We start from the raw sequence: 71049 nt of genomic DNA, 5'->3' as shown, positions 1-71049 counted from the left end.
ACACCCTCATACCCCGACAAAGGTGTGGAGATGCTTTCCTATGCCCTCTGTCATTATGACCATGTGGACTTTGTACTCTCTTTCCTCTCTGACCATGTGAGCCCCCTGTTGTCAAAACCATTTCCCGCGTTATGATTGGTGCAGCATGAGCGAGTGGCGTGGATTTTCCCCTCACCCATTCTCACCTTGCAATTGCTAACATATCAAGCGAAACATTCAAACTTCAATCAGCTGTCCAATGTGACTGAAATTGTATGAACAGATAGATCAATCTATTTAATTCTTAGATATCCAATTGTTGGATTTACAACATCACCCCTCCACTTGGCACAACTAGTAAATAGTAATGCATCAAAAAGATTCCTCTAGATTGAGGTCCAAAGAAATATACCCTTACTTCTTTTTGTTTTTTTGGTCCCTTACAAATTTCCCCTCATTTCCCCTCACCCATTAAAATCCCCCGACCCAATCCCTTCCTCCAATACGAAGGCAAGATTCCACCCTTGGACCTGGTGATAATAGATCTAAGGGTGTCAGTTCAGGCCTAGAACCAATAGGACGAACCGGAAATGACTGATTAAAATTGAAATCAGACCGGCTTTTTTTAATAGTCCGGTTTTGGTTTTAGGATATGTAGTTTATTTATTTATTTAATCAATTGGTCTCGGCCTAATCCGAATGACCTAATATGCCCTCACATATGCCCAAGACCTTTATTCATTATTAGGAGGAATTTTTAATTTTTAAAAAGAGAGGCAAAGTTACCTAGTACAGTCTATCCCGATAAGCTTCTTAGTACATTCCAACTATTTTCCACATGGCAGATTGAATGGGGTTCAATTTTGCAAAAAGTTAAACTCGGAGATTCGCTTTTGTGTCAAATTTCAGATCAATCAGAGTTCTCTTAAGTAGCAAAATACATTTTTGGGAATTTAGGGACTACGAGAGGGTGCAAGTACATATGCGAATGGCTGTAAAAATAGAAAGATGCATAGAGAACAGGTCAGGGGTGTATATTTGGTTGAATTTGAGCATGAAAATTTGACACGTCACTAATCCATAAAATGAATAACTAATCCAATGGTTCGTTAGCCAAATCCAATTATCCATATGTCTCAAAAAGTGGATCATCCTCAGGAATCTTATCAAGAAGGAAGTCAAAATGATTATTTGCCTCACAAAAATAAAGAGAATATAGGGTCCATTGAAAGCTTCAACTTTCACCATGCTGCCACTGTTCTTCTTGTTGAAGGACCATTATTTCCTTGATTATTTCTACACACACACACACATATTTTGGTGGGTTGGGGAAGAGGGGTAGGATTAATTCCTTTGATCTAAAATATTTAAAAAGCCTTTGTAAGGAAAGAAGTGGAATTCACTCCAAATCAAAGTTCTAATATATAATGCTAAATTAATTGCCAAACTTTGGCTACAAATTGACTTCACACCAACTCCCATTTCTGCTATTAAAAGAAACTCATAAATTATGCTCTGCAACATTCTCAAAATAATAGAGGCAACATGAGGATTAGAAAAGATGAGTAAATCATGGATTCTTGCCCCCTCCATTTCCGGGTTTCCCTTTCGTGGGAGGATCGTGTCTCTTGTTCGGTCCTCCATCTTCATAGTCCAGATCCGCATCAGCTTCCATAAGCTTCCTTGTCTTGATCAATCTGAAGATAGCCTTCTTTGAAAGATATGGGTTTGTGTTAGAGCATATAATGACTAAGAAGTAAAAATTGAAAAAATTAAATTTGTTTAACATGAACTAAGCATGCATGCCATGCAGCGTGGAATCACTAACACCACAAACTTTTAAATTCTTTTATAGTGGTTTCACAATAGCAATTTATTCAAATTTCTTCGTTGCTTATAACTGTTTTATATCATCAAATGGTGTTTAGAACATATTTGAGTCTCTCAGGGTTCACATTTACGATCTGGTATGATCTTGAAAGAACTCAATCCTATAAACTAGCTTACAAGGTGAGGGAACTCAAGAACTTATCAATCCATATTAAATTTTTCATACAACCGATGTGGGATAAATGGGATCGTAACATTGATCAAATAGGATGTAAGGTTTATGGTTACTATGGATGAGATAACATCTAATGATCCTTATTGCACCTAAAAAGGCATAATTCTGAAATGTTGTCCATGCATGCATAAGACCAAGTTAATAACATACACACCTCGTTAATGGGTTGTGTAACCTTCATACCATGCTTCAAGCCTTCTACTCTGCCTGCAAGATGAGAGAAGATTTATTGTCATTTAAGATTTTCAAGTAGTTTCAGAATGAAGTCTGGAATGGATACATGAAAAAACTTGCTTACTTACATGAAGGTGAGTGATTAATGAAGAGAACAAGAAAGAGGAGAAGAAGGATCTTGATCTGAAGAGTACTACTATTCATGGCTTATTCTTGTTATTTCTTCTTCTTCTTCTTCTTCTTCTTCTTCTTCTTCTTCTTCTTCTTCTTGGAATGTGATCAGTCAAGATTTTGAGACAGAGAGGGGGGGGGAGGGAAGATGGGCTTTTATCCTTACACAGGAGGAAGGGGATGGGACCATGAAAGCTGTTGCTATGGTGCAATCCACCCAAGATCTTTGTACAATGATGATGAAATGCAATAGAGGCTTTACTGCTTTAGCCACCACCCCAAAGTCAACTGTCACTACCTCCTGTTACATCAAAAAAATCAAAGTTTCCTTTCTCCACCAAAAAGCAATTTTATTGAAAGAATGCATTTAGGGGAGAAACTATCAATCCCTTGCATGGCTCAAACTATTCCATTTCAGCTTGGCTTTTATTTGGCCTCTCTTCGAAAATCAGCAGTAGCTTTTGATTTAACACCATTAAAATTTAGATGGATCAACAAAGGGGGTCCTCCCACAGTGGCATGCACCATATGCACTTGACTCCAATTTAGGTACATTCCCACAACCTTTTAGGAGTGCCAATTGATCGATTTGGTCCGGTTTCAGATGGTTGAACCGGTTTCATCTAATACTATGCCAAACTGAAATGAAACCGTTCGGTTATGATTTTTATCGGTTCCCTCTTATCGAGTTATTATCGATCCAACTACCAGTTTCGGTGTTAAATACAAGTATTTTAAACCATAATTTTTTTTAAAAAAAAATCGATTTCCTTTCAGTTTGGTTTGGTTTCCATTTTTTATCAGTCCGGTTTTTTCAGTCCCCAAACACGTCAATAAAAAAATGCCTGATAAGGGTTTGGCCCGGTTTTCTTGTTCTCTATTAATTCAACCGGTTCAAGTTGGATTTCCACACCCCTGCCTTAAATCAGTTTTTGCCGGAATCCATGTCATCGACAGCGCCGGAGCGGGTCGATCGGAAAAGAGAGAGCATTTTGAGAGTAAAATTAAGCGAACCACTAGTGGGGAGCACTACCAAGAGACACACTTGAAAGTTGAAACTTTTGAAACTCCAACATACCCTCTGTTTAATGATATTAATCATGTATTATTCCAAACACTAATTACATAAATTAAATTAATCATCCCAAAGGGGACCAAAATGTTGGTCATGATAATGCTTGCCGGAATCAAAGAATGAAATCTGGGAGAGTGCATGATGAACCTACTAAACCTATAAGTCTACCTGCAAGAACAAGACTTTGAGAATGTCGGCAAATGGAACAACAACAAAAACCTTGTAATTAGAACTTGGCCTTTCCAAAAATGAGATCTCTTTTCTTTGGCATCCAATGGTAGATCATTGACTTAATTTTTATTTAATCTCTTAATTAGAGATTATAATTTAGAGTTAGACCCACAAGCCCACCTTGCTTTATATGTACTTGGGAAGAATTAGAGATGCTCGTTTTGCCACCAAAGCTAGACAGCTCAACATTTTGAGTTTAGACCCACTAAATCAAACCTTAATTCTTCATTTTTCCTTTTTAATATAGACAGATCATTATGCGTTTAGCCGAGCCACTATGAACTAGCTAATAGTGTGGGTACAATTTCCAAGCTTTGTCAATTTGCAACACAAATCTTCTACGGGGCGCTTCCTTGTCTTGCTTGTGCTGTGCAGACATAGGGTCACGTGCAATGACCGTCTTATCTCTGCTCGGGCAAGGTGTTCAGATAAGGGTAAGGCGGTTAATGCACGCTGCCTTGTGTCTGTACAGCACGGTAGGACGAACAGCCCGCGCCACAGAAGATCTGGATCCGTCAACTTGTGAATTGGCTTCAACCAAAAAAAAAAACTTGTGAATTGGCTGATCCACTCGTGGTCTATCAGATTTAAGTTATAGACCAGTAATTTGATTGGCCCTTTATAATTTATGGGAAATACTTCTCTAAGCCACACCCCAAGGGGTCAGCTTAGTTGACAAAGACTAACTACTCAAATAAGAGGTCATGAGTTCAAACCACCTAAGAGCCTATCCCCATCCACTAATCCCCCCCCCCCTTATTATACAAGCTCTTAATCCATAAAATAAAAAAAAAATACATCTCTAAGCCATTAAGGGAGGTACAGTAGCATCTCTCTCTCTCTCTCTCTCTCTCTCACATGAAATGAACTTATCATTTTCCATGTATGAAATCGCTCCGTCACACCTCACTGCCATCACTTCAACCATCGGAGGGAGGGTATGTAATAGGGGTGTCAAAAGCTGGCCCGCACAGATAGATCTGACCATAGCTGATCGATTAAAGCTTGAAACCAGATCTACCAGTTAGTAAACAGCCAGGTGTTGGACCTTGACTCATTATATTTTGCCGTTCTTGGTCTATGAAGCGCTTAAGCACCTAATATGTACATACATGACCGTGCACAAGAAGTGGATTTTTTTATTTTTATTTTTTTCTGATTGTACGACTTGGAGCCAGAACCGTAAAGCTAGCTGATCCGACTAAGCCGCCGGATCAATAACCTGTTGAACCATTGTTGCAGAAAACTTTGAAAGCACAAGTACTGTCCGGATCACGGAAAGGTATTATGGACAGAAAGGTGCGGTTAGTGGATAAACACCAGCGATAGTCAAAGTCCACAAGATACCCACAGGTGTGGTGTGCAGCTAATGTGGTATTTGTGGTGTCTACTGTTTACTCCCCATGCTTATTGCATCAATTTCATTTCTAATTTTCTACTTTATTTTCATGCCCTTTTCTAGAGCTCCTCTACGGACGGTGCGGGGGTGCATTGGAAGATGTTCGGCACATCTTTACAGTTCAACTCGTGGTCGATGTGCTGTTTGGATGATGAGAATAAATGTGCACCATCAAATTGAAAATCCTTCTCTCCATCGCATGTGCACCATGTTCAGATTTACGCATCCATCCTCGCCATCTGAACAGTACCTCGACTACGTGTTGAGCTGTAGGAGTGTGCCGAATATCTTCCCACGCACCCCTGTGGCATAGACCAACTTGATCCCTTTTCTATCCCAAATTAAGGGTGTTAATTAAGGACTGAAATCTAAAACTAAAATCGAAACTCGCTGTGAATTTTCATGAATTTTTGACTCAGTTTTAATTTTGAAAAGTGAAATTCATTTAGTTCAGCTAAATTTGGTTGTACAATTAGAATCGAATTGAACCAAATAAAATACAATCCCTATAACCTCGAACCAATATCATGCTGAACTCTACAATTATGTAACTTTGTTGAGTTGTGTGAAATTACCTACTACAGGTTTCTTTGTTGAATTGTGTAAAAAGGTTTGAACGTACCAAATATGACATTTTAGGACTGCATCTTCATGAGGTCGTGAGTTTCTCCCAACTTAATTTGTTTCAGCTGATTATTTCCGCTAAATAATCGAGGCCATAAATAAACTGCATAGAACCAAACCAAATCGATTCAGTTTTGATTTTGAGAATAGTATCCGATTTCAATTCGATTTCTTGATCCCAAATTCCTATGAAACCATTTTGTAGGGAGGCTTTTGAAACCATTAAGATTACATGGAAATCCTCAAAAGATGGGAAAGGATGGAAAGCAGAAAGCTATCCCATCAAAAAATTCAACTGTTATCGTAGAATTAAGACCAAGAACAAGTTGGTGGCTGTCTTATCACATTCCACACAACTTCTCTATTCTTCTGTTTTACTTTCTTTCAAGGAAAAAAATTTCATACCAACCACCTTCTCAAAATCTTCCAGATTAAAACAAAATCAGAAGACCACCAAAATTTTCATGTCTCATACAATAAATCCGAATGACAAGGAGGATTTGACTTAAATTGAGTTCTTCAATCTTCACCGCACTGTTCAATCCGGAATTCATGGCAGGTTGGAGGTTAAACAGTGGGACGAGTTAAGGATTAAGAACAATGCCAAGTCAACCACGAGCAGGGGTTTTTAGTAATTAGTATTGGTAAGTATCGAGCAGGCCATAGGTATCAGTCTCCACCTATATCAATACAAATCAGCCGATCCAACCGATACTGATTCCTCAAACCATGATCACGAGGGAAACAGAAAGATCATCTCAAGGGTGTCATGGTGAATTCTTCTAAGAGTTCTAAGACGTATTTGCCAAGGTCTATTGCTAATCATAGCATAGACCAAGGATCAATTCCTGTTTCACAGTGTGGGATTTATGCTTCCCGGTTCCCTCAATTGAGCAGGCTGCCTAGGGAAGGGGGGGGGGGGAGGGGAGGGGAGGGGAGGTTTAACTTTAGAGCCTATCCTTTCCTCCACTGCATTGTTAGCCACCTTCGAACCTGGTGGAACAGAAGGCCACACTAACAAATACAGGCATCCGTCACGCTAAAGCAAGCAGAGTTGGGCTTTCTGGATGGCCATTTATTGTGACTGACAATGCGACAAACCATTAGTTGTAAAGAACCTATGAACTGATTCCTGTTTTTAATTTGACCAGGATATTCCTCGGTAAAATTAATCGAATGGTTCTTTAATCCAAATAGCACAACAATATAACATACCATTCCTATTGTCCCATAGGAACGGTCAACACACTTTTATACCTTTCCTTTTCCGTGACTCTTATTGCCAGAAACCAGACTTGAGATCAAACTTACTGAAAATTCTATCTCCTGTAATCGGTGTAATCCAGAGTAGAAGCGTCTTAACAGTTGGGAACAGGATACATGATCCATTGAAGAGCATCATTGAAAGGCTTGTAATTGTTAACTAGCCTCAGAACACCATGTTCCTATCTCCTGTAATCCAGAGTAGAAGCGTCTAACAGTTGGGAACAGGATACATGATCCATTGAAGAGCATCATTGAGAGGATTGTAATTGATAACTAGCCTCAGAACACCATGTTTCTAGCCAAAGGGTTCGAATCTGGTAAGGATACTGTCCAATGACTGGAGAGTAATGGTGGTAAAAAGAAAAAAAGAGAGAGGTGGGGCATGGGAATTAAGAGAACAGATCCTACTTTGGTTCACCTAGTACTAGTAGTCTATTATTGACACTAGAAGGCGGCCTCAAAGCAATACATTTGCTGCTAGGATGTTGAGACCATCAAAATCCTAAGGCCCTTGTGTAAATTGAAAACTGAATCTTTGGCATTTGATTTTATCCTGTTCAGTTTCTAAACATATTTGGATGGCAGGGCCTTTGGGAATTTGTACAGGGTACCTCCAGTCTTCTTCCTTCATTGATTTGTTTGAATTGTGTGTGTTCTTCAAATCTACCTAGCGGACAAGTCTTGCCTACTTTTGGTTTCTGCTATCACTATGTACCATCTTTGGAGATTTCAAAACATTTTTGCATTTCAAAATGTCACTTTCTCCCAGGCTTTGATTCAATGTGTAATTTATAAATGGGTGGCTGATCCTGCTCTTTTAACTGATCCCAATTCCCAGTAATGATTTCATGCCATCTGACTTAGTATCAAATGTTATCCTTCGGTGGATCATCCAATCTTTATTTGTGATGGTTTTTTTTACTCTAATACTGGTACTGTAAGATAGGGTAATGTTGTTTCATTGAATTCAAAATTATGTGCTATTTCTATGAGTTCTGTATTTTCAGGGAGTTTGTTGGCACCAAAGGCCATAAGTATCCATAGGATCTAAAACAAGCTGGAAAGAGGGTACTGAAAGGTAAACGTGTGGGTGAATAACAAGGTTCAATGGTTAACTCTGGGTCATCAGGCTGGTGACCTTGAAACTTGTCGAGTTTCTAACAATTTTTTTTCTATTTTGTTGATGACAGTTGAAACTATAAGTTCCAAGGACTCATTTTTTGTTTCAGCAGCAACTAGGGTAGCTATTAAGGTTAGATTGTTTAAGTCATCTGGTACCTTACTTTGTGTTTAATTAATTTTCTATTTCCTTCTTACCAAAAACAAAAGTCCTTAGTTTCCGTCTCTTTATGACCAGAAAAACTCACTCGCGGGGACGGGAGCTGGGTTGGCTCCCTACCGGCTGAGGGCATTAGCACTCGACTGATAGGGACAGCTCAATCCGAGCTACAGCTAGCCTTGACTCAACTGATCCACCATGGGAATACCAATGAGAGCCTATTCAGTCAGATCAAGAATGATGATATTTTCTTCACTTGGGGGATAAGTTAGTTACAGGGAAGGAAGAACATAGGGAGAACTCACGGCATTCATTCATGGGGATTCGACAGATGTCTCCTATCTGCAAGCAATCTTGCGTTATATGTCTGAAGGCCCAACACGAGTGACCAAGCTGTGTAGGGCAATGGTGCAGGTGGGTTTCACCAATATCATAATACACCCCATTCAAAACTTCAAACATTGCCCAACCCTACCCAACTCCCATGTGAAACAGGCATGAGACTCCAATTTCACTTTCTAACCTTAACTATCAATGTCTAACCCCATTCTCCCCCCCCCCCCTCCCCCTCTCCTCAAAAAAAAAAAAACAAAAACCTATAACTATCAATGGTAATCAACATTGATATTTAGGATAGGGTAAAATGGCCACGTGTACTCTAAAAATGGTAAAGCATCAACCTATAACACATTTTTTCCAATGATAACCAAATTTGTCTGTCACATGTGTAATCTAAAAATGTACAAGACAATGACAGCTTTTGAAAATGACATAATGATAAGTCACTTAGATTATTTTCCTACCTAATTTTGAATAACTTTTAGAAATAAGACAAGGACAATCAAAAGGTTACAACTTCTCACATCACTACTTTGGTGACTACATATATGCTCTTAAAAAGAGTAAATGAGAAGAGTACAGACCCTTACCCATTCCTGTTTATAAAGTAAAGAATCCTGACCCTTACACTCCAAGGCAGGGAGCATAAGGGCATAAGTGGGCTATATTACTAGCCTTCTAGTTTAACCCACCTCATTGCCATCCTAGGAACACCACAAGGTATACAAACAATAATATATACTTGCTATGGGATATACCGAGATTCTCCCCATGAGACCATTCATGCATCACTTGAAACATGGCTACCTTAAAAATAAAACTAATGAACAGAAAATACAAATAAAATCAAATAGCAGCAATATGATTTTGCTCAATGGAGGGGATTTAGACATCGACTTAAAAAGCACCTATAGTAATTGATGATGAAATATGATTAATGCAGGATATAAATGCCCTATACCATGTGGGAAATTCCAAGCCCCACAAAATAAGTATATAGAAAAGCAAGGAAGAGATATGACATGACCCACCCCGACTGCTACAAACAGAAAACCTGAAACAATGCAAGACTCAATACAAAATTTTGGACAAAAAGGAAAGAGAAGTACAGGGGGGAAATGAGACAGTTAAATATATATATATATGGACTACCACTGGGAGTGTACCTCAAGTGCTGCAACACCCGAAAATTTATGGGCATCTACCACTTGAAACACCTAAGACTCTTGACTACTTGCCAATTGGAAGAAGATGGTGCCAGCTGGGTGAGATGGTGTCCTCATAAGATGTGATTTCAAGTAGAACCAGTGCGGACATAATACCAGTGACAATACGACCAGAACTGTGACTGCTTCACAATCACAGCCCACTCCCCCACCCAACCCCAATTCCTCCCATACAGTCAACTTCTTTTTCTCTTTCTTTTATCTGTAAGAGAGGTCTGCACCCATCTCTGCAAAGTTAGCAAGGTTTGTGGGCCATCACCACCCACTTCCTCAATGAGACGAAAAACAAACCGGACTCCATGGCGCTGATGCAAGAATTAGTAACAACCCCAACAAACCCCGACTCCTGTTGGTGAAAATGGTAACGACCGGACACATGGTTTGCAATCCCAGACCCCCAACTCGACACACCCAAATGCATGCAGGGACTTCTAAGAAAGAATATACCGAGCAGCAGCTGTATCAAACAGAAATGGCTCGACTGATGGCCGACTTGGCCCATTCGGCAGATTCCTTAATCAAATGGTCATCAGAGGACAAGCATTCATTTAAAAAGTCTCTGCTTGACACAGATTGCTGAATCAAGGGACCAGCATTACTACCCAATGTATCAGCTAGATCACCCAAGACTCCAATTGCAGTCTTGATCACCACATCATCCCTGAAGAAAACAATGGAGAGGTAATCAGAAACAGAAGAATCAAACATGTTCAGGGGGGTGGGGTAGCTAAAAAAAGCAGGATAGAATCCAGTAAACCCACATGTCTTTCTCCATGTACAAGCTCTCCAAGAACTGAAGGATATGAGGGGCAAATGGCATCAGTAGCTGGGTCTTAGGAGAGTTCTTAAAGCCTTGGAATATCCCTGAGTATGCCTCCAAAATCCCATTTCTTAAAAGATTGGTGTACTCTGCCATTTCATCATCCGCACCTGATGCATGGACAGATAGTTCTGCTGCACTCTGGAGCATGGGCATGGCATACATCAAGTACTTCTCAAAGTTTTCTCCTATTGCCAAGGCAATGTCACCAAAGCAGGAGAAGATTGGAGGCTTTACAGATCGGTGCAACTGGTTGCTAGACAAGTCCTTGAGAAGCTGTGTCATAATTCCATCACAGTAAGGCAGTACTTTATCCTCTAATGCCCTGCATATGTCCCCGACCACACCAACTGTGATAGCGCAGACCTGGTACTCTTCAAAATTCTGAAGACCCATTTCCAAGTATTTATAAAACTCAGGCATATATTTTACAAAATCTGCGCCTATAGCATAAGCCAATGCTCCAATAGCAAGCATGGCCTCCTCATGCACAGTGGCGCTTCTGCAAGCAAAGACCCTTAAAAAGAGGCCCATCATTTGGTCCACATACTGCATGAAGACATACTTTGTTGGCTCAGAGCCCCCCAACTTCTGTATCATGACCTGCAAGCATCCGCACAGAAGACCTTGCAATTCATTCTGCTTTTCCCTCTCATCAGAGGAGAGTTTTTGTGACTCTAGTGTCTGGTGGAGCTCTGTCATGATGATAGGAACTAGTTGCATAACCATCAAGGCTGTTTCATCCGAAGAACACCTCATAACTTCATTTAAAGTTTCGTAAGCAGCAGTTCGGAGGCGTGATTCTCCAGCATCTTCTCGATGTGTCACAGTTAGAAGAGCTTGGACTATATCCTGGAAAAAGGGAGTTAATGGGGAGGATGACGAGCCCACATCCTCAAAACCTTGTGCAAGGAAGTAGAGAGCACCACAGGTTTTCTCAGCAACATTGGGAGAATCCTTCATGCTCTGAAGCAGAACCGTGATTATCTGTTGGCAGTTTGCATGGGTAATAATAGGTGTGTCCACAGTTGAACCATGAAGGAATTCAAATATTCTCCCAAGGGTCCAAGCAGTGGTGTCCTTCACATGGTTGTTTGGGTCCTTCATCAAGGCACTGAGCATGAAGTTTAGAGCAACATTAACAATAGATGTAAGCTTGTCCGGCGATGGACCTTCCAAGATAGAACCAAATGCATAAGTGGCTGCTTCCCTCTGCCGCCATTCTGGTTTTGTTATGTTCTCTTGAATGAATGGCATAACAAGTGGAACAATGTCATCTCCCACAGTTCGTGCGACCAAACCTAAACATGTTCCACCAGCCATTGCAAGGTTCCATGCTCCTTCATCCTGATCCTGATCCTCCTCCTGCTTAAGTAGTGTCTCTAGTAGCAAAGGAACAAGAGCAGGGAGTGCCTGTTTGATAAAATAAAAGCATGGAATATCAGAGTCACCACTGAATTCACCTCCATATTCTTCTATTATATCTATCTCCTCGTCACAGATTGAGCTCCAGAATTCGATTGCCTGAAGAGCAACAGGCTCTTCATCTTCCTTCACTGCCTTTGCTGTGATGTTAAAAATGTCCTGTATGTAAGGAGCAAGCTTATCATAATAAGTTGATGAAATAGAGACCAAGCACTCAAAAGCTGCCTGCCGGATCTTCACTTCAAAAGACAAAGTTGCCTCACAGACAACTCTCATTATATAGTCACGTTCCATATCATTGGAAAAATTTGCCTGAGCAAAGCTCAGAGCATTATACAATGCTCGGGTGGCAGCAAGCCTGACGTCAGTATTTCCCTCAGAAGAGTTCATTCCCTGAACCACAGCTGTAAGTATCTTATTTACTTGATCTTGATCTACCACATCTGGAGAAACTTCCTCACACAAGTAACCAAGAGTTTCAAGAGTGGCCTGCTTCACATGAGGTGGAAGTTGGTGAAGGTTTGACAAAAGTGCTCCTATCAACTCAGGCCACTGGTTATGTGGCAAATCAATTCCTGCAACCTTTGCTATGACTTGAGATGCAGTTGATCGAGCATCATGTACAGGAGATGAAAGGGTTTGCAATAGGCACGATTTGATCTGAGCCTTCACAGATGAGTCCAATGCTAACCATCTCTGTACAAGTTCAAACTTCCTATGCTGTTCTTTTGCATCCAATGCATTTTTGAGGATTAAACCAGCTAATTTACGGCTATCAACAGGTTTCTCATCATTGGCCAATTCCCCAGAAAGAGAGAACAGAAAACTGGGAAGGTTTTGCTCCTGGAACTGCTTTAGGCTTTCTTCTGCATGCTTCCGTACAGTACCATCTACCGATTGTGCATTCAAAAGCAACATGGTTACTTCCATCGCCATCTTGGATCTGGGAGTAAACAATAATAATTAGTTATGTCAACTTAAAGAAGTCAAACACACTGCAACTGAAATTCTTTATTCGCATACCAAAATTCAAATCAAAAGAACAGATTTTAAAGGGTAAATATTAAAGACTAGGACACCAAAAACCAAACAAAATCAATTGTCCTCCTGATAAACAGAATGCCATAATCCACATCAATTAAAGTCCACCTACCCAGAGAATAACCCAGAAATAGCAGCAGATGATGCAAAATTAATGGATCTTAAAAAAATGAGGAAAGGTGTGGTAGAAACCAAACTCGTTTAACAGAGTTAAGCCACAAAAGGCCCAAATCCAGAATCCTTTCCAAATAAACGAACAGCCTATTGCCTAAAACTAACACCAGCTGTTATTTCTCATCACACAAACAGAAGCATACAAGGATCCAAGGCATCATCTATCAGATAGTGTCATAGATCTGGACCTTCCCCAGAAAAAACTAAGATGAGAAGATAGAGAGACATTCCCAAATCAATCATACTAAGACACTCGAGCTTCCAAGTTCTAAATTTTGTTGTCTTTTTTTTCTCCTTTTAATAGGGATGGGGTTTCGGGGAGAAAGGAACTCGATATACTCCATACAAACGTAAAGCGAAAGATCAACCGCTGCAAATATGAGCTATCCGGAAGAAAAAAAACACACATCAAGTGAACCAATAAGAAAGCAATATCATATGGTAATGCAATGAACTAGAATCAAACCACAAAATATCCAAATCTGTACACCAAAAATCAATAGCTAAACTACGTTCAGCTGCGATCGATTGGTTAAAGTTTGTTGATCCAAAAGAAGGGAACCACATAAAAAAACTCTTTAAATCGAAAAAGGTTGAATCATTTGGTTAGAACAATTTGATCAAAAACCCTAAATACCAAGCCTCTGTATTAGAGAAAACCACTAAACAAGCAATTGAAATCGTAATCGGAGTTTCTACCAAAAAAAAAAAGAACAGAAATCATAATCGGAATCAAAATTAAATCACAACTGGAAACTGCGTAAAAGAAAAAGAGTTGCGCAGGACATAATTACATAAAAATGAAGATCAATGCCGAAAATTTTGTAAACCAATAATTAAAAACCGTTGTTATCAGTAAGAGATACACGACAACTTACAAGGATTTGAATGTTAATCACCTCGCAGGGATAGATCTCTGAACAACACCAATCGAGAACAGAGATACTGGAGACGAATATCTGAAACCCTAGAGAATAAGAAGGGTATAGATTATAAGAAAGAGAGTGTAAAAGTGAAAAAAAAAATGGAATTACGAACCCTATTGTTTATATTTCATCATTCTTTTTCTTTTGTTTTTTTGGTGAAAGTTTATATTTCTTCCAGTCGAATATTGGATTTAGAGTATTGGACCTTTTATTTCATTTTTCATATTTTTAAGGAATATCTTAATTGTTATTACTATAATGCCCTTTTCCTTTTTAAACCCACACTCTCACACTCTCTACTACTCTATAAGGAGTTTAGGGTTTTTTTTTTATTTTTTATAAGGAGTTTAGGGTTTCAGCTCCCGTATGCTCCCATTGGCCAATTCCCATAGGTAGGGAGTTGGCCCACAAAAGGGCATGATGCTCCCACTACTGCGGTCATGTACTCATGTATGTAGTCTTAAGTCTAAACCCCCGTTTCGTGGAGAGAGGGGTGTCAAAAATTGGCCCGCCTCGGTAAGCCTGACCTGAACTGTTTGGTTGAAACCTGAGCGTGATTCTATGGATTACTAAACATGTCTGGCTCTATTAACGGGATAAAAAAAGAAGTCTGGCTCAAGCACCAACCGATTAACCTGTTTAAGGATCATTATGAGTTCTGATCTGATTGGTCAATTAGTTCGTTTAAAGCCTGATTATGAATCGATAATTGATCGATCGAATAGAAACATGTCAATACCATCACCTATGAAGGCCTGATTATCTAAATAAGCGGACAATGCAATACCTTAAATTGGTGAGGACCGGTTTGGCCTAATCAGTTAACACCCCTAGCAGAGAGATTGTTTCCTTATTAGAACCCGCAACCACTAGATCGTGATGGAGCAACATTGTTATTGCACCAAGACCAAACTCTAGTAATCAAGTATGAATCGATTGATTCAAAACAATCAAAATCGAATTGGGATATATTGCAGTCTGATTTGACTAGGCAACTTAATTATGAATCTTTGAACCATGGTCATATTAGATTTAAAGTTGGGATGAATCTTTGTCACAATTTATTTTTTGAAAAAAGATCCCCGCTTGGTGGCATTCCCTACGCCATCTCACAGGGCACCATGAAATGAACCCTATCCCCTAGGTGGAGAGGTTGGATCAGGTTCTCGTACATCAAATGGCACACAGATGGAATTCACTCACTCTTTTGGATTCCATTTGTGTAACATCTGGTGTCCCCTACACCATCTCCTGAGTGGATACTTAGGCACGCTTCCCCATTGGCCCACACGTTGGTCTAGAGACCATACGACCAAGCAATGATCTCATACCCTTTATTTTTTTTTTATGGCCTATTTATCTTAGAACTCTATAAGTAGGCAAATGGTTATATGCACAGCCGTGTACATACACGGTTTGTGTCTTCAACCCTTGGATGGGGTGTGTTTTATTACACTTTTGCCCCCACACTGATCCACTAATTTAAACTTTAAAGGCACAATCATGCATAAAAATTGGATCCCTATGAGTAAATCTGAGAGCAAAGAGTTTGTGACCAATTCATACTTTCTTTTCTTTTTTTAACACACTTGAATTATATTCTATAGCAAAATCCATAGTTGGAAAACTAGGTTTTGATTTGGGAGAGTCACTCAAGTCAAGTAAAAAAACATGAAACATGATTGGGAGTCATAAAGACTCACCCAGGTTTAAGAAATAATCGGACCAGGTTCGAGTTTTTATTGACTTGATGTTTTTGACTTTTTGCCCAAGCCATGCAAAACTCACAAAATCTCTATTTTTCTTTTTTTTGGTTGAAGGAAATTCTATTGATTGGAAGTTCATGTTACAGCCGAGGCATCCAGATTACATAAGGTCTGGAGCCAAGGAGAGGAGAGCGGCCAGATTGTCTCACACGAACAAGACAAGGCCTTCCTGGCTAGGGAGTTAGCAGCGCTGTTAGTCTGTCTATAAATATGGTGGATGGAACACCCTTCAAAGTAAGACACTAGATGGCGTATGTCCTCGAGTATAGGCTCTACCGATAAGAGGAAGTGTTTACGGTGGTCAGATGTAAGGTGGACCAGTTCCAAGTTGTCTGTTTCGACCACCACTCTATCCAGGTAGTCACCCAAGGCATGAAGGAACGCTGATCTAATGGCTAAGGCTTCTCCGGTAAGGATGTCGTGGAATCTGGATGGCTGCGACATTGCAAGATAGCATGATCCGCTATGGTTCCTGATTATGAAGCCCAGGCCTCCGTCGTGGGAGTTTGCAGGAAGTGAGGCGTCGCAGTTAATCTTGAAAATGTTGCCAGTGGGGGTGGACCTAGGTTGCTGTGGCTCAACCGGGGAAGTGGTGGTGGAGCTGGGCAAAGGTGTCTGAACGTTAGCTTAAAGGAACTCCACATGAGCTTTGCAGGCTGCATCCACCACCTCCTCAGGTGTCCATATCCTTCTTTTTCTTTTTTCTTTTAAGACCAAAGGCCAGGTGGAGGTGGAGCTAAAGGAATCCGTGGTCAGGAGTAATAGATCACGTAAATGGAATAAAACACACACCCCTTGGATAAGAATATCTTGAAATACCTTTAGACCCATTCCCCCCCCCCCCCAATAATGCCTCCTTCATTGTGGTTGGGTAGATTAACACGAAAAAAAAGAAAAAAAAAATCTCTCTAATTCCCTAAAAGTGCAGTGCAGTGCGGTTTCGAGCTGAGAGCTCGACACTTGGTAGGCACGACATCCAATGGTGCCGAGCTCGAGAAGGAAAAAAAATGACTCAATTAGCCTCAGACCGTTGGATGTAGCGCTAGTCAGGTGTCGACCTCTCAACCTTGAATTGCACCGCACTCGACGATCAAGGAATTGAAGAGGATTTCCTTTTTTTTTTAAATTAAAATGATATCTTCTAAATAAGTTTTCCTAAAGACATGAATGATGTTTTTATTTATTTATTTTTGTTAGGTTCTTCGTCCATACCCATTCTTCTGCTCCAGATTAGCTATGCTCACAAACGAAAATCATTTGGTATGCTAAAATGCTTTTGTTAATTCCAATGCAAGGGTATGAACTACTGATAATATATCTGAACTATGTCAATAGCAGGAATTTTTTTTTTCCGGTCAATAAAAGGAATCAAAGAACGTGGTATCGTAACCTACTGCAAACAACCGCTAGCTTGGTTGATTGGAGGCACTGCAAGTTGAGTGCATACCCCCCAGGAGGTCAAGGGATCAACTCTCCTGGATTGCATATTGTGCCGAAAATGCACCCCGCTCTCCCCTCCCCTTCCCCTTCCCCTCTTAGTTGTACATTGTGGGTTTTTCTTAGCCTTCTCTCTTAGCTTGTAGTTGGCCTATGGACCATTAAGTAGGATAGACCAAAAAATAAATAAATAATAAAAAATTATTGTAAGCTGCTTGAATTTGTTTACCAAAAAAATCTTTGGATTTTTTATGAAATATGTTCCTTAATGCACCCCCCATGTTTTACACTTTTACCTTCTATGTCTGGGATCTTTCATATCAGCTTTAGTGTGGCCCTCCTACCATATAATTTTGGAAAAAGTTTCCTCCACTCATAGAAGAGGTTCTCCACAATCCTAGGGTTCACAAACCCCTATAGGATTTTAATTTAATATGTTCCTAAAGGCTAAAATACCTTCACTATGTCCTTTCACGTCCTGTGAAAAAAAAAAAACAAAATTTTAAATGCGTTTAAAATGAATTTTATGTTTTTAAATGGAAACACGAAAACTTTTTTGAAAACACATAACTCTTGATTCTTAGAAAATTAATATAATATTATAAAAGTTTATGGTCACACATTAAATATTAATATTTAATTAATAAAATATAAATTTATCCCACAATTAATGTATGTATTATTTTTTTGGCAAGAGATCGCTATTTGGTTATGCAACTTTTGCACCAGTACGGGGCCAATAACAATGTGTGTAGGAGCATTTGATTGAATGAGATATTTTAGTTACTAAGGGCTAAGCAGTATTTTCATGATCTATATTTAGGGGATGGACCAAGCACTCGGTTAGCTTCTTTTTCCCCTTTTTCTTTTGGTTTTGTATATTTTCAAACTTAAAAATTGAAAATCTTTTTACCAAATTTTTTTTTTTTCAAGATTTAAAAATTTATACCACTTTTATTATTTTTTTATCGACCCATTCAATTTACAGCAATTTTAAATGTGCTTAATTGGACAGTTTTTTTTGGGGAAGAGTTTTTTTGTGGGGGAATATGGCACCGATGCGCCCGAGACCAATGGGAGTAAGCGTTGAAGCACTATAAGGGCAGGCATTTCTACATTTCATGGGGGTGGGATTGTCATTTTGTCCCTTTCTGTGTCTGAGTGCAGTGCGTATGCTTTCACACAGTTTTTTTTTGGGTAAAGTACACGTACCCCCCTATAATGCACCCAATATTCCTCGTACCCCCCTAAGCGGCTCAATATTCTACATACCACCCTTGCTTTACACCCCAAATGCCAGATAGGTCCAATCCGTTAAATACCACCGTTAGATGCCAAAATTTTGGCCATTTTACCCTTTCCTCCATTTTCTTAAATCTGAAAAAACTTAATTACCCTTACTTATTTGTTGCCCTAAACTAATTGAAAATAACCATTTTACCTTTTGTTTTATTTTTATAAATGAAAATACCTAATTGCCCTCATTTAATGTATTACCCTAACCTAATTTGAAAAGACTATTTTACCCCTAAATACTTGTTCCTAAAAATAATAAAATGCCCTCATCTTCCCCAAATCATCATCCCCAAATAGTCTTTTCAAATTAGGTTAGGGTAATATATAAATGAGGGCAATTAGGTCTTTTCATTTATCAAAATAAAACAAAGGGTAAAATGGTCATTTTTAATTAGTTTAGGATAACAAATAAGTGAGGGTAATTAAGTCTTTTCATATTTAAGAAAATAGAGCAAAGGGTAAAATGGTCAAAATTTTGGCATCTAACGGTGGTATTTAATGGATTGGACCTATCTGGCATTTGGGGTGTAAAGCAGGGGTGGTACGTGGAATATTGAGCCGCTTAGGGGGGTATGAGGAATATTGGATGCAGTAGCTGCCAGGTGTTGACATCTCCACCCAGCACTGCCGCAATGCCACACTAGGCCTGATTTGGTATGATTTCTATTTCAATTTCAGGGGGTGATTTCTATTTTTGAAATTGTTTGGTTTGATTTTTGCACTTTATTTCAGTGAAATAGAAATCAAGTTGAACAGAAATTCCTGAAATAGCTGAGGAGCTATTTCAAAATTTCTATTTCATTTGATTTAGCACTCTTGCTCTTGAATGAATACATGGTTAATTACATGGGCAAAGTAGTAATTTCATGTTAAAAATAAAACACCACCCTTCTTCTCCTAATGGTCGCACCACCACCACCCTACTATCCTGTTACCATCACCACTATCACCACTACTACCCCGCTACCACCACCACTACCCTACCATCACCACCACCGCCACCACTACCGATGCCATCGCCACCGCCACTACTTCCACAACCACCACCACCACCGTCACCGCTACCCTTCACCACCACCGCTACTACCCCGGCGTCACCACCACCATCCTTCCCAAAGAAATATAGAGAATCTATTATCCGAATTTGAACTATCAAATGGATTTTTTTTTATTCTTGAAATATTTCATATTGATACAACCAAAACAATTTCAATTTTTTGACCAAAAATCTGTTTGTTGACTATTTCAAGAAATCAATCCAAATTTGAAATAGAAATCATACCAAATCAGGCCTAAAGGAATTGAAGAGGATTTAAATCTTGCTCTATTTCCCTATCCGGTCCATTTCCACAAGTTCCTCTAATAGGGGGTAGAAATAACCATCCTACCCCCTATACAAACACACTACTCGGGTGGGGTCCACCCCCCTATTATAGGGACTTGGGGAAATGGATCGGACAGAAAATGGAGCAGATAATTTTCCGCTACTACAAGGAAAAATATCACTTCAATTTGTCTGCCCGTCAATTTCCTCTAGTAGAGGGAGGTGGACCCCACCTCGAGCAGTGTGTTCGGACAGGGGATAAGGTGGTCATTTCTGCCCCCCCTATTAGATGGAATTGAGGAAATTGAGGGGATAAATATCCCTACTACAATGGCGGATCTTTATCCCCTCAATTTGCTTGCTCCTCAATTTCCTCAATTCCATCTAATAGGGAGACAGAAATGACCATGTTACCCCTGCCAGAACACACTGCCCAGGGTGGGATCCATCTCCCTCTATTAGAGGAAATTGACGAGCAGCCAAATTGAGGTAATACTTTTCCTACAATGACCGGGTTGTTACTTTCCTATTTTTCACGGTGTAGAGTCGCACTCACAGTCTTGAGTCTTGACTCTTGACTATTGAGGATTCACAATTGGAAAATGGAGATTCCAAATCTGTGGACTTTAGTATCGTTTTGACCATAGACGCGGTGAATACGTTGGTGGAGACAATAGGAGAGAGAGAATATTGATCTTCCTAGCAGCCAGTAAAACAGTGCCACGTCATGATTTCATTTTTACTTTTGTTAGATCACGCCATTACTTGCACACAACCTCAAGATATTTGAATAAACGGTGGAGATCCTCCCAACACAAAATGAAATCTCATTGGTTGAGATATTTGATCCTCAACACTTAATTGGTCCACGTCACCTCCAATGACACGTTCTTTTGACAATGGTTACTTTTTTGCTTTCAGACTCTTTACGTGTTCTCCTCAGAGGGGGGCCTATGAATTTATAAATTTCCATTACCAAAAAAAAAAAAAAAAAAGTAGTAATTATAAAACTGAAACAAAGCCTTTAAAGCCTTTAAGGTTAACAAGTTTGAGTGCGAGAAGAATTTCAAGAGATCTACTCCAATTTCTTTTGGATCTGGTGGAGATCATCAACCATACGCAGTTACGCCATGGATGGCTCATGGAGAAAGTGCGGGTCTTTGACCATACTAGGCATCGTTTTCCTTGGTAAGTATGGCTCTAGATCTGATCTGTTTCTCTTTTATTTTAATTCTTTTGTTTAGTCGATCTCTGCTTTGTTTTCATTATTGTAAATTGTAATTTCTACTTCATTTGCAAAATGTTCTAGATACCTACCTTCAATGCTTCGTCTTCTGTTATTTTCCTTTAGCATTCTCGGCATCGCAGTTACTCTGCCGATTGGTGACGGTTTTCAGTCTGGAGTTGATGATCTTTTTTAATTTTTACTCGCTCTTGTGTTTTCTATCAATGTTTAATGGATTGAAGATCATGAGAGCTGCTTTAGATTTATCTAATGAACAATATACTTGTATTTTTAGCCGTGGATTTGATTTGATTGGATCTCCTGTGTTTTCTAGTTTTGTATTTGGAATCTGATTATTGAAAGAATGTTTGGACTAGAAATCGAAATCCTTGTTCGATGGTGTTATCTGTGGCTTTGCATTGATTTTCTGGTTCTTTTCCTGCTTTCTTTAACGAATTAGAGTCTTAGTTTCTGAAGTGAAAAGTAAAGCCTCTATAAGTTTACCGAAAAAGTTCTCTTTGCGGTTGAGCTAGAAACTTAGGGTGCTGTACATTTGAAGGACTTAGATCTGATTGTCGTACTATGTTGTTGGCTACTTGGCTTATTGCTGTTGCATACAGGATAGACGTGATGCTAATTTTCCTCCCCTGGGAAATCAAAAGGTTTTTTGGCTTTCTGTTTATAATTAGTAAAATCTTCCTATTAGCAAGATCTGTTGAAACCAAATCTTATTTAAATTAGAAAATGGATGTTCTTAAATGGCTTATTCATGTAGAACAAGTACAATTATGCTATTTCATTTGTTATGCAGTCATGCTCGAGTGTAAAGCTCTCATGAAACATTTCCATTCTTGTTCTCTCAGTGAGCCTTATGTTTGGTCAATCACATTCTTAAAATATGGCTTATTTGAATAATCTATATGCAGTAGTTACAGAAGCAGAATGATGGCAGTAGGGCCTAGCACTTATATCTACATTCTCCGTGTCAAAATTTTCTGCCTTAAGATTTATTTCCCTCTTGATGTTGGCATACATATAACAATTTAGTTTTGGATTAATGTAGTTTTTTTTTCCCACCTTTTTTTTTTTTATGTGGATCAAAGGCTCAAAATTGAATCTTGTAAGCTAACCATATTTTGTGGAATTCATTACAGGGTGCCTCACTGCATTTTCCATTGCAAAAGAGGAAGCTACCAAGTTAGGAACAGTTATCGGGATAGACCTTGGAACAACCTACTCATGTGTAGGTGTTTACAAGAATGGTCATGTTGAAATCATAGCGAATGACCAAGGAAACCGCATTACCCCATCTTGGGTAGCATTTACTGATGGTGAGCGATTGATTGGTGAGGCTGCAAAGAATCAGGCAGCTGTGAATGCTGAGAGAACCGTCTTTGATGTCAAAAGACTTATTGGAAGAAAGTAAAAACTCACTCTCTCTCTCTCTCTCCTAGAAGTATACATTTAGAGCACTAACCTATGTATCGGCAGGTTTGAAGACAAGGAAGTGCAGAAGGACATGAAACTTGTGCCATACAAGATAGTGAACAAGGATGGCAAGCCTTATATCCAAGTCCAGATGAAGGATGGGGAGACCAAAGTCTTTAGTCCAGAGGAGATTAGTGCTATGATTCTTATTAAGATGAAAGAGACAGCTGAAGCATTCCTTGGGAAGAAAATCAAGGATGCTGTTGTTACAGTTCCTGGTATGAAAGCACCTGTGAGACGTGAAGTAAATTCGCATTGAGTAGATAACTAAATTTATATGGAATTGTACTCATTCTATCTTATGCATTTTGCAGCCTACTTTAATGATGCCCAGAGGCAGGCTACCAAGGATGCTGGAGTTATTGCAGGATTGCATGTTGCAAGGATTATCAATGAACCAACAGCAGCAGCCATTGCCTATGGTTTGGACAAGAAGGGTGGGGAAAAGAACATCCTTGTATTTGACCTTGGTGGTGGTACATTTGATGTCAGTATCTTGACAATTGATAATGGTGTCTTTGAGGTTCTTGCCACAAATGGGGACACTCATCTTGGAGGTATGAACTTTCCTGGTTACAGATATGTGATGGTCGCTGATATGTGTACATTCTGTTTGTGCTTTTGGGGTGGTTGGGAAAGGATGTCCTCTTGGGAGAGAACATAAATAAAACGTCTTGCAAATTGTACAATATATATCATCCACTGCATGATGGAAAATTATTTATCAAAGATGGGAGTGGGGAAGAATAACCTTCTGCATCTCTTTTATGTTTTTGAAATTATATTCTATTGTTCTTCTTTAGAAAGGGGATACTACAGTTTTCAATATCTGTGCCATCTTAGGATCCTGTTAACACAAAATGCTTTACCTTGCTCTCTTTTTCATGATATGACTTAAAATTTGTACATAGATATATAATAAAGCTAATTTTGATCATTAAAATATCCAGAACATTAGATTACATTGAAATATCTTGGATTTTCTCTAGGCTCTTGCAAGATTTCATTGCATCAGTGGTTGACCCAGATTTGTCCAGCTGATTTATATTTTTTTCAAATATATATAGATTTCAGTTTGCTTTTGGGAGGCCTTCCATTTTGGATTACTTGTAAGCACATTCATTGCAGCTTTAGAAAATTGTAGTAATATACTTAAATTTATTCTTGCAGGTGAGGATTTTGACCAGAGAATCATGGAGTACTTCATCAAACTGATCAAGAAGAAGCATGGGAAAGACATCAGCAAGGACAATAGGGCTCTTGGGAAGCTGAGGAGGGAGGCTGAGCGTGCCAAGAGAGCCTTGAGTAGCCAGCACCAGGTCCGTGTGGAGATTGAATCTCTTTATGACGGCTTGGATTTCTCTGAACCATTGACCCGTGCTCGATTTGAGGAATTGAACAGTGATCTGTTCCGAAAAACAATGGGTCCGGTGAAGAAGGCAATGGAAGATGCTGGGTTGCAAAAGAACCAGATTGATGAGATTGTTCTTGTTGGTGGAAGCACCAGGATTCCCAAGGTCCAACAACTTCTCAAGGATTACTTTGACGGAAAGGAACCTAACAAGGGTGTCAACCCAGATGAGGCCGTTGCTTATGGTGCTGCAGTACAAGGAAGCATCTTGAGTGGTGAGGGTGGTGAAGAAACAAAAGGTATTATTTTCTCCCCATTTCACTATGGAATAATCCAGATCTTTTTTAAATTGCAGTTAAAAATTTAACCCCCATTCTCCACCTCCTTGTTTCCGAATTTTTATGTTTCCTTACTTGATCAAATAACTTGTCGATGTATTCGATGCAGATATTCTTCTTTTGGATGTGGCTCCCCTTACTCTTGGTATTGAAACCGTTGGAGGAGTGATGACCAAGCTGATTCCAAGGAACACTGTTATCCCAACCAAGAAATCTCAGGTTTTCACCACTTACCAGGACCAGCAGACAACTGTCTCCATTCAGGTAACTATTATTTCTGCCACATTTGCCACTGCATGGAAAGATTATAAGGATTCACCCTTGCTTTCTCAAACAGTACTGGAATTTTGGCAACTGAGCCCATCATTCTATGAGTTGATTACATAAAGGGTTGATCATCTTGTCTCATATAACATCAGTGAAACATGGAATTTGACATACGTAATGAATGCAAGGCCTTTAACATCCATCTTACACCCATTCTGCTGTGTTTCTTATGATTTTTAACAGGTGTTTGAAGGTGAAAGGAGTCTGACAAAGGACTGCAGGGAGCTAGGAAAATTCGATCTCTCTGGCATTGCCCCTGCTCCAAGGTTTGACATTATTCAATTCAGAAGCGCTTTCGCTTCAAATATTTTCTGTTAAAATTTCTGAGAGATTTTAACAATAATTCTTTGCCCTTCAACAGGGGAACCCCGCAGATTGAAGTCACATTTGAGGTTGATGCCAATGGTATCCTTAATGTAAAGGCTGAAGATAAGGGCACAGGCCGAGCTGAGAAGATTACCATCACCAATGACAAGGGTCGTCTGAGTCAAGAAGAGATTGACCGTATGGTACGGGAGGCAGAGGAGTTCGCTGAGGAAGACAAGAAGGTGAAGGAGAAGATTGATGCCCGTAACAGCTTGGAGACTTACGTGTACAACATGAAGAACCAGATCAATGACAAGGACAAGCTTGCCGACAAATTAGAGTCAGAGGAGAAGGAAAAGGTTGAGGCTGCTGTCAAGGAGGCCCTTGAATGGCTTGATGACAACCAAAGCGCTGAGAAAGAGGACTATGAAGAGAAGCTCAAAGAAGTAGAGGCTGTGTGCAACCCGATCATTTCCGCTGTCTATCAGAGATCTGGTGGAGCCGCTGGTGGTGCATCTGGTGATGAGGATGATGACGAATCACATGACGAACTGTAAGAAGAGCTTATTTTATTTTATTTTTTGACTGCTCTAGAGAATATCACGGTGGAGGATTCTTCTTGTAATTGGAGTGGTGGAACTTAAGGAGGGATTAACATAGGAGGAATCAGAAGACTGAGGAGAGGAAAACTATTTTCCTTATGCTCAGGTTTCCTCCTGTTCTCTTATAAATTTTTGTTAAAGGAGAACATAGGTCAGAGGAGACTATTTTTCTTTGTATCTTGCGGATCCATTATGCTTAACCCCTTCATTTTTGTTATGTGAAAGTAGTTTATCTGCGCCCCCCCCCCCCCTCTCCCCCACAAACCTATATTGATATTCAAGGTATAAATGCAACACCTAATCCTAATGGGTGTTACTTTTGATGTTTGCAATCACAAATACATTGTGACAAACTGGGTTTTCAGTGATGATATTTCCCCTTCATGGATGCAGATAATTATTTGACAGATCTGGGGCATGAAATAATATCTAAATCTGATTATGAGCATTCTAATCTTCTAGTTTTTCTTAATATTTTTGAATGGTGAACTCCTGATTAGTTTTATAAGTTGTTATTTACCGGATTTTTTATTTAGCCTTTTCTTCTCCTTGTGTCTACAAATGCGTTAACTGATTTCCTCACAATCATGTCTTACAAAACAAAATATCTCTTTTTTGAGGAACTGAAGTGGTGTCACTGATTAAGTTTCTTCTTCTTTACCGAATCTTTAAGACAAATAAATAGCTATGGCCATGGGTCAATCAATCATGTGATTGATGATGAAGAGAAGTCTTGGTTCAGTTCACCACTTCAATGACAAAAAATAAAAAGGATTAAATTCTATCAAGTCTCATTCATATAATATTTTATCAAAGAATGACTTTAATTATCAAAGCCAACACCACTTTTCGACAAGAAGCATATACAAATAAATAAAGAGCTACCTTTGACAGACCAGAAAATTTTCTTCCATATGTTGTGATATGTTTGGGTGTCGGTGATGTACAATATACTTATATGGGGTGTCTGAAATTTTCCCAAAAAAATATGGAAGAAACTAATTGAAACTGTGAAGATCCAGACCATTCAAATGGAATAAAACCTACCCCTTATTGGACAAATCTTTGAAACTATTCTCCTTTTTTTTTTTCTTTCTATTTTGCCCTTCAATCTCCAACTAAGGCTAATCAGTTGTGATTCCTGCGCTCATACATTGATCCTTTTACTCTCACTCTCATTGCCCTTGTGCTGGTGCAGTCGTTACACAACCAGACAGCAATCTTTTACCTCCTTAAAAAAAAAATACTTAATGCCTAAATTTTGTGGACGAGTAAAACCCTAAATCCATTACTCACATGTCAAATTTCTATCAAGTTAAAATAAATGGTTTTCAGCATTATAATGGATCCAACCCATGATGGATATCATCTAGCCTTCGTCTAGTTGCAGTCTAGCAGATGAAATAATGGGAATGAAAGTGACATTAAATCAAAATTAAAATGAAATTTTTTGTAATCATTATCTAACATGAATGTGCAAATGCACACACACAAATATATCCCTGGAAATTTTATAAATAAAATAAAAATTAAATGTGGAAAGTATAATTATCAAATATAGTAAGTTCAAAGTAGATTACACAATCATGATTGATAAAAATTACAAAAGTTTCCTCTTCCTTTTATAAACCAATTTTACTTCACTTCCCTTCCTTGCAACCAAACCGACCAGTAGTGAGTCCACTTCTTGAATGCCCTCTCAAAAGTATTTCAGAATAAGCACTGCATGCTTTAAACAAACGGGAAATGCACTCCAGTAAGAAAACGGTACTAGGGAAGAATGCCAGGTGGGCATGTCAGTTAATACATCAAAAATTTGCTACAATTACACACCAATAGATATTGGACATGTGGAAGTGTCAGGCAGGAATACTGCATCTTTTCCGAGTATAACCATCTTTTAGTCAAGCCTCAGCCAACCAAATTGCTTAAACTCTGTGGTTTTAGTCAATAATAGTATCAATTATGCCAATTAACAAGTGAGCTTGCATTACATTTTGCCCCCAAATTCCAATATTCTTCTAATTAGAGACTTTGCAAGAGAGAGAGAAAGAGAGGGGCGTGAATCCAATGAAAGAAGATTGTGCACCTGTATTATGTTAACGCCATATGCCTTTCGGTTATACATATGCTGCAGGATAGTGTAGAAAATTTTCCAGTGCAGAAGATAAAGGAAACCATCATCAAATCGGTTTTGCAGATGATGAACTGGACATCCAGGACCAGTTTGACTCGCATAAGTCACTAGGGGTGTAGCCATCATTGTCTTTCACATCAATGCCAGCGTTATGCTTCACGAGATACTCAGCAATTGCTTCTCTGTCACAGACTGCCGCATAATGCAATGGAGTTTGACCCTCGTTATCCTTGAATAAAGTCAAAACAGAGCCAAAAGAAATGAGAATGAAAATCCATGAATAGATAATATCTTAAGAAAGCTTGCTAATAAGCAGCAATCCAACCAAAGTTAGATTGTTCTTAGAATGAAAATAGAGAAACATAAAATCAAGGCTTTGATCTGACAACATAGAATTGAAAGGAAGGGTAGCGGTGGATTTTATTTCTAGCAACCCCCCCCCCCTTTTCTGTAGGTTTGTTAATGTAATTGTTTCTAAAACATTTCTTGATCAGGATTGAATGGGGTGGGGGGGGGGGGGGGGATGGGTGGGAGATAGCAACCCAATCACCATAGCCGGAGGACAACTGCCAAGGTGTTCCGAGCATCACGGATGGCATCCCAGACGCATCCCCAACATTCCTCCAAACACCAGTTTATTTAGTTTTTACATTCAGTGGACATCAAGAGAAGGAAACACAACAAAGGAAGATGGAATCATCATTATAAAAAGTTAAATTAAAAAATGAGGAAAGAGTTCAAATGACAATCAGGAAAGCAAGAAAGGACTCTTCAAGATATAAATGCAAAGGTGGCAAAACTTCCACCCACCCAAAGGCCTCTGTAAGATCCACAGCTAAAGATAACCAACACTAGGTAAATTGTACATTGACATTCATAAGTTTAATACACAAGTAAATGCATAGAAATTTGGTATATTTTGAAGCAGGCATCAGGGAATAGGGCATCGATTGGAACTTCATGAAGCCGGTATTGTGACCACGAGAATGATATTCCCACTGTTAAAATAACAAAAACCAGCATGATTCGAGATATCAAGATGTTCTATTTTGGAGCTTCTCCACCCTGTCATCTGGGAAGCCCAAAGTTGAGGTTAAAAGTGTTCAACGGATTATCCTTGAGTCAATTTTAAGTTTAAGACAATTATGTTTGGATAAGTTTGAAAACTATGATATACTTATACGATGACTAAGACCAGCAATGGTGTATGGTGCTAAATTCTGGGCAACAAAAACTTGTTTTTATTTCAAAAGAAAGGGCAACAGAGATGAGGATGTTAAGATGGATAAGTGGCAAGTCTACAAAGGAAAAATAAGAAATGAATACATTCAAGGTGAGAGGAGGCAAAGAAGTTAGAAGTTCCACCAATGGTGACAGGGTGTTTAGGTTAGAAAACAGAATTTCAAAACAGCAATAGGAGTTTATACCAAATCAGATCTGATATATGATTTAACAGATTCTGAAATAGGTATGAAACAGAACCATAAATCAACAACTAAAACAGTCACCTAGATCAGGGGTAAAATAGTCATTAATCAGGTAATTTTGGCAAACAAAATTAGCTTAAGATCAGACATTCAACACTGTATTAGTCTTAGGTAATAAGAATAAAACAGAATGCGAAAATCCAGAATCGATTCAAGCATGAATCAGAACTTCAAGGGAGAAAATAGTAGAATGGGAAACTCTAATAACTCGAAATCAGCAGGTCAGAATATGCTGAAATTCAAATCAAGTTCTTTTTGAATTAGGTTCAAGAACACTTGGTCAGAACTTGAGATGATTCTAATGGCTGAGTTGCTTAATCTCAAAAAACGTGTAGCATATGATCTTCTAGAAAAAAAAGTTCTAGTTGCAGGAAAATAGAAGAATACTTGTTAATGTATGAAGAAGATGATGAAATAATAAAAACAACAGAAAGTAACACCTGGGCTTCACACCACTAGGTGGTTCGATTGAATCAAACACCAACCTACCTTGATCGCATACAAGGAGTTCCTTGATCAAACACAAGAAATCTTCAAATACGAAGAGGCAAGGAAAAGCTGCAATTTCTTTCGTGTACAATGCTGGCCTCCTTTACAGACTTATATAGAATACTAACAAACAGAATCCTTCACTAAAAAGGAAAGGCCTAATCCAATCCTTAACTAATAAGGTAACCTAAACTGACTAGGAAACTGAAATACTAAAGGAAGCTAACTCAAAATGTAGTCAAACTTTAAGTCCTAACACGCCTATGACTTAATGACTTTAGTTTGATGTGGACTCATGAAATGAAATACATAATTAAAGACAACTTAAATTGAACCAACATTGGACCACGGTTCAATTGGACTAAACCAACAGACACTAAAAAGAAAGTGAAAGTGAGCCCTAATAAAAGCAATCCCGTATGCAGCCTTAATTCTCATAGTTTAGGCCCATTAAAGGAGCCAATTACATTGAAAACCCAATGAACCAAAGGCCCAACATGTATACAACCCAACCCTAGACTTATTCCTAAGCAAACAAGAAACAAGCCCCTTTTGGTGATGTATCTGCATCATTGAAAATCTAATGCCAGACATTCTAAGACACGTTGCTTACAGACTGTATTTTGAGATACAATCACATAGTACACTTTTTTTTAACAAGTACTTTTGTATATATTGTACATAAAGCCTAATATATAGTCCATAGCTAAAAAAAAAAGGTCGTACCCAATGCACAAGGTTCCCGCGTTTAGCAGGGTCTGGGGAAGGTCAAATGTACGCAGATTTTTACATTGGCCTAGTTTTCTTCAAATTAAACTAGGACTAAAACCAAGGAAAATGACTCCACTTAGGTATTTAGCAAATCCCAAAAAATGCTTGATTCTCTACCCATATAAAAATCAACCAAGACTAACAACATAAGCCATACATGGTAACACTTTTTTTTTGGTACCTAAGAACAAGAAAAGAATAGAAATGTGTTTGTTAACGCAGGTTCATTTTTTTGTTCCTATAAATGAACCAGTTGCTGAGAAACACAAAAAAAGAAGCTTTAACTTGGAACTTCTCTATTACAGAAACAAAAGGGAGAAATAAGGGGGGAACTACCGACACTACCACCACCGCCGCCGCCGCTGCCACCACCATATTTGATTTTTTTGGGTATTCAATGACAATTTTGTAAATTTATAGAAGTTCCAGAAACAAAAATTACCATGCGTTACCAAACATGTTTTTTGTCCAGAACTTTGGCCCAGAAACAGAAGTGCTATCATGCAGGGCCTTAAATTCCAACTTCTACCCTGTGATTACAAGGTCTACATTGAAAATACCACAAATGGGCATACCTATCAAAACCATAGTTCAAGATCTCGTCTCATCTCGCCATTTCGAGCAGGTCGAGATTTCCGAAATTTCGCCGAACTATGGCATTTTTTCTGCCATATTTCGGCAGTCCATCTCGGTGGGTTTTTGGCCATATTAAGGCCTAATACTTTATGTACACCCTTATTTAAGCTAAATAAACACATTTAAACCTTCATATTGCAAAAAAATAAACTCCAAGTGGTGTTTTGGGTTTGCACCCTTGATTGACAGTATATGGTCAGACCCTGATGTACAAATAGTTAAATACACATTGTTTAAGTAATATACCAAAATTTCACGAAATATACCGAAATTTGGACCTTTTTCATTTCGTATGGTCATCTCGTCTCGGCAGTGTCGAGATATCCGAAATATACCGAAATATCAGCGATATATCGCGAGATTTTGAACCATGATCAAAACAAACACACAACATGGGTATGGTTAGGGAATATGTGTTCAATCCCCCAACTACATAGTCTTCTATTATTATTGGATTTCCTGGATGGGATTCATACCCATTACCTGCACATGGACATGCCACAAAATTAGAACTTATATAATAACAAGACCATTCCCACTTAGCCTTACAGATAATAGACTTTTAGAAACTATTACATTTAGAGTTCTTAAATGCAAGTTCATAATTGCAAGACCACTTTTTTTTTGGGGGGAGGGGGAGGGGTTGTGCTCCCTTGATTGCAGCCTTTGATTGCCACTTTCTTCATCAGATATAGATTATTAAATTCAAAATGCATCTGGATTATCATCAATAGTCAATACTATATAAATATGCCTACTTATCAATGCTAGTTGGTGGATCCATACAAGTAGAGTCCCTAAATCCTAAGATTCAACAGTTAGATGGATCCAACTCCTAGACACAAACTTGCACCTGAACCATTACTGGATATCGCAAATCTTAGAATTTGAAAAAACAGTAATGACTGACGAGAGGGATGCAGGGTCCTCTATAACATGGACCATCTCAAATCAACCACTGACTACAACATGGCAACTTCTGATCTCCCAAGTTCACCAACCACCATAACATTATAATGCCTTCTACTTTCAAATGTTCAGTGAGCATGGATGATGATAAGATATCCTGACATCTACTGTAATTTATGATATTCTACACAGAGATGAACTCTAAACACAAAACGTGAGAGACAATTGCATCCTCAAATGGTTCTTACAATACATTATGGTCCTGCCAAGATTCACCATATGAAAAATGATTCAATTTTGATGGGTAATCTCATTATCCATCATGAAGCCTACATGTGAATGTAGGAGGAAAATAGACTTGTTTTTATTGAAACCCAACAGGAATCCAGACATCATTTTGTTGAAACCATGTTTTTGATAAGGTAAACATCTGATAATGAACTCAAGAAGGTAGAGATTCTGATAGAATATAACAGAAGCAAATCTCAGAAATAAAAGTTTCCACATCTTTAATCATATGGTAGGAAAACCCATTTGATAATATGGGCACGAAGAAGAATAGATGAGAGAGCAAAAGTAATGTTTGAGACTTTTGGAAGTGCCATGGAGTTTTACCTTAGCATTCACATCAGCATTCCTGCTGACAAGCAACTCCACAATGTTGAGGTGGCCACGGTCAACAGCCCAATGCAAAGGGGTTTGGCCATCACTATCTACAAGCATGTCAGAACATGTCAGGAATGGTGAAATCTCTAGGATGAATATAAATATTTAAGCACTTCTGCACTTCTCCAGATTCCTGTCTCTCCTGATGGATACTTGAGAAGCATGTTGCATCCAACATACTAAACTAACTATCAAATAGCAGACAAACAACAAAGAATTTAGAAGTAGAGGCAGAGCATCACATTAGAGGGAACTATACTCACTAACACCAAGTCCAAGTTCTCAGACCTTATTTCCCATGTTCTCCTGATACAATATCCAACCAGAACTCACATATGTTTGTAATCAATAAAAAAGCATCATTGCTATAGGAAGTCATGGTCATTATGGAGGCAATGATTATTATCATTCTGGAGAGTAGTGGCCATGTTTCCCTTACTTTTCTGGACCACATATGTCTAGGGAACTTTCAAGAATGCCCTTCTTATCAATTAGCAGGAAGAAAAATACGATGAGACAAGAATGCAACTCAATATAGCAATGTTTTTGCATCGTCACGTTTAACCTTACCGTAGAGGGTGGGAGATTTATGGTTACTATTCTGAACCCAGGAGGGGGGGGGGATCCATGTCCGACAGCTGTTATGTAGATCTTTTTTGTGTCTTGGGTGTGCACAGGGGGTGGAGGAGGGGATTGAGCATATTCATTCAACTTTAATTCTCTGTACCACTAGATATGCACACAACTTGACTCAACTAAGCCTTATCCCAACTAAATGGAGTTGGCTACATGAATCCTGTTTCACCATCAAACTCTATTTGAGCCACACTTATTAATCCGAGGCCATGCCTGTTTTTTCTCACAACTTTTTCCAATATCATTTATGCTCACTTCCACTCCGTAGTATTACTTCTTACTGGAGCATTTAGTCACCTCTGCTGACATGTCCATCCCAACTAAAATGTCTCTTGAGTTATCACATATTGGAGCTACACCTAAATTACGTCTAAAATGTTCATTCCTGACATTATATGTTTTGGTTTTAACAACCATCTGATCAACATCCTCATCTCAGCTACACTAATAGCTCTCATCAACACAAGAAACATACAATAAGGAGACAATTTTAAGGAGGGGAGAGAGGGAAGGAAAAAATCAAACATTCGATTTCAGTTTAGACAGAAGATTTACAGCTTATTGGCCTAAATTTTGGTAAAATTTCAGGAAATTGTTTACACCCAGCCATGCAAGAGAAAGACGGAGATTCTGAGAATTAAAATGTCATGTACAAAGAGATCTTTATGTCCTCAAGTGTAGACATCATGGAGACCTGACTTAATATTCAATTCTTATGCATTCTTGATAACCAGAAGCAAATTGAAATCAAGAACCAATTATAACTATGGGATAGAACAGCAGCATTCAACGAAAGAGACATTTTCTCCTGTTGTTTATATATTTATTAAATACGTACCTTTCAGATTAACTGAAACACCGCTAGCTATATCTTTAAGCAAGCTATCAATCTCTCCTTCCCTTGCACAGGCATGTATAGCTTCCATCTTCCTGAGAATTTAAAAGGATGCCCCATTAGTATCTTAAGGGTGTATATTTAGAACCGAAACCGACTGTTTAAAAGTTGAACTGTGGTTCGGTTTTGGTTTCAAAAGCTAGAATCTTTTCTCAGTTCGGTTTCAGTTGAACCTAATTACCTATTTTTGAACCGAATAAGGAACCGGGTAAAATTATATTGTCTTTTAATATTGCAATCAATGTGGATGATAAATCCCAGAGTAGGTTCGGTTTTGGTTTTGAAAATTTGCTCCTATTCTCGGTTCGGTTTTGCTTTCTACATTTGTATCTTGAACCGAACAGAATAACCGAAACCAAACCGATTATCACCCACTATCTTCTGTGAATAATTTCTTACAAAATGTATACTCATTAATATACTTGCAAAGGATTCTGCCCCTATGCTGGTGAGTCCATTGAAAGCTTGAATAGAATATATTGACTAATAACAAAACATATAGAAATGGGTTTGCTTGAAGAGTCATGTAAGAAAGAAATCTAGGAGACAAAAGAAACCAGCACCATAGTTGTCATGGAGTCTAGGCGACCAAGGTGTTGGAGGGGTCCTAGACGCAAGGCAACCAAGGCGATGAAGACACCCAAGGCGCCTGGACGCCTAAGCCTTGACAACTATGACAGGCACAAGAAAACCTGGTTCACAGGCCAAAAGGGATCCATGTGTTGAATCAGTTGACCACACCAGTAATCCTCCACTTGTGAATTTCAAGCCCAAAAAGAATCATGAAAAAAAAAACACTCTTTTTTGGTATTTTTAACTGAAAAAAGCAAACAATTTTGTTGACTGGTGTTACTAGCAGATAAGTCCAATATATGGGGTGCATAAAATTGGGGTGAACTAAGAAGTGAGAACTGGAAATGTGGCAAATCCAGAGTAACCCCACGTGATTCATGGTACATACTCGGCCACATCGTCCCCGTACATGGCTGCAATAGGAAGGGTCAGCTCACAAAGAGTACAAGGAGGTACCTCACCTGGGAAACCTTTCTCTAGGTACAAATAAACATGCATTCAGATAAATAAATAAGTATGAAATTGAAATTTCAAGACCCTTCATTTACAATTTACATGCTCCACACTTTTAGCTTTTGTATCCACATTCAGACCACCCTTCCACATCTAAAGAAATCTCACCTTCTCTTTATGCACACTGGAAGATAATCTATTATGCTAAATCATGGGCTTGTGTTCCATGGAACCGTGGGATCATGTCTAATAGCTTAGATATAGTTAGTTGTTATCTTTCTTTGGTAGTTTCCTTTTGTAACTAGACTAAGGTAGTTATTTGTTTCTATTGTAATTAGTCTTCTTAGTCTTACACTCTTAGTTGGATTCTTACTGAGAGTTGGTTATCGGATTATATAAAGGAATAGGTAGGAGCAATCTCTCTCTATTCTTCATCCAACAATGCGCATACACACTCACAAATACTTTGCACAGAACACAAAAGGACAAAACACATTAAATTTGAGGGCATGCACAGCACATTCCAGTTTGTCGTGAAAAATATTCTGAAAAGCCTGCCATGATCAGTTACATATGAAATTGACAAGTCACAAACTATACATCTGATCTAACAGACGTTATGGCACACCAATATAAAAAAGGTAGCTAATTATCTTTACTCAGCAACGATGTTTAGCTCCATTTTTTCTCAACAGACAAAGCAGTGAGTAATAGTGGTGTCAAGAGATATGTCAAGATATGTAAATGAAGAAACATAAAACAACAAAATTATTAAGGAAACTCCCCCTTGTATGTCAGCACAGACATCCATACATACACATTACGTACATAACCCCATGCAGGTGCATAAGCTCACCTTCATGCATAAAGTAATTCAACAATGAACTAAAAGATCATTAATCAATAGCCAAAGAACCTTACAAGTCATTTCCGGACTCCTCCTCATAAACAAAGGTGCTGAAAACTGGCCCCATTGGTCCTTTGGTATCTGAACCAGGTGCATCATTGCCTCCATCTTTACGTTTCTTGTTATCACAGACATAGGAGAGGATAAATGAAGAATTCAGTCAATGAAGTATATAAGGCCAGAACCAGAAGCTACATTCATATAAAAGTAAATGGTCAGATATTCACCAAAGTAGATCCAGTTGCCCAAGAAGGATATAGCTCGCTAACTATCATTATATACTTCAGCATTGCTTCTTCTGGAGGCAAAGCACCCAACCTCTGCCATGCATTCCTTGCACATGTCACCAGAAATTCATTTTCTATCACTCAGGCAAGGTAAAATATTAAAAGGCAATAACTACAGAACTAGTCAAACAACCAAATATCCAAATAAAGCTTCCTTCTTCTTCCCCATCCCAATCACCCTATCAAGAACATGACTGGATGAACCAATGCACTCTGCAAAACACAGTGGATGTCCAATCCACAGGAAATAACATTTTTTTTTTTTGGCAACCTGAATAGCTATTCAAGCCGATCTAGATTAGTATTGCCTGAGAATGCTCCAAGGTTCATTACCAATCTTTAGTTTAAACCCTTGCAGTAATCAAAGACACTTAATTGGAAAAAAATTGGTTCTGAAAAGGTTCTCTTTTTCTCCTGATGATGTAAAAAAAAGCGTACCCGGTGCACAAGGCTCCACCCACTGCGGGGTCTGGGGAGGGTCATAATGTCCACAGCCTTACCCCCGCTTTATGGAGAGGTTATTTCCAGACTTGAACCCACGACCACTAGGTTGCACTGAGGTCCACCCTCTTCTCAAGATGATGTAACAAAATCTATAAAATTCCTATTAAGGGCAGTCCTTAACTTGAGCAGCCAGTTTCTTTACAAAAGATGTATTAGAAAGGGAGAATATGCCAAAATATCATTACCAAAACTGGAACTTTAGATCAAAATTATGTCCAGTGTCTATTGGCTTTATCAAAGTCAGGAATGACCACGGGTCATTAGAGCTGAATTGGGAGTAGCTCCGATTCATGATAAGCTACGAGAAAGTCATTTGAGGTGGCATGGCCACATTCAAAGGAGGCCTTCGGATGCTCCAGTCCGAATGAGTGATTTGATTCAGATTGAAAGATCTAAAAGAGTCAGGGGCAGACCTAAAATAACCCAAGGAGAGATGGTGAGTGCATATGTAGGCCTTCTACCACGTATGACTTCGAATAGAGCTGATTGGAAAGCAAGGATCCATGTAGCCAATCCCATTTAGTTGGGACAAGGCTATGTTGTAATTGTCCATTGGCTTTTATGGAAAATTATAATGGGCACATTCTAGCCTCCATGGAGACTTTGGCATGTCAATATAGATGGTGATGCCTAGTTGGATTGCCTCTACAACTCATCATTCTATGGAATAAAGCAACAAAAGAACTTTTAGACGCTTAGCTATAAGTCCTTTTTTGCAGTTATGTAGAGTCCTAGTTATTTTGTTAAGCATGCTATATGCATATGCTACTGTATCTGTACACATTTTTTTCACATTAATAAAACCCTTCTTTCTCTTTTTTGATAAGATACATTAATAACAGAACAATGCAAGGAGAACCTTGAGGTCAGCTATCTGGCAGCCCCACAATTGCATCTCACCACACGGAATCTATTAATTCATTCTTTATTATAAATAAACTTTTTATTCCATGAAACCCAATCAAATATTGGGGGTCCTCTTATGGGATTGACCCCGGAGTCTCCAAGACATTTCACTTGATAAAATCTTTAGCTCTCTGCCCATCGAAAGAATGAATTAAGGCCACTGAACAGCTAACTATCTGTGCAAAAGTTCCCAAGATTGAAAGCCTTTGTCCAGTCTTAATGCAAAGCACATCTTGCATTTCCAATAGAGTAAAAGTTACACAAGCTTAAGGATATGTCCATTAATTGGGTGAACCCACATATTTACTAAGTGAATACTTCATTGTGTAATTATTCAATTATATAGTGTATTTGATAGCTAAATGAAAATCAAGTTCACCCAAGAAAATAACAGTTATGATATCCTCAAACATTGATCTATACTACAGCATTTAAAGAGACCTTGAGTTTCAGTCCTATCATGAATTTGTAGAGACTAAATTACCCATTGAAGCCTTCCCTTTCCCATTATTAAATGCTAATGATTACGGAATATCCATTATTTTCACATCATGAATGCTTGAAACCTAACAGTAAGCATAGAGCAATACCACTTGGCACGAGCCGACATCTTCAGGGCAGAGGGTTGTGGTGTGCTGCAAGGACCCTCGGTGGCAATCTTATAGAGAGCATAAAGCTGCAATTGAACATCGGTAGACACTTTCTGTGACAGACGATCAGCAGCAGCAGCAGCCACAAAAGCCGTAGCAGCACTAAATGTATCATCGAGCTCAGTAGTCTCAACTCCCTCCCAATCATCATCATCATCATCATCATCTTCTTCTTCTTCTAAATGTCTATCGCTCTGCTTCTCAGTGATATCACGATTTCCTTCACTAGCATGGAGCCTCTCTTCTGCCGGGGCACTTGGTTTTTCGGAGATTACATCAGGTTCCTTCACAGCAAACGAAGATTCTGATTCAGCTTCAACTGGCATGGACGGTATATCCTCTTCGCGTGCCAACCTAAGGTTATCACCTCTGAATGAAATGACCATCGATATAAGCTTCGCCAAAAGGAATGAGAAAATAAGACCTAAGATTACTGATTGAGCAAGTTCTTCCCAGTCTCCCATCCCCATGATGATAGGACTCAAGGGAAACCAAAAGTGAACAGAAATTCAGAAAAGACTGATCAGAGAGCAGAAACCCTAGATATAGAATGCATCAACGAACGGAGGAGGGTGGAAAGACTGCCAAGGCCAGGCTATACATTTGCATAACTGGAACAGAATTCAGAGAAGAAAAAGAAATCTTCAACCCTTAAAAATGTAAAGCAAAAAAGCTCCGCCCAGAAGACAAAGGGGGTAAGAAATCGAGGACTTTGGTGGGAGTGGGAGAGTACTGGGATCTGAAATTAACCGATAACCGACATGCAGTGAACATGGAGACCCTGCATTTGGCGAAGCAAGTACTATTAGAAAGTCAAATTATAAGGGCAGATTTGGTACGATCTCTATTTTAATTTCAAATTGATTTCATGAAATAGTTAATAAGTTGAACTATTTCAAGAATAAGAAATTCATTTGGTAGTTAAATTTTTTAGAATTAGTTCTTTATATTTCTTTGAGAGAGGGGGTCATGGCATGCCGTCATGGTAATCTATTTTGCATGATCTGCTAGTGTGTAACCATGTTTTTGCCTTTTATGAGCTATATATTTTAATATATATTTTCTTATCCCACCCATAGTCGGAAGAAAGTGGATCATGTCCTTGTAAAGTACCGTCCAAGGCCCTTCAGGGCCACTCACATAGAATCCACTCCTCCTATGGATTCCACAATGGATTCGATGTGGCTGGCCCTAAAGGGCCTTGGACGGTGCTTGTACAAAGACATGATCCGCACTCGAAAGAATCAGGTTTTATGATTCATCTCGTCTTTAAAAAAAAGGTGTGCTTAGTGAATGAAACTCCCGTTATGGAGAAGTAGATAGGAAAAATATCACCATGTACGCAATCTTATCCCTACTTTGTAAAGAAATTGTTTTCTTATTCAAATTTGCGACCACCATATCACAATTGAGCAACCTGACCATTACATTGAGGTTGCCATTGTGCTTATACAAGGTGGATCACAATTATAACTTATAATGTTCTCAATGGAGAAAACTGAATCTAATTTAGGTATAAGTCTAATGATATAGAAACTTCCAACAAGTTATTAACTAGGTAAGTCCACTTTGAGATTAGCCCATGTGTCAGACTTGGTGCTCTACCTCCAATCCCACACCATATGTTCCACCCTATGTTAGTTTTTCCTATGAATTTTTAATGGCCAATTCATTCAACATCTACCTTTAGTGATCAAAATCTTCTTTTAGGGGTGGCAGTGGCACTCTTGCCTTTGACCGAGTCTATAAACAATTTATTTGTGAAAGCAAAGATAAGGCTGCATACATTATGACCCTTCCCAAACCCTACAATGGTGGGAGCCTCGTGCATTGGATATGCCTTTTACTCTTGCCCTTGATCCTTGAATGCTCGCTCTCTCAAAGTGAGACTATGCTTAATCCTCAAATTCAAAATGTTTGAGAACACCTACTAAAGAAAGCAACTATATGAGTTGAAAGTATGCTTAAATAAAATGAAGTTTTGATATATTCAAATGATTTTAAACTTAAAAATATTATTGGATTAACCAACCACTAAGAGTGTTTTCATTGTTCACCATCTCATTGTTTTAAATAAAATGAAGCTTAGATCCCTTGTGTTTGTACATCTACTTACATACAAAGATATGCTCGAAAGGCGCTCTCAACACTCCCACCCCAGCCTTAATGTGACCAATTTTATCAAAACTTGATCGAACTTATATTTGCCTAAGGGATATAATCTGCTCATGGTAAAAGTTTATATGGGTTCGATGTACTTTTATCTTCAACCAATGGCTCAACATTCAATGTGGATCGAAGCATATTTGCTGTCAAATGGATTTCCATATTCTTTCATTCTTCTTTAAAGCTAATACACCCCCACAATGAAAAATAAAAGTTAAATGGCTTTAGAACACATATGAATGATAAAGAAACTAAAATAATCTCAAAGGATTTTACTTTTACATTTTTTTTGTTACAAAGAAAAGGTTATACTACATCTATTGTGTAACTACAAATCCAAAAGATTTCTCTGATCTAATGTTTTGCACTCTGAGAAGCATCACGATCAATAAATGCAGCCTCCATAACCTGGAAAATGAAGTTAATAAAAGGAAAGAGAGAGAAAATAAAAGAAGAAGAGGGGAATCTCAAATAAGAACTAGAACTCTTACTTGGATCAACAGTAGTGATGGCTCCAGTATGTGCAAAGTCACAATCATAAGCATAGCGACCCACAGCTTCAAAATAGGCATTCATGGCATAAGCAGCATGGGCCCTAACTGTGTTGGGCAAGAAGCAGTCACCTCCAGCTTGGATGGGCCGGCAATCAATACCAAGCCCACATACATAGTCAATGTTATTCTGAAGAATAGTTGGGTCAACACCGGATTTTGGGACGCACCATTGCTTTCCTGTAGATGGCATTGGGCTCACGGGAGTTACCACTGGGCTTGGATTTATGGGAATTGATGCCCAATTCTGCTACAGCCAAATAGGCAAATCAATCAAAAAGAAATTGTACACCATAAATTTAGGAGAAAACAAGGAATCCTGCAATGGGTTTAATTTAAAACCTTCAAGGCAATATGTGGAGATAGCCTAAGGGTTTATATATTAAGGCATATCCAAATTATATCTCTAATTAAGCTCCCAACATTTCAACACTCCTTTCCATGTGGAATAAAATTATAACATTATAATTCCCAACATTTTAACAATCCCCCCTCATGATGTTAAAGTGGGATAGCCCACAAAATACTACTCGGAGTCGACCCTAAAAACCTTATTAAGTCACATCCAAAGTCTAAGATATATGGCCATAATACGAAATGATTCGACTAGAGTATAACCAAGAAATTAAATGGAGATATCCTGAGGGTAGCATATAGGTGGACAAATGCAAGGGTATATCAAGGCACATCCAAAGTCTCAGATAACTAATATGAAACTATACCTCTATAACTCCCAACATCTCAACATAATGACTATAATATGAAAAGAGTCGATCAGAGTATGACAGAGAAATAAAATGCGTCAAGTGATTAGGTTGGCTGTCTCTCTCTCACACATAGACACATAGTACCTTAGGGTGCAAGTAGGTTAGGACTGAGTTAGGGAATTGATCAAATTTTTGGTCAAATTTGAGTCTGAAGCAGGTTTTCAAGAATCCAAATTGGATCGGAAGAATCGGCCAATCCAAGATGGATTTCTAGGGTTCAGGCCAATTTTGGCCTTTTTCAACCTGTTCCAGCTGAATCAGAATCGAAATCAACTAGACCCGATCCAGATCCAGAACCCAATTCCGAGTTTAATAACCTTGGTCTTAAGACTCTGAACGCAGCCCGATCTAGATCTATTTGGTTCAAAGTTGAGCCCAATTCGGCCTTACTTAGCTCTCTACTCTGTGATATCTTTCACTCTTGGAAGGTGGAAGATTTACACCAAAGGACAGAAAACAGAGAAAATATTCACCACTTAATCTTAATAAATTGGAATTTCGACGGGCATATAATTAATTCCGTAGTAGAGCGTTGTACAGATCAGCCATACCTTATGTCTCAGGATTCCAGCGTCATAGACAGGTGTCATATCTGGCTGGAAAAGCCCAAAGTTCCTCTCACTTATGGGGCCCGGTTTCAGATTTTCATTGAAGAGAGCAAAGATGTATGTCTCAAACGTCCGGTTGGGCATCAGAGGCGTTCCGATTCCAGAGTTCACGTGCCGGATCAGGTTCCCATTATACTCCGCTGCACTTTCCGCGTCAACACCAATTTGCGCTGGATCCCCCATCGACGGCCACCCAGTTTCGGCTATCACAATCTCAACATCTCCAAACCCAAGTAGCTTCATCGCCGAGAAAATAGCATCTAACTGTGCATCTAACATGTTCGTGTACGTAAGCTTGGTGTCCTCGTCAAACACACCAGCGTTTGGCCGAAACAAGGCGTAGTCAAGCGTGTCCGCAGAGCAGCCAAAGAAAGGATAAGGATTTACCATGAAAGGCGCACCCGTAGCGTTTAAGAAGCTAAGCATTGGCTTGAGTACAACGGTGTCGTACCCTCTCCGGAATTTCCCCGTTGATGGAGGGCTGGATGTTGAGAGGATGCCTAGGGAGTGTGGGGTCGAGACCTGGATCCGATGGTTGAGAGACTCCTCGACAAGAGCTGTGTGTAGATTCTCCATCGACGACAATAGACTCGCGATGAATAGTTTGTTCGCCGTTGATAGGATTTCGTTGCCGACGAGAATGCGGATGATGTTGGAAGCCGGGATGTAAGGGAGGACGTTTTTTCCCAGCCATTGCCGAGCAGAGATGAGCTTGGTTAGGTCAGGTATCTGTTCGTTAGGAACCGTGACGGTGATGGCTATGCCGGTGTGAGCGAAGGCTTGCAAGATTGCCGGATTGGCATCGAAGAGTCTCACTCGGTTGATCACTGTGTCATGTATGAGGAAACTTGCGACCTCTGCCGGTGCCGGAAGGTTGTTTGCAACTGTTCCATAACTGACACCGATGCTTCCTTGCACTCCTGAGGATACACAGTTACAGAAACAAATCGTGAAATTGAGCTTAACCAGGATCGATCTCTGTAGACTATTCGTCATTTGCTTAAGAAAGAAGGGATTAAAATCAGTAATTAATGGTCACATACCGTTGACGAGATTAATTGTGAGGAGGAACAAGAGACCGCTGACGGCTGAAGCAGTTGCACCAACGGTTTTCTCCATGGCTCTTGCGGAGAGGAGAGATTCGTGAATGGCTTGATGATGGCCATTGATTAAGAAGAAGAGGAGGACCTCAGGGAGATGCCTTTCTTCCGATCCCAGTGTTTAGCTTTTTCACTTTGAATCTCTTTCGATTTTGTGCCCTTTTCTCTATTCACAAGAATCGAAGACAGCTTTTAAAGTTGTACCATACTTCAAGACGACAACACCAGATTACAAGTGTCGCAGTCTAGGACTTAAGGGTCAATCTAGAACTGGAACCGAAAAGTTGCGGTTCAAAATCGAACCGAATTGAATTGGAAAAAACGATTCAATTTTGGTTTTCTAAATTGAAATTTGGGAAAATTACAAGAATACCTACAAATGGGATGTGGTTTACCAAATTACCCATGGGCCATTTGGTGGTGGGCCCCACATGGATTTGCCACGTACCAATCATGCCATCCTGGCCTCCCCCGCTGGTGGAGCTGCCCAGCGCGCAGACGCTCAGGGCAAAGTGGGTCCATGCTTTATACACCGTAGTAATGGTATCTATGACTTCATACTGGTCGGCGAAGCCTATATAAGAACTTAGATTAGGTCGGCGGAATTACGCAGCCGCGGCACTCTCTGCGACTCGTGGAGGGTTTAGTATTTCTCCCGCGAACACTAGAACACATTTTAAGGAGTACGGACAATATATAAGTAAATTTACCTTTAAATCATATCTGATGGTTTTTGATTTCTCATTTCTACTAGTTGTGTTGGTATTTACCCATTTTTTTCTCCTGCAAATCCTATTTCCTAGAGCTTGGTCGTGAAGATGGTTGAAGTAGTGGGATCTGTTGTTCACGAAGTATTGGGTCGAAGAGCTCAAGATGTCGATAAGCCTATCATCGATTACATCATCAATGTTCTCGCTGACGAGGATTTCGATTTTGGCATCGAAGGAGAAGGTGCTTTCGATGCCATCGGTGAGCTTCTTGTTGATTCCGGCTGCGTCAGCGACTATGACGAAGGTCGCGCGGTGAGAACAATTCTTACCTTTGGTTCTTATTGTTGCATTTCTTATCCATTCCAATCTGCTTGTGATAGGGTTTTATGATTTATCTTTATCTATATTGTTTGTTTTGCACGCACGGATACAAATGGTTAATCTGGTTTCATAATTGAGTGTCAATGTGCGTGCCAAACTTTTCCCCTGTTCTGTACTAGGTATTTTTCTTCATTACTTCTTATTCTCATAGTTGGTAGTAGTGCGTGGAGTACCCCTGTAATGTCCATCACAAATACTAGTGAGCATCATAGAGTTCCACTGGCCGCCAGTATAAGTGCCTAGCTAATAATGCTCACTCTCTTACTTATCTTGTATCTGTTTCTAATTTTTCTGAGTTGGTCTTTTGTCATTTATCTTAAGACAGTGTGTGTTTTTGAAATTGTAATAGAAAGGAAGGTATCAAAACTAGTACTGTATAATGTTATATATTGAAAGAATTGGGTTGTTCGAATGCTGGGGTGTGTTTTGGTTCTAAGACCGATTGTCATGAAAATATAGATTTGTGGGAAACTCTCTGATAAATTTGGAAAGCATGGATTGGTTAAAGCCAAACCAACTGTTCGAAGCCTTGCAACACCCTTGCGAATGTTTGATGGAATGGATGAAGAGGAAGCCCCCAAGAAACAACCTGAGGTGGTGGATGGCCCTCTGCTGACTGAACGAGACAAGGCAAAGCTTGAAAGAAGAAAGAGGAAGGAGGACCGCCAGAGAGAGGTGAGAACATAACAAAACATATGCTGACATATGTGATTCCTTAATTCAGTATTCTTTCATTTAAGGTTCATTTTAAGGTCATTGTTGATTCCAGCCCTTGAATTAGTTGACTAGGTTGTGACTGGTTTTTAGTACTGAATCTAGTCTGAGACACATACATTTAACAAAACTGAATGTCAGAAAAGTATTTATGCTTACTGCTTAATGTTTACACCTGCCTCATGGTTGACTTGGATAGACATGGGAGGGTAAGTGTGCTAGAGTAAGCCCCACAAATCACTCTGGCTGAGTTTTATATTCAAATGAGCAGGGAAAGTGGTTCAAAAGTCAATAAATGTTTCATAAAATTACAAAGATAACACTTTGTTATAATTAAAGGTAGTGGCATTCTGGTAATTTTGGTCATACTATGCTCAATTTTGAATCAATTCCCATTCTTGGTTGGAGCAGTGATATGTGTGTTGCATTCTCTATCACATAAACCCATTCACATCTGCTCACGTGGCAGGTGGTGTTTATAAATTCGCCCATGAGGTGATGCTGAACATTCACTTGTCCTAGTATATTATTATATATTGTTTTAATTTTTTTGTGGGGTTATATACCCAGCTAATGCATTCCCTACTCATTGTTCTACACTTTGACATTACATAGGCACAATACGAAATGCATTTAGCAGAGATGGAAGCGGCTAGAGCTGGGATGCCTGTTGTATGTGTAAACCATGATACTGGCATGGATGGACCAGCTATCAAGGATATACATATGGAGAACTTCAATGTCTCTGTTGGTGGTCGTGATCTCATTGTAGATGGTTCAGTAACACTTTCTTCTGGGCGGCACTATGGTGAGCATACATTACTTTGTGGGCCTGTGGCCCAGGGGAAAAAAAATAAGTTTCACTATTGCAGTCCTATATGTTCTAGTAAGGCAATTTTACCGTAAACATTTCAATCATCCCCCCCCTCCCGGTTTAGGTGTGTGCTTCCCTTTTTAGGTAAGCAGACATTCCATTGCGGCCAGTAAATCTTATAGCTGTTCAATAGCCAGGATGCTTCAGCTTTTTGCGAATTCTCAGTTGCATAGCTTTGAAAACAAGGTTGATGGTATATTGGAGCATCTTGTTGGTTCCTTCAGACTTGGAAGAGACCCTGCTTGATGCAATATTGCTTCTGTGGACTGGCCCGACCCTGTTTTGAAGCCCAGACCGAGAACCGGGTCTAAATCTGAATTTGGTCTAGTAGGATATTTAGGCATTAATTTGAGTTATATTGTAATCTTTATTTGATTTTATTTCATCTTTTTTTGGTAGAAGATAGCTATGTAGGGGATTTTTTTGGTAGAAGTTAGCTAGGAAACTAACTCAAAGTAAATCTCCTACATAGGGGATTTTCTTTGAGTTAGTTTCCTAGTTAAGATCTGACTTTGTTTTTGAATGTAAGTTGGAATTAGCTTCTAACCAAAAAAATAAAATAAAATTGGAATTAGCTTTATGTATGCATGTAACCCTATGAAGAGATTAGATGAAGATAATGAAATTTTGAGTTTCGTTTAGTGTGCCTGTGTGCTCTTTATCTCTCTCTCTCTTTCCCCTCTTCCCTGCGTTTGGATCTTTTTTTTTTCCTCTGTTTTCATCTTCTTCTTCTATTCTCCTCCCTCCTAACTCGATTTAGACTTGAGTTTCTGCTCAGGTTAGACCCTTCTTTCTCATTCCTTCTCATTCTTCTACTCTCTTTTTTTTCCCTCTTCCTTCCTCCTCGTTTCTCTTCTTTATTTCCTGGTACGATCTTTGCTGGTACACCCTGTTCTGGGCGGTAATTACAGCCCAAGATAACTGATTTTCCCTCCCTCATCCCTAACCAGTTCACGTTCATACTTGGGGTCTGGAATCATTAACTTAAGGCGACCCCATACTGTCACATTTGAACCCTAAATCTGGTTGGACTAGTGAGTTGCAAAATCGAGTTCCGAACTGTTTCCCCATTTCCGCCAAAATCAGTTTCAGGAGTCTCTTATTAATTCCCAGACTTTTGATTGGATTGACTATTAATTGGGTTTGAGAGAATCCTGGGTTGGCTATCTAATCCCCAAACTTCAAGTAGTTTGGATCCGTATGGGTTGAGTTCTCTTGATCGAAACCAGCAGAAGTTACCGCTGTTTGTTCTAATCGTGGAAGAAGGTCTCTTCTTCTATTTACTATTAACACATTATATCTTCTATTATTGACAAGATTGCCCCTCTCCTCTTAATTTGTATTTCAAGTTTTCAACCCTTCTTTGGTTTCCTCACATTGTTCTTTCCCTTTTAGTAAATTACTATTATGTCCCTGCAGTGCTGAACTTCCATTTAATTATGAAATTGCCACTGTATTATTTAATTGAGTTGTTATTCATTTGGGTGGGCCCATAGTGACCCAAATTTAGGGTTTTTGAATCCCAAGGTTGCATCGCTTCTACTGTGTGTGTTCCTAGAAGCTTGGTGCTTGGTACATTGTTAAAGTATTGAACCTTAGGTTTAGTTTTCTCAGCTAGAGAAATATATTGCAAGTTTTGAACCTCTGCTCTCACCGCCTGGATGCCAGAATATAGTGTGTGTCTTGTTTTAGGCTCTTTGATGTGTTTTGTATACTGTAGCCTTCCTTTTCCTTTTTTTTTTTTTTGGGGTCGAAGACATAGATAGTGATTTTTTACCTTGCTTCAGTCTTCAATGGATGAAGTGGTTTCTGTTTGATACTCATTTCTAAGATAACAGTTTAATGGTTCCCGCAGTTGGAACCAGTAGTTCTCAGTTGATTTTTGATGCATTATACTAGACTGTATTTTGTACAGGTCTTGTTGGGAGGAATGGTACTGGGAAAACAACCTTCCTCAGGTACATGGCCATGCATGCGATTCCTGGGATTCCTAAGAGTTGCCAGATATTACATGTGGAGCAGGAAGTTGTTGGTGATACTATGTCAGCCTTGCAATGTGTTCTCAACTCTGATGTTGAAAGAGCTCAGCTTTTGGAAGAAGAAGCTCGTCTAATTGCTCAACAGGTTCAATTGTATTCTGGATTTAACAAAAGGATAATGGTGTTTATTGCAAGATATAGTTTTTCATTTGCCCCTGCTCTTCCTGTTGTTGGTCTTGCCAAATTTTTAATGATTATTAAACTTATGAAGTTATTGTATTGTTTTGAAGAATGATATGGAATTAGAGGCCACAACAGAACAGGTAAATGGGAAGCTTAATGGGGAAATTGAGAAGGACTCTGTCTCACAAAGGCTTGAACAGATATATAAAAGGCTTGAGTTCATTGATGCTTATTCAGCTGAGTCACGAGCTGCTTCCATTCTTGCGGTCAGTTTTCAAGGGTTTTTTTCCCTTCTAATTGTTTTCTATGATATTCAAGGTTTTGTTGTTTCTTTTTACATTGCAGTTATGTCTATTTTTTGAGATTTACCTAGGCAATTTGAACAGATTTTTGGAACATAACTTCTTGGGAAAATTATATGGATAGGGTTGAGAGAGAACTGTTTAACTATACCGTAGTTTTGGTTAGGTTGGCAGCATAATTGAAATAATCTTTCAATATAGTAATATTTTCTCATAGTTTCATCAAGAGAAAAGTTGGTAATTTGCTTCTATTAGGACCAAATTGTGAACATTAAAAACATGGTTGAGTATCATGGGGACCAGAGAGAGTAAATACACCCAAGGTTTTAGTTGAGACGAAGAATTGGGAGAATAGATTGGCTTGTCAAGGAGACACAGGCCACAACTTTATTTATAACTTGAGATTATTACAAATATGGAATGATTGACTCAATCCTTATCTAGCACAATTAACATGTGCAAAATGAACCTAGACACTACAATGTGTCTAGTTATATTACACACACCAACAGGAGAAGAACCGAACAGGCTACACTTCAACAGTTTTAAATGCCGGCACCGGATACTGGATTGGACACTGCTGATCCCAAAACGGATCAGGTGATCTGGCCCAACCTTGCTGATATTACACAGAATGTCAGTGGTATAGGCCAAGATTGGGTGGATCAGCATTGTTTGATCCCAAGACAGATAAGCCAATATGCCTGATTAGGCCCTAATCCTAACTTGGATTCATCTTTTGGGGGTTGGCTTGAACTAACAGTGGACTAAGATGTACAGTTAGACTTGGAATTGGAATACTCATTGTGGTGTACTATGGCATTGACTGTGATCAATATCTCTTCATTTAGTGAAATCTAGATTCGAATGAGAGTTGTTATACACCAAGAAGTTTTTGAGTTGGCATCAGTGAGCCACTACACTCCTCCTCCCACTCAATCTTTCCTCTGAAGATGCGAATCTTTCTCTAATGTATGGACATTAATAAAAAATAGACGAGGGCATTAATAAAAAATAGAAGAGGGCATTATACAGTCTTGTTGAGAGGGGGGGGGGTTGGAATTTTTATCTCATGCCACTTTCAAATTCTTTTCAAATCTTATATCAAAATTGTCCTCTGTGTGTACGTGTGTGTTTGGAGGGGGGGGGGGAGAGGGATACAATAACAAGAAAGATGCCAAATACGCCTAAAAATGCCTGTATGCGCTAAAACCCAGAAGCATTTGTTCCAAGTCCCCAAGAGATAAAAGGAAGGAAAGGGAAAAGAAGTAAAACAAACAAAGTAGCAGGAAATATATGAAACATTCCATGTAAAAAAAATTGGCTTAATTCATCTGTTTGAGACTGTTACAGCAGACGCAAGGATTATTGTTTGAGCTTTACTTGTTTGTAATTGTTTCAGGGCCTTAGTTTCACTCCGGAAATGCAGCGGAAGCCAACGAAAACCTTTTCTGGAGGATGGAGGATGCGAATTGCTCTAGCTCGTGCACTATTTATAGAGCCTGATCTGCTGCTACTTGATGAGCCCACAGTAAATTCAATGAAGCTCCCTTTGGGGATATATCTTTGGTTCTATTGTTTGACAGAATTTGACAAAAATGCATTGCTTCTTTGTAGAATCACCTGGATCTTCATGCTGTTCTGTGGCTGGAATCCTACCTTGTGAAATGGCCAAAGACAGTTATAGTTGTTTCCCATGCTAGAGAGTTCTTGAACACGGTAGTGCTCTCTATTTCACTCTCCATTTTTTTTTTGAAACTGAATTTTTAGATTTTGTCATATTCTTTTGTTGATGGTCTCCTTGTTAATTAACCATTATTCCAGGTAGTTACAGATATTATCTATTTACAAGGACAAAAACTGACTACATATAGAGGAGACTATGACACATTTGAAAGGACAAAGGCGGAACAGATGAAGAACCAGCAGAAGGCTTTTGAGTCAAGTGAACGATCAAAAGCCCACATGCAGGTTTTGTTTTTTGCTGACTTACTCTGAATGTGCCACGGCATTCTTTTTTCCTTTTGATGACAGCTTTAGTAATATCATAAAATGAAGAGTGACTGGAACCAAATAGCTAAACCTTGTTAGGGTAATAGCTGTAATGCTGTCCATGCGTAAATCCATATATTCCCTGAACTCTGGAATTTTGCTTTATTACCCTAAAGTATGAACTCTCTTCTGAATCTCAATTTCATCAGGTTGTCATCGGAATTTCTTCCGTCTGTGGAGAAATTATGGATTCATTTAGTAGTCTGTACTACTAGCCATCTTGTTGGCTTTCGATGTCAGCATATATTGTTGTTGTTTTGTAAATCATTTGGTCAATGTATATTTCAGAGACCTAGATTCCTGGAGTGTCAGTAACTAAGACTGTTCAATTGAATTTTAAAATGATATCTGGAAAGATCATCTATTATTAACTGACAATATACCATGACACTCTGCTGAAATATGGATTTTGAAATATTCAATCCCTATCTTAGAAAATTGGTAAGGTAAATCCTGCTGCTAATAACAGCCGGCTTTCTGTAAGAGTACTTCAGTAAGTCAAACATAACCTACATTGCGAAGTGTCTCAATGGGTCTCCTTGCCTCCAGTAATGGTGATGGGTTAGGTCAAATAGGAGCCCTGCACTGGCCCACATTAATGGTGATGGGTTAAGTCCCATGCATGTTTCAGTTCGAAACCAGATGTGGATTGATTTTATCACAGGAACAAGGAATAAAAGCTGGGAAGAAAGAAAAAGAAGAAGAGAAGAGAAAAGAAGAGTGGAGAGAATCGTGGAAGTGGAGTATCAACTCCTACTACCTATTTTGTTCATTAATAAAAGTTCATGTAATTACGCAAGCGTCCCTAGGGAGGTAAAAGGGAAAATAACAAAAGTTAAAATATACAACTTAGTATGGATTATAATAGGCCAGTGACTAAGTACCTCTTACAACATAAACTCTAACACTTACCCTCAAGCAGATGAATAATGTCGTGCATTCCCAGCTTGCACAAGAGGGTACCGAACTGGTTAGGAATGAGGCGGTGAAGATATCTGCCACTTGATCACTTGTCTTCACAAAGGGAGTACAAATGCAGCTAGAATCCAACTTCTCTTTGATGAAATGCCTATCAACTTCAATGTGCTTCGTTTGGTCATGTTGAACGGGATTATGAGCAATATTTATAGCAGCCTTGTTATCACAATAGAGCCACATTGGTCCTTCAATGTCAAATCTCAACTCTTGAATCATCCATCTCAACCATATAAGTTTACACACTCCATGGGCCATGGCTCTAAATTCTGCCTCTGCGCTGGATCTAGCTTCAACTGGTTATTTTTTACTTCATGTAACCAGATTACCACCTACAAAGGTACAATAACCGGATGTAGATCGTCTGTCTGAAACTGAACCAGCCCAATCATCATCAGTGTATCCCTTTATCTTCAAATGATTATGCCTGGCATATAGAAGTCTTATTCCGGGGGAAGATTTCAAGTACCTGATGATAGGATAAACATCCAAGTGCCCATTCTTGGGGGCATGCATAAACTGACTCACTACTCCGACTGCATAAGAGATGTCTGGTCGAGTCAAAGAGACATAGATCAGTTTCCCAGCCAATCTCTGGTACTTCCTTGCATCCATAAACGAAAGCCACAATCTTCACTAAGCTTGTGATTTTGATCAATTGGGGAGTTTGTTGGTTTACACCCCAACATTCCTATTTTTTTCAATGTGTCAGTACAAACTTTCTCTGACAAATATTGATTCCCTTCTTTGATCTTGATACTTCAATTCCCAAGAAGTACTTCAAAAGTCCAAGATCATTAATCTCAAACTGTTGGGCCAGGTAAGATTTCAACCTACTTATCTCGGCTAGTCATCAACATAAACAATAAGAGCTGTGGCCGTACCATTTCCTCGCCGGATAAATAAAGTGTGGTTGGCTGGACTCTGGGAATACCCATTCCTTAGAATGGTCTGTCTAAACCACTCAAACCAAGCCTTAGGAGACTGCTTGAGACCATATAAATTACCTTTTTCAGAAGGCACACTTTCCCTTCAGCTGAGGAAAACTTAAAACCAGGTGGAGGTGATGTATATCACAAGTCCATATCTGTAGGAACAAGCCCCAAAACCAGCCCAGCAAGATTGTGGATTTGACATGTGGCAAGTTTTTGTTGGTTCAATGGAGCGTCACCTAAAGCAGCCCGAACTACTTCAAAAAAAAAAGAGTTATTGTTCAGTTGTTCACATGAACAGTACCCGAAATACTGTTCACGTGAACAGTGTTGTGGGTCCATCAACCTTGAATGGAGTAGGAATTCCAAGCAAATAATTGAGATTTGTGGGCCCCACTGAAGATAGCAAGACAACAGATTTTATTGCTGCCTAATAGTTTCTAATTTATTTAGTTTCTATTTTAGTGTCCTTCCTTTTGTTTTAGAACGTTGATATATAAAGCCTTAGTAGTTTCTAATTTTAGTTAGTTTCTATTTTCAATCAGTTGCCATTGTCACTAGTTGCTAGGTCTAGTAGTTTCTCTTTCCTACTTTCTATTTTCAGTTAGTTTCTATTTTATGAAGTTTTTATTTTCTACCTTCTATCTTGTAAGCTTGCCTAAGCTATTAATAGGCTCCCTATTGTAAGGAAGGATCAGAATTGGAGAATAGAATTTGTGGCTAAGCTTGCCATTGATTATGGGAGAAATTCCATGTTTCAACAGCTGGGATAGCTGTGGCTGAGAGAGCCATTCCCCTACCTCCCGTTCTCTTCTTTATCTTCTTTCTTCTTATCCTTTGTGTTCTCCACTCATATGTAGTAGAAAACAAACAATTAAAAAAATGAGAGTTTTAGTTATTTAATTTGTTCCTTATCATGTTGATCCTAGTGCAATCAATCTCCTATTGGTTTCCCTGGTTCGAGGCCAACTTCTGCATTATTTGGTATCAGAGCTAAGGAGAGGTGGTAGACACTATCGATGGTTGTTGCATTTTACTTCCAATTGAAGATTCAATTAGAAACTAGATGAGGATTGATTCTAGTAACGAAACTAGGTTTAACAAGAAGAGGAAGAAGAAGGAGAAGTAAAGGAGGAAGAAGAAGAAGAGAGAATGAAGAAAGAGAGTTGGGAGAAATCGATAGTGAGTGAGTTTTTTCCACACCCCTATTTCTTTCATTAATATATTGTTCTAATTACATAACTCCGTAGGGAGGTAAAAGAAATAAAAGTGCACAAGACAAAATTACAACTTAACATGGTTTATAACATGACAGTTTGCAAAGTACCTTTTACAATATAAACTCTTAACACTCCCCCTCAAGCAGGAGAATAGATGTCATGCATTCCTAGCTTGCATAGGAGGGTATTGAACAGGCTAGGAATGAGGCCCTTTGTAAAGACATCCGCTACTTGATCACCTGTCTTCACAAAGTGAGGGCATATGTAACCCGAATTCAACTTTTCTTTGATGAAGTGTCTATCAACCTCAATGTGCTTCGTTCGGCCATGTTGCACGGGATTATGAGCAGTTCTTATGGCAGCCTTGTTATCACAATAAAGCCGCATAGTCTCTAGGTGTCAATTCCCAAATCTTGAAGCAACTGCCGTAGCCATATAAGTTCACATACTCCATGAGCCATAGCTCTAAATTCTGCCTAAGCACTGGATCTAGCTACAATTGGTTGTCTTTTACTCTTCCACGTAACCAAATTACCACCCACAAAGGTATAGTACCTAGATGTAGATCGTCTGTCAAAGACTGAGCCAGCCCAATCAGCATCAATGTAACCCTCTATCCTCAAATGATTATGCCTGGCATATAGAAGTCCTTTTCCTTGAGAAGATTTCAAGTATCTGATGATGCGATAAACAACATCCAAGTGCCCACTCTTGGGAGCATGCATGAACTGCCTCACCACTTCAACTGCTTAAGTGATATCTGGTCTAGTCAAGGAGAGATAGATCAGCTTTCCAACTAATCTCTGGTACTTACCTGCATCTATAAGAGGAGAACCATACTCCTCACCAAGCTTGTGATTTGGATCAATTGGGGAGTTTGTTGGTTTACACCCCAACATTCTTGTTTCTTTCAATAGAGTCCAAGATCTTTAATCTCAAATTGTTAAGCCAGGTAAGATTTCAATCTACTTATCTCGGCATTGTCATTCCCAATCACAACAATATCATCAACATAAACAATGCGGGCTGTGACTGTACCATTTCAGTTCTGGTCCTGAATTTTCAGTGTTTCTCAAAACATATTTTCTCTGAAAAATTTATGATACAATTAATTGGTTTGGGATTGGATCTACATATCCTTAATGGGCTCAAATTTTCAGAGTTGGTTTTTGATTAAATTAATTAGTGGGGTTTCATTCAATCCAATCTGTTTACAACCTAAGATTTAGATAAATTCCATGACCTTTTGAAGTTGAACTTCTGGTTTACTTGTTCGCAACCGTTTCACCTAAAAGCTCGAACTGTTAGGGAAGGCAGCGTAAATGTATACATCAACACTCCCCTTCATGTGCAAGTCAAGATCACATGGTCCTTGCACATGGCCAAGATCACATGGCACCTAGGGAGAAGAAATGTCGGAAAAAAACCTTCCAATGCACTTCCCAGGGGTCAAACACATGACCTCCCTACTCTGAAGGATGCCCTAAAGGAGGGCGGGCAAAAAGGACCACAGTGGTGGCAGCGACGGTACATGGTAGGGCGGCAGTTGTAAGTAGCATGGTGGTGGTTAATGGTCAGCAATGGTTAGCATGGTGTGACATGCATTAATCCATGTTCAGTCAACCATGCTGAACCAACAGGCCGAAGCTTCGGATGTGGTGGCGGCGGCGGTGGACTCTAAAAAAAATCCCTAAAGGGATTGCGCTCTGATACCAAGGTAAGAGAGAGAGAGAGAGAGAGAAGAGAGACTGGTTTGGCTTGTCAATGAAACAGAGGCCACTACTTCGTTTATAATCTTGAGAATATTACAAATATGGTAAGATTGCATAATCACACAATTAACACATTAAACATGTGCATCATGAATCTAGACACTCCAATGTACCTAGTTACAATACACACTTCACCAAGAGAACAAAACCAGAAGAGAACCGAACCGAACCGAACCGAACCGAATCAATCTTCAACACTTCAACATTACTTTTTTCTTCTTCTTTCCAAGTATAAATTTGTATTCATGGTTAACAAAGTTGTAATAGTAAACAGGGTCACATCCTATGTTTTATGACCTCATTAATTCTTGGGCATGTTTGCCATCTTCGATGGATTTCTTGTCGGAAACTCTTAACATATGAGCTTTTATTTTCAATGTTGCAGGCTTTTATTGATAAGTTCCGGTACAATGCAAAACGGGCTTCTCTTGTTCAGTCAAGAATCAAGGTGCTTATTGGCTGTTTATAAATTGTGTTAGAGAAATTGTTCAGAATGTCTTTGACCAACACTGATCTGAGATGAGCTAGCTTAATATGGTGGTGCCTGGTGTCAGAGTTCAAACTTTGATTCATAAAAACATGCACTTTATTTAATATGGTTGAGTTCAAACTTGGATTCATAAAAACATGTACTTTATTTCGTTTAATTTCAGTTTTTTGGTCATTTTGGGCCATTTGGGAAATTTCATCGGAATTTAGATTTCAACTGTAATCCACCAAATGAGTTAAAAATGTGATATTGGTTGCCAAAGAGGGAAAAATGCCCATAGTTTCATTAAAAAAATGCCATTTTTAACTCCCCCCCCCCCCCCAAAAAAAAAAAAACCACCTTTGAATGGACCCATTATTTTCAGTAAAAGCAGCCAGTCAATTTTGTTAAAAAAGTCATTATTTGTGGGCTGGACGAAATGATACATGTTCTTTTTTATATAGATGTATAAACATACATATACATAAATACGTATATAAGTAAATGTTGACTTTGGGTTTTCGCGTCTGATAATTTGTTTGCAATTACTTTTTTTGGTTCTTTTATTTTGTCTCCCTCCCCCAGGTACTGGTTGATATGCCCTAATGGATTCTTTATCCACTTGCTGTATGAAAATTTCAGGCATTAGAGCGAATAGCCAATGTGGATGAAGTGGTCAATGACCCTGAGTATGCACTATCCTCAGTGATTTTTTTGTATATGATTAAATGTGATTTGTACCATATTTTAGACACAAGAAGTTCCTTTTTTTTTTTAAAATTTTGGCAGAAACTAGACACGAAAAGTTGGCATTATCTATATTACACACTTTCTGTTTCTGGTCACATTTAATCTGTTTTAGCATTGTTGTAGCATTTATAGTTGATTAAGTTCCTCAAGTTTTGACTTTATGCAGCTATAAGTTTGACTTTCCTACCCCAGATGACAGACCTGGTCCTCCAATAATAAGTTTCAGGTTTGTTTTGGCAATTTGTCTGGGTAGAATTATTATTACAAGTGTGTATCATGAATAGCTCTCTCTTGTTCAATCAGTGAATTCTGTAGGTTGTTTTTGGTAATTCTTTTCCTTTTCCTGATTGTCACTCTTGATTGAATCTCATTGACCTTTAGTTTTTATTAATGGTATTCTTGATGTTTCTTGTGGTCACAGTGATGCTTCATTTGGCTATCCTGGAGGGCCCATATTATTTAAGAATTTGAATTTTGGCATAGATCTTGACAGCCGCATAGCAAGTAAGGATCACTCTCCTACTTGCATATTGTACTTTTCATGTATCTTGTGAAGTTATAATGAATATATTAGCCACTACAAATGTAGGGTGGATTGCCTTTACATAGATCCTTGGCTGGATAGAACACCTTGTTGTGCCATGTGGCAGGTTGGATGGGGCTGAAATTCGTTGAACAGGTAAGCCCAAGGATTTGAAGCCGGGATTGGAGACTGGATCAGTGATCGCCGATTCCAATCTGGATTGACCAATCCAACCTGATCCCTGACTAATTTCCACAGGTATTGGATGGTACAGATGGAAGAATCCACAACTGCGGATCCCGATCTGGATAAGGCTATCCAGCTATTGCGATCCTGGAAACCTTGGGTAGGCCCCAAGGTTCCCTGCTCAAATGTATAGTTATCAAGGCGTCGCCTTGGGCACCTTGGGCTGCCTTGATGGTGTCACCTTGATTTTGGGTCCTTTCCATCGCCTTGCCGCCTTGATACCTATGCTCAAATGGAGTTGGCCAAGGTGGCGAAATAAAGCTACTCAGCCAAGTTTTGGGAAGCTGCTGTACTCAAAAGACAAGTTTCCCTATTCCAAGGTTTTATATGTAGTCTTTGCTTATCCCAATCCAATCTTGAGTTAACTTGGCCATCTTGGACAAACTGGTCCAGATTCAGCCCTATTCCAAGGTTCTATATGTAGTCTCTGCTTATCCCAATCCAATCTTGAGTTAACTTGGCCATTTAGGACAAACCGGTCCAGATTCAGGCACAACAATCGCCCCCAGATCTGTTTAATGTAGTCCTAGATTGGTAGGAGTCGAATTATGAGCCAAATAACCAGGATCTGCTATGAACAGGGTAGTTCGGCTAGATCAAATAGGTGATTTTGGTCAAATTAGGGTTAGGGTTTGGTGGGGGTTAGGGTTTGATGTTAGGGTTTAGGTAACTTGATGTAGGGGAGTCTTCTAGTGAAGGTTACGTTAAGTTTTGATGGATGGAAGTGAGCTGGAATGAATTGGCAGCAAGGTTAGGGTTAGGGTTTTTGAAAAGAGAAGAAGATGGATTTCTAGGGTTTAGGATGGTCAACTTGGGATGGGACTTGGATTGAGTTTTCCTTAGTATGAGAGGAGAACTCGATCAGGTTATGATGTAATTTGTATGGCTGGTTTGGTCTGGGCAGAATTTAGGTCCTGGGAAAATTGACAACAAAAAGGGGAATCTAGGGTTTGGATGTATGGAAGGTTAGAAGAAGAATGGTAGGGGTAGGGGATGATTCAAACTTACTATAGTTGCAGAATTTCCTGGACAGCAGCTTGTTTGAATGATGTTCTTGAATAAAAATCCAAACTTGAACTTGAACGTGAATGTAGAGCTTCAAAAGAACCACCCAGGTTTAACATCGCAAGGTGGCAATCGGATCAAACACCGATTCCTTCAAATGATCCACCCAGGCTTCCCACCGCAAGGTGTCGATTGGATTAAACACCAATCCCACCAACCTTAATAAAACACAAGACACAAATCTTCAATGGAGAAGAAGAGCAAAATTCGTATTCAATACTTGCCCCCCTTACAACCTTATATAAAAAACTCGAAAATAGACTCCTACACTAAAAAAGAAAGGTTTAACCCAATCCGTAACCTATTAGGTAACCTAAACTGACTGGGAAAATTGAAATACTAAAGGAAATAGACTCAAAACATGGCTGGACTTAGAGTCCTAATCCAGTCCAACTTACTTAACTATTAAATAGTCATATGACCACTTAAACCAAGTTTCATGATCACTTAAGTGATCACATGACCACTAACCAAATAAAAAAAAATCTACTAACTAATCCCGTATGTAACCTTATTACCCATAGTTTAGGCTCATAAAAGTGGCCTATTACATTGAAAACCTTTGGGATCAAAGGCCCAACATGTATATAACCCAACCCTAGACTTATTCCTAAGTAAAGAAGCCCAATTTAGTGATAAATCTGCATCACTGTTACAGTCTACTTTTTTTTTGGTGGGTGGGTGGTTGGATTGGCGAGTCAACTTAGATTGGTGCTACCCAATCCTGATACAACTTGGCAGTTATGGCATTCCATTCCCTATCCTAAATGTGTTATCTTGTCATGTGATCCTAGTGTTTTGTTTGTTTTGTTCTTTTCTCCCATTTTGTACATTCTTAATGCTGTTATCCTTTTTCCCCCCCTGCAGTGGTTGGCCCAAACGGCATTGGCAAATCAACCATACTTAAATTAATTTCAGGGGAGCTTCAACCAACTTCTGGTACAGTTTTCCGTTCGGCTAAGGTATCGATATTTTCCTCGTCTCATTCAGGCTCTTATTTTTTGGATTAATAGCATGGCAATAGAAATGCTATGTTCGTTTCAAGGACAATAATGAACCCCTTGTTGACACCCTCCATGGAATTTTCAATCCGGACACAATTTAAAATCCAAAATTGGAAGAGGAATCTGGCCTTGATTCAGATTTCATGGGTGATGAGGTAAGACCAGCTCTGTGAATGTGCTCTTCGGAACTGTCTTACACCTAGTCCCTTAACAAATGGTACACACAACTTTGCCTCTTTATCTTTTTTAGTTCATTCATAAAAAACAATACCCTCAGGGCTTCTTCTTGAAATATCTTCAGAATATACTATTAGCATAGTATTCTAATGTAGTAATATGAAGTGTCAAAATTAGTCCTAATATTGATGAGCTTGATGGAGTCTTTTATGCCTGAGCTTCTGGCAACTAACTTGGTATGCTTTCTACAGGTTCGTATTGCTGTGTTTAGCCAGCACCATGTTGACGGGCTAGACTTGACTTCAAATCCCCTTCTGTATATGATGCGCTGCTTCCCAGTGAGTTCCTAGCTCTTTAAGTGGCATCATGCCTTTGAGAATTCTTATTTGGGTATTGTATGGGTTCTATGATTAACATAGATTTGCCTTTAATGTCTGTTAAATTACTTTCTGTGGACAGTGCACATGGTTTTTATGTATGGATCACACTGACACATATATAAGAAATAATTAGAAGACTCATATGGTCATCAAGGAAAATTTTAATGGGGGCATGATAGAATAGACTGTTAAGAATGGCTGTATTGTATCAGGGGTATATGTGTAAATATCCCCTTGTATTATTTTCTTATTTTTTTGTCATTTGTATAAGTCCAAGGGCCTAGTTGTAATTTACTATTCTTTTCAATATAAGCATGTTAGTCTCTAGTTTAGAGACATAACACTTGAACCCAAAACCGTGGCTGCTCTCTTCTCGTTCTTCTCTTCTCCTTCTTCAACCTAAAATCTAACATGGTATCAGAGCTGTTTGCTCCTGGAGTTTGAAGGTGATCGAAGATTGTTTGGAAGGTGAAGAACAGTCTCTGTGAAGGAAAATAGCATACCTTCTCAGACCTGTTTCTCTCTTGTCTACAGTCCAAATACTGAGCAACCAAGTGCTCTAGTTTCGTGTGGAGGTCTTGTTTCTTCTCATTGTGTCCTCCCACATCTCTTGGAAGCACCCAAGGAGTAGAAGGGAATCTCGGCCAGGCTGTTCTGCCTCTGTTTTTTCGCCAGCTGCAGTGTTTTTTGGCTCTTGTTGCTTCAATAGGTTCTTGTTTGACCAATTTCTTTGGTCTATTTGAATCATTTTTTGGTAAGGAACAAAACTCATCCTTACTCCGTGGTTGTTTGATCAGTTTTTAGGGATTTAAAGGCCTATTTTCAGGCTATTTATCTCTGTTTTTCCTGGTTTTCTATTGCTGTATTTGTGGGACTGTTGTTGTGGTTGAGATATTTGTTATTTGGGCCTATCAAGTGTTTGATTAAAGGTCAAAATGGGTGACAAAGATGTTGCAACACCCCTGCCTCTTGTAGACACAGCCCAAACAGCCCCATTTCTTCCTTCCTCCTTTGAGAGTCCCAATATCCAACTCCCTATTGCCAAACTTGAGAACCACAACTATTTGGATTGGTCCCGGTCCATGAAATTGATTCTCCGGTGTAAGGGAAAGATCGGTTACATCAATGGTAATATACAGGCCCCTCTTCCGACTGAGCAAGGGTATCCCAAGTGGGACTCTGAGAATTCCCTGGTTATGGCCTAGCTTCTTTTCTCCAAGAAGCCTGAAATTGGAAGAAGGTTTATGGGCAAGGAGACTGCCAAGGACATTTGGGATAGTGTGGCCCGTATTTTTGATCGGGTTGGGGACTCTACTAAGGTGTACCAACTTCTTCAATAGATTGTCAGCTTGCGCCAGGGTGAGAGAAGTATCTCTGAATACTATAGCCTTGTTGTGGGCCTGTGGGAAGAGTATGACCATTATAGAGATCTCCAGTTATGCCCTGCTGATGAGGTCAAGGTGCATCGATTGTTTGAGAGAGAGAGAGAGGGTCTTATTTCTTCTTGGAGGTCTTAATGCTGATTTTGAGCCTCTTAGGGTGCAAATCCTTGGCCGTCCAAGTCTTCCCTCACTGGAGGAGGTGTGTGGATATCTACAACGAGGAGACCCGTAGGGGTGCTATAGGGACTGCCCCCATTGTTGAGTATTTTGCACTTGTTTCTTCCATCCCTCAGGACTCCACCAAGGGGGCCGATAAGGAGGTTGCTAAGGGAGCTATGAAGGGTCGATTCCTATGTGACCATTGTGGCAAGAATGGGCATACTAAGGATTTTTGCTGGGATCTCCATGGGAAGCCCCCTGCTGGTTCATCTGGAGGGCGAGGACAGCGGAAGAAAGGGCCTAAGGCTCATGTTGGAGTTGTTGAATCTGATGAATCCTCTCTTTCCAAGGAGGACATTGCTGCATTTCGCCGGATTGTGGCTCATTTGGATGGTTCCTCTGCCACTTCCTCAGGTTCCTCTGCCACCGGTTCTTCCACTGCACTGCAGGCTTCCTCCTCCGGCCTCACCTCTTGGGTCATTGACTCAGGTGCCACAGATCATATGACTGGTAGGTCACAGCTATATAATTCCTATTCTGTTTGTTCTGGGAAAGATAAGGTAAAAATTGCTGATGGCACCTTCTTTTCTATTTCTGGTAAGGGAGATATCCAGGTTGCACCTTTTTTACCCTTGAAGTCTGTTTTTCATGTTCCCAACTTTGCCACTAACCTTCTTTCTGTTAGTCAATTGACTAGATCTTTGAACTGCTTTGTCACCTTCTTTCCTACCCATTGTCTTTTTCAGGATTTGGTGACGAAGAGGGTGATTGGCAGTGGTTGTGAAGCTAATGGCTTGTATGTTTTGGAGACTGGTACTTCCCCTGTTCTGCAAGCTCAGTCCTATGTTTGTGGGCAAGAAAGTGGACGTACTCAGGAGGATATTCTGCTATGGCACCGTCGCTTGGGGTACCCCTCCTTTTTTGTTATGAGGAAACAGTTGCCACATTTGTTTACTTCTTTTCCTGTCTCGCATGTTTTTCATTGTGAACCTTGTCTATTTGCCAAAAGTTGTAAAACAGTTTATGCATCTAATGGTAATATATCTACTTCACCTTTTCATCTTATCCATACTGATGTTTGGGGGCCCTCCCCTGTTACTTCTTTGCGTGGCTTCCGCTATTTTGTTTCTTTTATTGATGGCTTTTCTCAAGTTACTTGGGTTGTTCTTTTGAAACATAAGAGTGATGTCCATGTTGCATTTACCAACTTTTATGAGTTAGTGTATACCCAATTTCAAACTCGGATCCAAATTGTCCGCGCAGACAAAGGTGGGGAGTATATGTATAGTGGTTTGGAAACCTTTTTTTCTGACCATGGCATTATTCATCAGGTGGCTTGTGTTGATACCCCTCAACAAAATGGGGTGGCTGAAAGAAAAAATCGCCATCTCCTTGAAGTGGCTAGATCACTTTGGTTTACCATGCATGTTCCAAAAACTTTTTGGTCTGATGCTTTACTCACTGCTGTCTTTCTTATTAATCACATGCCTTCTAGTGTCTTGAACTTCCAGGTTCCTCTTGCTCTCTTGCCTTCAAGGTCCTCTTCTTTTTCTCTCCCTCCAAAGGTGTTTGGGTGTATTTGCTATGTCCATATTAGCAAATCTGAAGTGCATCTTTCTTGGGTATTCCTCCACCTCAAAGGGGTATAAATGCTATCATCTTCCTACCCATCGGTGGCTCCTCTCCAAGGATGTTCATTTCTTTGAAAACATTTCGTATTTTCAGTCCCCTCTTCAGGGGGAGTGTGGTGGTGGTGTTAAAGGTGAAGAGGTTCCTGAGTTTGTGTCATTTCCTTTCTCCTCTCTTGTTCCTATTTCTCCTTTCCAGCTTGACAAAGGGAAGAAAAATTCTATGGATATTGTTGTTGAGGGGGAGCCTCCTAGTGCACAGGAAAACAGAGAACAGGGGGAGTTATTGGTGTATACGAAGGATAGGAGAAATCCTCCTTCATGGCTTCCTATAAAGAAGACCTGCCAAAATCTTTCTTCGTCTCCTCATCCTGAGCCTTCATCAGTTAAGACAGGTATACCTTCCTCTAATTCTCCATTCTCAGACTTAGATCTTCCTATTGCTCACCGAAAGGAAACTCGGGCATGCACTAATCTTATTGCCAAGTTTGTTTCCTATGATTCTATCTCCCTTACAGGTAAAGCCTTTACTGTGGCTATCTCATCCATCTCTATTCCCAAGAATGTAACAGAGGCTATGGCAGATCCAAAATGGAGAGAAGCAATGAACACAGAGATGTTGGCTCTTTAGAAGAATCACACTTGGGATCTTGTTGAACTCCCTAAAGGGAGAATCCCGGTTGGGTGCAGATGGGTATTCACAGTCAAGTTCAAGTCTGATGGTACTGTGGAAAGGTATAAGGCAAGACTTGTCGCCAAGGGGTATAAACAGGTGTATGACATTGACTATCAGGAAACCTTTGCTCCAGTGGCCAAGCATAACTCCATTCGTGTACTTCTCTCAATGGCTGCAAATCTTGATTGGCCATTGTACCAACTTGATGTGAAGAATGCATTCTTACATGGTGACCTAGAAGAAGAAGTATATATATACTCTCCTCCTGGGTTCAAGCATCCGGGTGATAATGGGAAAGTGTGTCGACTTAGGAAGGCTCTCTATGGACTCAAACAGTCTCCTAAGGCTTGGTTTGAGAGGTTCAGACAAGCCCTCCTACAGAATGGCTACACTCAAAGTCAAGCTGACCACACATTGTTTATACAGAGGAAGGGCAGCACTATTACAGCTCTCATTGTTTATGTTGATGACATTGTGGTCACGGGAAACAGTGAACCTGAAATCTTAAAGCTTAAGCTTTATTTGGCTCGGCAGTTTGAGATCAAAGATCTTGGTCTATTGAAGTATTTTCTGGGGATTGAAGTTTCAAGATCTAAGCAAGGGATCAATGTTTGCCAAAGGAAGTTTGTTCTTGATCTACTTAAAGAGACAGGCTACTTAGGATGCAAACCAATCTCCTCCCCTATTGAGCAAAACCACAAACTAGGGGAAGATTGTGGTGAACCTTTGGTGGATGTTGAAAAGTATCAGAGGCTAGTAGGTAAACTTATCTACCTCTCACTCACCCGACCTGACATCACCTATGCTGTTGGAGTAGTGAGTCAGTTTATGCATGCACCAAAAATGGGACATCTTGATGCAGTTTATAGGATCCTCAGGTATTTGAAGTCATGCCCTGGAAAAGGTCTTCTCTTCTCTAGGAATGGTCACTTGAGAATTGAAGTATATATAGATGCTGATTGGGCTGGGTCTATCTCTGATAGGAGATCCACATCTGGATATTGTACCTTTATTGGAGGCAATTTGGTCACCTGGAGCAGTAAGAAACAACCAGTGGTAGCCAGGTCAAGTGCTGAAGCAGAATTTAGAGCCATGGCTCATGGTGTGTGTGAAGTCTTGTGGTTGAAGAAGCTTGTCCAAGAATTGGGGTTTGAGACAACTGAACCTATGAGTCTATATTGCGACAACAAGGCAGCCATTAGTATTGCTCACAACCCAGTTCAACATGACAGGACGAAGCATGTTGAGGTTGATAGACACTTTATTAAGGAGAGAGACTCTAAGGGTATTTGTACTCCCTTTGTGAAGACGAATGAACAAGTGGCTGATATCTTCACCAAAGGACTTGGCTCCAATCACTTTAGTTTTATGTTAGACAAGCTGGGTATGTATGACATATACCACCCAGCTTGAGGGGGAGTGTTAAGAATGGCTGTATTGTATCAGGGGTATATGTGTAAATATCCCCTTGTATTATTTTCTTATTTTTTGTCATTTGTATAAGGCCAAGGGCCTAGGTGTAATTTACTATTCTTTTCAATATAAGCATGTTAGTCTCTAGGTTAGAGACATAACACTTGAACACCAAAACCGTAGCTGCTCTCTTCTCTTTCTTCTCTTCTCCTTCTTCAACCTAAAATCTAACACAGAGTTGGCTCTGTAGTCTGGACTCTGGACTGTGTGAGGCAGTAGCACTTGATTGGTTGGACCAGCATGACCAAGTTTGGAAACCCAAACCCAGACGGAACCAGTCCAACCCGGATTTTTGGTCCACTAAGGGTTGGAAGTAATTTATTTATTTATTCTGAGTTGAATACTTGGGACATAGATAGAGTTTGGTTACAAGTTAATTCAGTTTTAGAGTCTAACTAGGAGTTTGTTTTCTCTTTAAATACTTGCATGTACCCATTGATGGACACAGTGAAGATTGAATAGAAAATATTGGGTTTTTTGCCTACGTGAGCGTGTGGTTATGTCCTTCCTCTCCCCCTGCAAAATCTCTTCCTAGAGTCATCCTCTTCTCCTGACCAGCCCTCCACCACTATGCACCCTAGGCAATTGGATTTTGTATGATAATCTTTTGTTCTTAGCCTTTAAAGAATGTGTGTTATCTATTATTACTATCACTTAGTTAAGATCGTGGGAAATTATCCTAATCCAGTGTTATAGCGGCTATACTTTGCAAAATTTAAAGACTTGACTGCTACCTGTCCACTCACATGCCTAGTCAGCTAAATTCTATGGGAAGAAACTTACCAAAACATTAAATTGTGTGCTTTTGCTATGAATTGTTTTAAGAGAGTTTGAAAAGCGTTTTGCTATTTTCATCAAGACTCTTATATACTGATTCTCATGAATGTTAATATTGATCGTTTTATTATATGAGATCATATGCAAAGTTATTTTTCTTCTTGCAGGGAGTGCCTGAACAGAAGCTCCGAGGTCATCTGGGTTCTTTTGGTGTTACGGGCAATCTGGCTCTTCAACCTATGTACACTTTGTCAGGTGACTATTGCTAAAACTTCATCTATTTCTGATGTGTTTGGAGGGTGAATTTGGACCAATCAATTAGCAAGAATTCAATTTTGATTTAGAACGGAAGTAGTCTTTTGGGGTTAGAGTACCTAGTTTTTGTATCAATTACACAAGTCTTTTGTTATTTAGATAATTACACTTGACTCCTATATCTTGGTTTTCACATGTAGCATTATCGTGAATGGTGTCTTCACCAGAATATCCTTGGTTGTTGTTTTGGATGCATCAGGATTTTCCTAATGCAGTGTTATTTGTAACTTGGTTATCAAGTTTAGTGTCCTCTTCGCTTCGAGGAAACAAATGAACTTAAATGCCAATGGTTTCTACCCGTAAAAATGAGATGGGTGATGGTGCTTTTGGGAAGTTGATGATTTTCCTTGCTGATAGTAATGGTATGATGCAGAAGTTTAATTAGATAATAATTACTCCCATGAAGCTGGCTCACTTAATTGGGTGGGGAGACAGCAACTGGGGGAAGCACTGGAGTTCTAACAAGAGCAGAGTTTGGTTGTAGAAAGTTTTTAAAACTGAACTCCTTTTTTAATTGGTCCATGGATGAAGAAGTCTATAGCTAAATATTAATAATGAAAACTGCAGAAAATTAAGTGCAATTACTGAAAATGAATTATTTACTAAATTAAGTGGACTTGCATTAGTTATATAGTTGATGAGTTCGTTCTTGGGCTTCGGTTTAGTCAGATTACATCGGTATATTTATGTTGATATTAAGCTATACTATGTTCTTTTTAATATTCCCAGTTGTATTTTATTGGTGAATTTTACTGCTCTTTCAGGTGGACAGAAAAGCAGAGTTGCATTTGCCAAGATAACCTTCAAAAAACCACATATTATTCTGCTTGATGAGCCATCAAACCATCTTGTATGTACTTTATTTTCCTTCCCCCCCCCCCCCTCCATATGTTTTATGTCTGATACTAGCTACATGTGTTCAATCTTAATATTGCATAATCCATTGCATCTCAACTTAAGTAGGGAAAGGATCACATGGGACTTATGAGAACAAATCCTAACAAATTGATGTCTGTATTGATCAGTGTTCACTTTCTTGATGTTGACTGATACAAGTCGGATTTTAGTGCTAGTTGGCTCGTTGAATCAAAAGTTTTGTAACACAAGCTTGATCCATTTGAATATGAGTAAATTATGAGTACTCAAACTGAATAAATGGATTTTAAAGCATTCACTGGTTCATATGTGCAATGGGGACCAATGATTGTACCAGGGGGAGCACTTTGGTACGTTAAAAGTAGAAAGGGCAAAATTGATTTGGGTTGTACTGAGAAAGTACCCAAAAAAAAGTGAGAAAAAATAAGAGATTTTTAATTCAATGGATGATATGTCCACAACTGCAGTATGAATGCTAATGTAAATACATGAGAACTGGAGACATGATCAAATACATTGCCAAGAGGTGTGGTCTTGCAACAATTAAGATTGATTCAATTCTGAGCTCATGCCATTTTGGTGCTGGTCCACCCTAAATTCTGGATTCCTGGATTTGGATGTTTGAAATTCTTTTGTAAAAGAATTGTTCAAACTTTCAGGGGTTCACCATCTGCTGTCCAGATTGTGTGCTTATGGTTGGTTGCAGATGATTTTATTCATCGAGAACTGCAATAGAAAAACTTGTATGGATCTGGATGGGTTCTTTAATTGTCATGGTTAGGAATGCTCATTTGTAATAATTCTGGGACTGGGTGATGCTCTATTTAGGTCCTATTGGTTGGAGGGAAACGATGAGATCTTATTCTGCATGGTTCTTTATGTTGGCATCCGTAGAAATTACTTCTGGTTGGGAAACTAATTACATCGTGTGAAATTATTCCTAGTAGCCAGAAAACTTGTGATGGTTTTCATATTTTTTTTCACCTCGGAGTGCAGGATTTGGATGCTGTGGAGGCACTTATCCAAGGTCTCGTTCTTTTCCAAGGAGGTGTACTCATGGTATTACAATATGCCCTTATCTTTTTTGTATTCCTACTTGTTGGAAGCATTGAGTCATGCTCTTCGCTGTTACGAATCATTCCTCCCCTTGATTTGTATGAATCGTGTATATGCTCCTAACTTCGATTCCCACTTATTAATTCTTCCAGGTGAGCCATGATGAGCATCTAATATCTGGAAGTGTGGACGAACTATGGGTGGTATCGCAAGGCAGCATCTCACCATTCCATGGGAATTTCCAGGATTACAAGAAGATACTCAAGGCATCATCTTAGTTTTAACTCGCAGGGATTATGTTATATATTGGAGGCTGTTATATCAGTTTTCAGGGCCAACAAGATGGACAAGAAAGAGAATTCATTCCATTGTTGGCTTGGTTGCTTTGTGTTTGGGAACAAATTTCTCTGAGAAGCAAAAAATTGAGGATTGGGGAGCGAGGGTTATCTGATGTACTATGGCATTTGGTATGCACATTTCATTGTGTAAGTATGTTATAGATAATAGATTTCACGGGCCCATTTCCCGGAAGGCCCGAGGCCTTGGTACCCTTTGAATTGTAGTAATTCCTGCATAGATACTTAGGGTCCAAAAGACTGCGTCTTCGCTCTTAATTCCATCGCAATCCATGTCTCATAAATATAGTGTTAGTCTGGGTTAAGAGTTGGGGAGAAGCCCTTGCTTGAGGATTATGGTGAAGCCGTAAGGGACATCCAACATCTTCGAATTACAGGTTTTTTATCATTAGAGAAGGATACGGTCAAGTGCCATTTGGCTCATGGCATGCATTCAGCTGGTGGTACAAGCCTTAGATGCAAGGTGCAAATGCGCTTAATCTGACATATTGAACCTTCACGTCTGTTTATATGGAAAGGGTCCGCTTTGAAGTAAAATGATGGTGCTGTCTGGTCTGATAGCGCGTGCACCATCGCAGGCACCAATGAGAGTGCACACAGTGGCTTCAACAAAGATGCCTTTTTTATCTTTATTTCCTTGGGGCAGGATGGTGTTGTATCGTGCTCCTGTGTCTAGTTGCAGGAGCCACGTGCCTAGGTAGTCCCTGTTTTTTTTTTTTTTCCCTAAAAAGACAATATGATAAATGAACAAAGGAAAAAAATACGATGAGGTGCAGGTTTTCTTTTTCTTTTTTTTTTTGGGGGGGGGGGTGTTGGAATGCATATCTAAGTAATAATAAAAAATTAAAGAGCTAACGTTTTGAGGGTCCTTTGAAGATTTCACATGTTCTAGAGAATGACAAAGAATTAAGACAATTGAGAGAGATGGATTGACAGTGAATGAAGGTCTGAGTTAGACAAGTTAGGGATGTAAAGGGATGGATAAGGTCTGGGTTAGACAAGTTAAGGATGAAAAGGGATAGATTTTGTAATCCTATACTAATCGGTTGGAATCCTATTTGGGTTTGATAGATTTTGATCAGATTAATAGAGGTAGTAATCGAGATAGGTTGGATCCGATTTGAGTATCATTTGTTGTTTTCTTGTGATTTTTTTTTTTTTTGGTAATGTTGTTTTCTTGTGATTGAACTGTGGACAAAGGCAAACAACCGTTAGCTCGGTTGGTTGGGGGCATTGTTAGTTGAGTACATGCCCCCCAGGAGGTCAAGGGATCGATTCTTCTGGATTGCATATTGTGCCAAAAAAGGCACCCCTTAGTTGTAGATTGTGCGCTTGTCTTAACCTTCCCCTTAGCTTGTAGTTGGCTTGTGGACCCTTGAGTAGAATATATCCAAAAAAAAAAAAAGGAAAGAATGAAAGACATCATTAACTCCTGCCTTGTATTGTTGAAGAGTCTTATATTGTTGATGGTTCTGAAATATCTTTTCCCAGTCCAATCAGAGTGAGATGTGTGAATGAAGAGAATCTCTCCTCACCATGGAATAAGAGAAATTGGTCCTTGGTTTTGATCATTTAGGCACTTCATTAGTTGCTTAGCGATTTGAACAAACTACCTGAAAGAAGTTATACTCCTCAGTTGTTACTCTCAGAAGTATGGGGCTATTTAATCAAATCGGGTGGGCCGATGTCGACACCGTGTAATGACCATAAATTTTGTGTAGAAGTAATGTTCAATGGCGACATGTAACCTTTTCTTAGGGGGGCTTCAATGTGGCACTTCGCAAGAGAAGTGGCTTAAACTGGCCAAAGATACAGAGCTAAGGATCTTGGGAGAATTCAACCCCATAAACTGGCAGTTGGTAAACGCGTGG

At 39.3% G+C, this 71049-nt stretch overlaps 5 protein-coding genes across 7 annotated transcripts; 2 read left to right on the top strand and 3 right to left on the bottom strand.

Annotated features, from left to right (window-relative positions):
• Nucleotides 1-9445: 9445 nt before the first annotated feature.
• On the bottom strand, nucleotides 9446-14288 carry LOC122664172 (importin subunit beta-1). Its single transcript, XM_043859879.1, has 3 exons — nucleotides 14167-14288; nucleotides 10590-13016; nucleotides 9446-10489 (listed from the first exon to the last, which is right to left on the bottom strand). Exons 2-3 carry the CDS (start codon nucleotides 13007-13009, stop codon nucleotides 10291-10293), a joined length of 2619 nt encoding a protein of 872 aa, XP_043715814.1. The 5' UTR covers nucleotides 13010-13016; nucleotides 14167-14288; the 3' UTR covers nucleotides 9446-10290.
• A 6790-nt stretch (nucleotides 14289-21078) lies between these two features.
• On the top strand, nucleotides 21079-25857 carry LOC122664038 (endoplasmic reticulum chaperone BiP-like). The gene is made up of 8 exons (XM_043859716.1): nucleotides 21079-21225; nucleotides 22417-22684; nucleotides 22754-22968; nucleotides 23065-23307; nucleotides 23921-24400; nucleotides 24549-24703; nucleotides 24950-25032; nucleotides 25128-25857. The coding sequence occupies exons 1-8, from the start codon at nucleotides 21168-21170 to the stop codon at nucleotides 25627-25629; spliced, it is 2004 nt and encodes a 667-aa protein (XP_043715651.1). The 5' UTR covers nucleotides 21079-21167; the 3' UTR covers nucleotides 25630-25857.
• Nucleotides 25858-27558: 1701 nt separating this feature from the next.
• LOC122665385 (acyl-CoA-binding domain-containing protein 1-like) lies at nucleotides 27559-39239 on the bottom strand. The gene is made up of 6 exons (XM_043861533.1): nucleotides 38521-39239; nucleotides 36461-36566; nucleotides 36248-36351; nucleotides 34244-34335; nucleotides 32719-32816; nucleotides 27559-28040 (listed from the first exon to the last, which is right to left on the bottom strand). Exons 1-6 carry the CDS (start codon nucleotides 39048-39050, stop codon nucleotides 27858-27860), a joined length of 1113 nt encoding a protein of 370 aa, XP_043717468.1. The 5' UTR covers nucleotides 39051-39239; the 3' UTR covers nucleotides 27559-27857.
• A 1822-nt stretch (nucleotides 39240-41061) lies between these two features.
• On the bottom strand, nucleotides 41062-43981 carry LOC122664284 (glucan endo-1,3-beta-glucosidase). The gene is made up of 4 exons (XM_043860037.1): nucleotides 43716-43981; nucleotides 42616-43592; nucleotides 41238-41544; nucleotides 41062-41154 (listed from the first exon to the last, which is right to left on the bottom strand). The coding sequence occupies exons 1-4, from the start codon at nucleotides 43789-43791 to the stop codon at nucleotides 41132-41134; spliced, it is 1383 nt and encodes a 460-aa protein (XP_043715972.1). The 5' UTR covers nucleotides 43792-43981; the 3' UTR covers nucleotides 41062-41131.
• A 372-nt stretch (nucleotides 43982-44353) lies between these two features.
• On the top strand, nucleotides 44354-69190 carry LOC122664283 (ABC transporter F family member 3). Of its 3 annotated transcripts, XM_043860036.1 has the most exons (19): nucleotides 44354-44455; nucleotides 44576-44797; nucleotides 45326-45538; nucleotides 46193-46385; nucleotides 48367-48575; nucleotides 48721-48879; nucleotides 50318-50446; nucleotides 50533-50634; nucleotides 50740-50886; nucleotides 56252-56314; nucleotides 56978-57024; nucleotides 57252-57311; nucleotides 57507-57589; nucleotides 59787-59881; nucleotides 60352-60438; nucleotides 66743-66830; nucleotides 67655-67740; nucleotides 68763-68825; nucleotides 68975-69190. In XM_043860036.1, exons 2-19 carry the CDS (start codon nucleotides 44591-44593, stop codon nucleotides 69098-69100), a joined length of 2157 nt encoding a protein of 718 aa, XP_043715971.1. In that variant the 5' UTR covers nucleotides 44354-44455; nucleotides 44576-44590; the 3' UTR covers nucleotides 69101-69190. The 3 variants fall into 3 exon arrangements, with proteins under 3 accessions (XP_043715971.1, XP_043715969.1, XP_043715970.1); XM_043860034.1 differs by lacking the exon at nucleotides 44354-44455 and having other exon boundaries at nucleotides 44490-44794; nucleotides 45323-45538; XM_043860035.1 differs by lacking the exon at nucleotides 44354-44455 and having other exon boundaries at nucleotides 44490-44797.
• The last annotated feature ends 1859 nt before the right edge of the window (nucleotides 69191-71049 follow it).

This window comes from Telopea speciosissima, chromosome 6 (assembly GCF_018873765.1).
Source record: "Telopea speciosissima isolate NSW1024214 ecotype Mountain lineage chromosome 6, Tspe_v1, whole genome shotgun sequence".
Lineage (NCBI taxonomy): Eukaryota > Viridiplantae > Streptophyta > Magnoliopsida > Proteales > Proteaceae > Telopea > Telopea speciosissima.
This window is presented reverse-complemented; position numbering and strand designations above follow the sequence as displayed.

Bases quoted from the DNA above. Each gene is read 5' to 3' on its own strand.
- LOC122664283 (XM_043860036.1), top strand. From the start codon at position 44,591: ATGGTTGAAGTAGTGGGATCTGTTGTTCACGAAGTATTGGGTCGAAGA. The intron at 56,315-56,977 runs GTGCTTATTGGC...TGAAAATTTCAG, and splicing joins TTGTTCAGTCAAGAATCAAG to GCATTAGAGCGAATAGCCAA. The intron at 57,312-57,506 runs GTTTGTTTTGGC...TTGTGGTCACAG, and splicing joins CCTCCAATAATAAGTTTCAG to TGATGCTTCATTTGGCTATC.
- LOC122664284 (XM_043860037.1), bottom strand. From the start codon at position 43,791: ATGGAGAAAACCGTTGGTGCAACTGCTTCAGCCGTCAGCGGTCTCTTG. The intron at 43,593-43,715 runs GTATGTGACCAT...GTGTATCCTCAG, and splicing joins CACAATTAATCTCGTCAACG to GAGTGCAAGGAAGCATCGGT. The intron at 41,155-41,237 runs GTAAGAGTTCTA...TTCATTTTCCAG, and splicing joins CATCACTACTGTTGATCCAA to GTTATGGAGGCTGCATTTAT.
- LOC122665385 (XM_043861533.1), bottom strand. From the start codon at position 39,050: ATGGGGATGGGAGACTGGGAAGAACTTGCTCAATCAGTAATCTTAGGT. The intron at 36,567-38,520 runs GTATTGCTCTAT...GACATGTGCAAG, and splicing joins ATGTCGGCTCGTGCCAAGTG to GAATGCATGGCAGAGGTTGG. The intron at 32,817-34,243 runs GTACGTATTTAA...ACATGCTTGTAG, and splicing joins TGTTTCAGTTAATCTGAAAG to ATAGTGATGGCCAAACCCCT.
- LOC122664038 (XM_043859716.1), top strand. From the start codon at position 21,168: ATGGATGGCTCATGGAGAAAGTGCGGGTCTTTGACCATACTAGGCATC. The intron at 21,226-22,416 runs GTAAGTATGGCT...AATTCATTACAG, and splicing joins ACTAGGCATCGTTTTCCTTG to GGTGCCTCACTGCATTTTCC. The intron at 23,308-23,920 runs GTATGAACTTTC...TTATTCTTGCAG, and splicing joins TGGGGACACTCATCTTGGAG to GTGAGGATTTTGACCAGAGA.
- LOC122664172 (XM_043859879.1), bottom strand. From the start codon at position 13,009: ATGGCGATGGAAGTAACCATGTTGCTTTTGAATGCACAATCGGTAGAT. The intron at 10,490-10,589 runs GTGGGTTTACTG...TGTTTTCTTCAG, and splicing joins TTGTACATGGAGAAAGACAT to GGATGATGTGGTGATCAAGA.